Raw genomic sequence first — 72,089 nt, forward strand, 5'->3', positions numbered from 1 at the left:
AAGGGAGACACCCAAGAATCAATGGGGGTGACTTTACCTGTGATTCACAGACTTTAGGATATGGAACCTGAAGAGGTCACCTACTGTCACCAGGCAGGAATCCCAAATAGAGCAATAGGGACACCAACCCATCCACAAAACTTTCAACCCCAAATCTATCCTGCCTACAAGAAAGTAGGGACAGGATGGAGCAGAGACTAACGGAACAGCCAACCAATAACTGGCCCAACGTGAGACCCAGCTTATGGGCAAACACCAGTCCCTAACACTCTGTATTGCTTGTAGACAGAAGTCTAGCATGGCTGTCCTCTGAGAGGCTCCACACAACAGTGACTCAGATAGTTGCAGATACCCACCAAACAGTGCATGGTGCTTGGGAACTGTTATGGAAGAACAGGAGGAAGGATTGCAGCCCTGAAGGGGATAAGAATTCCATAGGAAGAAAAACAATCAACTAACCTAGACCCACTTGGGTCTCTCAGAGACTGAACCAAAGAACATACATGGGCTGGACCTAGGCCTCCCTGCACAGATGTGGCAGATGTGCAGCTTGGTCTTCACATGGGTCCTGAACAACTGGAGTGGGGGCTGCACCAAAAGCTGTTGTTTGTATATAGGACTTGTTCTTCTAGTTGGGCACGCCTAGCCTTACAAAAACCTGATGTACCAGGGCTCGGAGATACTCAGGGTGATCTCTACCAGCTCAGAGGAAAAGGGGAGAAGAAAAAATTATGGGAGGGAGTGACTTGGAGGGGGCAGTGATCAGAATGTAAAATAAATAAATATATTAACCTAAATTAACAAATTTAAATAAATCTCGGTTGGAATAGAATTCAGTGTTACAGAATGTTACACATAATAAGCATTAACACATTTTTAATGGGAAGTTTTGATATATGATTATCATGAAAGTAACTGCACATATACAAAATATAGGCTCTGATAAGTATACAAACATAAATCCATCATAGTTATTTTAGCTATTGTAGTTTCATAGGCTACAAAGCACCACAAACAGGCTGATTTGGGGCATACAAAACTTATTATCCAGCAATTCTTAAGGCTAACCATCTCAAACTAGGATGTTGGGTTGTTCTGAGGTATCTGAAGGCATTCTGCTCAAGCCTGCATCTTAGTTTCTGGTGAAGGTATACAATCATTTGCATTTCTTGGCTTGCAAATGTGTCACTCCGTTCCATTTCTATCTTCATGTTCCATTTGACATCTTCTTGTCTCTGTATCTCCCTGTGATCTATTATCAAAATCCCAGTGCAGCTGGAATGATGAACGTGATCTGTTCTAAAGGTTGTAAAGCCTTATTTCCTACCGTAGTCACTATTAATGAGGTGCACTCTCTGATATTGAGTGTGTAAGGTCTTATTATTGCCTATAGTAATATCTTAGTTAGGGTTTTACTGCTGTGAACAGACACCGTGACCACAGCAAATCTTTCAAGAACAACTTTTTTTTTTTTTTTTTTTTTTTTTTTTTGGCAACGCAAGGCTCATTCTAGCAAGAACAACATTTAATTGGGTTTGGCTTCTTTATAATCAAGGTGGAACATGGAAGCATCCAGGCAAGCTTAGTACAGGAGGAGCTGAGAGTTCTATATCTTCATCTGAAGGCTGCTAGCAGTATACTGACTTCCAGGCAGCTAAGATGAAGGTCTTAAAGCCCACACCCACACAGACACACCTTCTCCAACAACGCCATCTCTCCCAATTGTGCCACTCCCAGGGCCGAGCTTATACAAACTATCACTAGTCACCTTTTCCTTGGTGTTCTCAGGCTCCTTCCTAATCTCCCTTTCCTGATCCATCTCCCCTTCACCATGTGCATCTTTATTTTTCTGCAGTTGTAATAGAACACCACGATCAAAGCAATTTACATTAGAAAAAGGTTTGTTGGGCTTATTAGTTCAGAGGGAAGAGTCTCTCATCAAGGCTGGGAAGCATGGCAGCAGAAGCTGAGAACTCACATCTGAATCCATGAGCCTGAGCTGGACAGCAAACTGGAAATCACAAGAGAGTTTTAAATCTCTAAGTCTTCCCCTAGTGACATATTTACTCCAACAAGACCACACCCTGTAAGCCTCCAAAACGCCACAGTCAGTTGGTGGCCTGAGACAACAGGGGACATATCTCCTCAAATCACCACACCATGAAATCAGTTCACACTTTAATTATAGGTTATGTTTCCAAGTTGTATAAAAATGGAAACATAATATAAATGATCGCTTTTCAGAATCGATAAGGGTTTGGTCCAGGACCACTCCTGTAAACACTATACCCATAAATGTTCAATTTCTTTATGTAAAACGGTCTAGTATTTGCACAGAACAAACACACACTTTCTTACATACTTTAAACATCTCTACATTAGTTACACTAATATGTAAAAATGTGAACACTTTGCAATATTTGTTATACTGTACTGTGTAGGACTGATAAAAGTCTGTACTTTTGTACAATGTGTGTAAATCCTGGAGATCAAACCTAGGGCCTCACGCACACTAAGCACATGCCAACTACTGAGCTATAATCCTGGTGCACTCCAAGTATTTCTGATTTGAGATTGGCTGAGTCAACTGATGTGGAAACTGCACATTGGAGCAACAACTATACTTTCATGTGGGCAGTGCTGCTGGCTTCTTCCACTCTGTGTATTTGTGGAATAGGTGTTGTTCTATGGATTGGTTTCTTCTTATTGCTAAAAAATCATTTGACTGCATAAATAAACCAATACTTACCTAATGTAATTTGGGTTGTTTCTGGTTTTGGGCTATTTTAAATAAAACCAGTATGGATAATGCAGATAAGGTCTTTGTAGCTATTTTAGCTTCCCTTAAAAATCTAACATTGGAGGCTGGAGAGGTGATTCAGCAGTTAAGAGCCAATACTGTTATTCCAGAAGTTCCAAGTTTAGTTCCCAGCACCAGGGAGAGCAAATCACACCTACCTGTAACTCCAGCTACAGAAACCCTATAGCCCCATGATACCTGTACTCACTTACATATAGCCTTAAACAAACACACATATACAGGTAATTTAAAATAATTCTTTTTAAAAAAATTTAGAAGTGAAATGACTCAGTCACATGACATGTGTTTAAGTTTTAAGAAACAGTCAGTTTTCCAACAATAGTTGCAACCATTTTGTATTCTTACTGACAAAATGTAGAGAGCTACGAGGTGCTGCGCCCTAAAGATGGCGCCGGTTTCTGCCTTCCACCTCCTTGATGGCGAGTGCTCTCAGTAGTAAACAAGACCTTATTTGGCTGTTCAGTTTGCCTGCTTCCGCATTGAAGCAGCCTATCTGCAGGGCCCACGTGGCTTACAGGGGTTGGTAGGTGCAAGGGGATTTAAGCCTGTGAGGGCCTTCCCTGGGCGACGAAGACAGAGGCAGAGTCAGAAGCAGAAGCTTGTTCAAGGATCCTGAATAAACTGCTTGAAGAAGATCTTCCCCCGGGTCATGTCTTCCTTGCTGGTCAAGGTTGGGCGTGACAACAAAATATTAAACTTTCAATTGTTTTTCATTCCAGCCAACTCTTTCTAATTTTAGGTTCTCTTATATTTATGTTTATGCAGTATCTTTAGAATGCATTTCCCTGATAACTAAAAACACTGATGATTGTGTGTGTATATGTGCTGTGTGTTGAGTGTTTGTGTGTGTTTTTATGTGTGTGGGTGATGCAGATATAAATGTGTGTCTTTCTCGATGGACCAATACCTTATTTTTTTTTTTATCCATACAGGTCTCTCCCTAAATCTGGAGCTCATGATTTAGCTAGACTGGCCAGTAAACCTCAGGAATCCTGTTTCCACCTCCTCAGAATTGGGATCAGCATGAATCACCTATATTAGGCATTTTATATGAGTAGCTGAGATCCACAGTCTGGTTCTCAAACCTGCAGGTTGAACAATTTAAGGCATATCCCCAGTTCCTGAACATCTTGAAGTGCTTGTGAGTAGTGCAGCTTTTCTTCATGAAATAGCTGTTTTATCTTTAGCACATCTGTATCAATTTCTACCATTAAAAACAAAACAAAAAAACACAACAAACAAAAAAAGCCAAGCAATGTGTTAGTTTCTATTGCTGTGAAGAGATTCCATAACCCTGGCAACTCTTATCAATGAAACTTCTCATTGGAGCTGGCTCATAGGTTCAGAAGTTTAGTCCATTATCATCATGGTGGAAACATGGCACACAGACAGACATGGAGCTAGAGGAGCTTAGAGTTAGACATCTGGATGGACAGGAACTTGGAAAAGAGACAAGTTTTTCTGCCTTTAGCATTTGAAACCTCCAAGTCCACCTGAAGTGTCAAACTTCCTTCAAAAAGAGCTACACCTATTTTAACAAAGCCACACCTATTTTATTAACAAGGCCACACCTTCTAACCCACTCTCTGTGAGCCTATGGGGCTAATTCCATTCAAGCCACTATACAAAACAACAAAAACAATCCTCAAGTTGTTCTTTTCATTGAATCTATGTATCGGATTGGAAATTATATTTTAACAAACATAACTCTCAAAAGCAGTCATTTGTTTAAAAATATCTTTTTTCAGTAATTTTTATATATAGTTTTAATGGTGCAGGGCTTATATATATTTGGCACATTTTATTTCTAAGTACATCATAGTTGTTTTTTGCACTGGTCATGAAATTTATGTGTAGCAGATACTACATACGTTTTCTTTTATTCTTAGCAATACTCTACTGTTGTCCTTATTTTGTATATAAGGAAGTTTAGACAATTCAAAGATTCTCCCAACATCTCAAAACTCAGAAATAGTTGAGTCAATGCCCACTGGCCAATATTTTTTTCAGGACCCCAAAGCCCCTTCTTTGAACCCCTTCTTATTCCTATACTTTAATTTCAAAGCTCTTCTATCATCTTGTTTTCAGGTGATAAGTAAACGCACGAGTAAAGACGGCATTGTTTTTATTCTAATTGCCCTCACTAACACTAATACTTCCACATCTAGTTTCAAGCTTGCAAAAACAAACAAACAAACAAAAAAAAAAAAATCATTCTTATTCAGTCCCACGGAGTTCCCATTGTCCACGTGCTCGCAAGAGGAAAGCTTCGTTTTTTAAAGAATACTCGTTTCTCTCGGTCCTTTTACATGTCCGGCTTTCTGGGGGGAACTGAAGCCACCAAACGTGGGCGGCGAGACGCCCTTAGGACGCCTCCCTGCCTTTCAGCGTGTCCTTCGGATATTTAGCCTGGAAGCACAGGTTAGAGCGCAGACCGACACCAAGCGCCGACCACTGAGAACCGCTGCGGGGAGACTAGAGAGGCCCACGTTGTCGCGCGGCTCGTGACGTCACTTGAGCGCGACGGCTCCTCCCCCAGCACAGGCTTCTGGCCGGAAAGCTTGCAGTTACCTTACGTAAACTACTCGGAGAAAACCAGCGCCGGGCTGACTGGCGGCCAACTGCTCCGTACTATCAGGCGGTGCCCGCCAAAATGTCTCACTTGGAGAGCATGGTGCTCTGTCGAGAGGCCCAAGTGTCCACTTTGCAGTCCCTGTTTGGAGAGGTATTGTAGTCAGACTGCTTCCCGAATTCCCGGGACGAACGCCTCGATTTGTTCAGTCTGGGGTGGGGGGATTACTGTGTGAATTCTTACGTTAAGATGTAGGTGCTGTAGGACTGTCCCACACTTAGCCGAAGAAACTTTTCAGTCCATTTCAAAGGAGACTGCAGAGGAACATCTGGCCTGCTCTATAGGACGTTGGCTAGGAAGTGGCCCTTTTACTTGGACCATTCTTTGGAGATTATGTGAGCCCTAAATAGCGACTGCAAATTGTTACCGAACAGGGTTTAGTTAGGAAGTCTGTTTGCAGTGTTTATTCAACGGAAGTTCGTCTTATAGATCGAGTCAAATACAGAGCGGTGACTGGCTTCAAGGCCATTTAGGGTAACGCAGTGTTCTAGGCTTTAAATTCCTGCAGCTTTTATAGAATTATAAAAGCCAGGAGAGGTCTCGTTTGGGTTGCCATCCTCTGCCTACCAGATGAGATGCTTTAGAAATGAACACACCTAGGGATTACTTTTCATAGGTGTAGCGTTCATTTTCTCATTTGTCCTGCATTGTACTCACTAATTAGAATTAATTGCACTTGGAGCTTATCTGGAAGATGAGTAAATTCAAATAGCCATTTAGTGTTTGCTTTTAAATGTACTTTAATCCAGCAGAGTTTTGGATGTGAGTCTGAGGTGACAGGTGAAATATTCCAGGACAAGTACTTCCCTCCATCTGAAAGGAATCATGTTAGTTAATTCCAGAAGTCAACTGCATCTAGTTTCTATAACTAGTTTCCAGTTATAATGCTTTCAGTTTTAGTTACCTGTACTTTTGAAATATATACTTGTTTATGCTCTGCACATCCCTTCATTGGACTGGATAAACCCAGATTAATCAAAAGTACTCAAAAAGAGGAGTATTTTTATTAGTAAATAAAGACAGGAAGTGCTGATTTAGCAGTGGATCACAGCAAAGGTTTCACCAGTGTAAGAGTTCATTTTAACTCTTGGTAATGTAAAAAGTTGTTAAAAGGGGAACTTGCTGGTTGGTTTTGTCCTCAGCTTGACACACTTAAAGTTATCTTGGAAGAAAGAACCTAATTGGAAAAAAAAGAATACCTCCGATAGTCTGCAGCCATGTCTGTGGGGGCGTTTTCTTGATTAATGATTAATGTGGGAAGGCCCCGCCCACCGGGGGGGTGGTGCCACCCCTGGGAATTGGTCTGGGTGGTAATGAAAGCAAGCTGAAAAAATCAATAAGATACTTTCCTCCATGGCCTCTGCTTCCAGGTTCTTGCCTCGAATCTTGAAACTTTCCTTCATGATGAACAATAACTGTAAGCTGAAGTAACCCCTTTCCTCCCCAGGTTGCTTTTGATCATACTATTGATCACAGCAATAGAAGGCTGTTAGGGCAGGGGATCTATATTAGGCACCAAATAGTAGAAAGAGACAAGGGTGATAGGATTCCAAAACAGCAGATATCATCTAGCTCTGGAAAAGAAAAAAAACTGTTGAAGATTGTCATGAGCTTCCTTTTTGCTTATGAAATATCTTAAATTACTTTTAAATTTATGGCTCCCCATTAGATTTTGAATCCGTCAGAGTTTACCCTGTCTTGGTATCTCAGCTGCTCAGTAGCGTATGATTTTACAAGATAATTCCATAAGGGAAGGCACTTAAAGTTGAATTTAAGTTAATTTATATGTATATACTACACCACTGATATAACTTGGATTTAGGATTATACATTACCAATAAAATTTTTGTACAAGTTGGTAAATGTTCATTTCTGGTTTCATGCAGACAGAAACCTTTTCTTTTCTTTGCTAGAGACATCATTTCAGCTTTCCATCCATCTTTATTTATGGACATACTGCCAGTGGGAAGACCTATGTAACACAAACACTGTTGAAAACTTTAGAGGTAAGAATAACCCTAACCCTGATGTTAATGGACCTTTTATTCCTAGGTTGAATAATGAATGAGTGAATCTAGATAACTTATTCCAGTTTACCTTTCTCTACAGCATCATCTACATAAAGCATTTTTGCCCACATTTTGATGGAATACTTTCAATGAGTATAAATGTCAAAACCTATTAGTTATTAAATAATCTGAACCTTGATATTAAAACATTTCAAAGTGAGGCAAAATTTTCTCTTTTGTTGCCCGGTAGTTGGATACACAAGTAATAGCTTCTTTTTAAAATACTAGGATTTGCTTTTTAACATGGTAAAATGTTTCTTTTTCACTTTCTATTTGTAATATTGATTCTGATAATTCTGATTTTTACACGTGTAAAACTGTACATAGTTTTCATATTTCCTTTGTGAATGACTGAGTTTTCTCATACTCTTTTCTTATCCTTACCCATGCAGTAAGAATCTAATAACCACATCCCACTTTGAAGTCATGACTTTGTATTCACTCTTGTCCATTGCTACCTCAGTTTCACATACCATTGTTTTCTCCAAGGATTTCTGCATGTTTCCTGCTTACAGTTTCTTCTCCATCCTGTAACTATTCCTTGTAGACTCATACTCCTCTTCTGGATTCACCACCCAGTGCCTTCTCTATTGCAAAGGAGGGCAAGTAGAGGCAGCCCTTGGGATTGTTATGTTAGCTCATGGAAAATGAATTATAGTTCAGGATTATAAGCAGTTATAAATAATTTTAGATGCTATGTATGAATATTACCATATACCTGTTTATGTCCTAAGCCAGCAGTAAGCAATATCTATTTGGGCAGGTATGGCTGTGATCTGCAGCAAGTATGTACACAGAAACAGATGTGCAAGCCACAGCTTCAGGTTGAAAGTTCTGGTCTAACCTTAGCTCTGAGGATGCAGGTTTAAGATGGCCTGCTGAGTTGCTCTGTATAGCTCCTGCTTTGCCCTATGTTGCTCCCACTCCTTGGATGACTTTCCTCTACTTACCTGTTCTCCTCCTAGTATCCTCTCGATTGACAAATGTTTATTGAGCCAGTTTCCTTCTTCTACTTCTCTGGGAAGTGCTTTGAAACGTCCAATGCTACGTTAAAATGGACCCATTTTGTGGCTTTAGCACTTTTAGCTTTATTATATCTCAATATTTAGTCTTAACTGTGATAGTGTGTGTGAATATTTGTGTCGGTGTGGGTTGTTTTCCTGGATGTAATTTTTTAATATATTGTTCCTGTAAGCACAGTGCTTGGCACATTTTAAGGTTTAGATATTAGTCTTTGATCCCTAAGAACAACTGGCATTTTAAATACGCAGGTGCCTGAGTTTCTATCTGACTTCAGAATCTGAGTGCACAAGGCCTTTGATTTGTATATTTAAAACTTGCATTTGAAAACTTATATATGAAGCATCCAGAAGATAATTGTTGGATAAAAGCATGAAGGGATGTATTAAGTTTTTAATACTTTATTGTTTTTGCAATCAATCAGTGTAAGAAAGGATTATTTCTGCTTCTGTTATTGATACCCAAATATATGTATGCTTAGGAAAAAAATGCTGTTATTTGAGTCAAAAATAGCACAGAAACAAGCAAGATACTTATTCTGAATAGACATGAGTGTTCTACACAAGAAAGTGAGTACGAAAGCAAACATTGAGGTCCTTTCCTAGAAAATAAGTGTAATATACTAGTAAGTAGACGTCTCTAGTAGATCTCTGTCTCTCTCTCTCTCTCTCGCTCTCGCTCTCTCCCTCTCTTTTTACAGTTGGGCTTCAGTAACGCATGCATCAGGTTTGAACCAATACAAGTTAGCGTGGGCTCCGAGTAAGAGGGCCTGCCAGTCTATGAAGAGTTCTGTAGTTTTGCTTTTATTTCTTTTTCTAGAAAAACATTAGACACATAATGAGTTACAGAGCTTGATCACATCCCTGCTAGATTACAGTTGGTAGTAAAGTACTCACTAGGAATTTTAACAATCAAAAGTAGTTTTGTTTCTTTATAATAATATTTTGAGAGAAAAATATAGTTTGGGTGCTAGAGGAAAACAAAAATCTCAAATCACTGAAGTGAGTTTAAGGAAGGGACTATCTACAAAGGCTGAGGAAGTTTCAAGGGACTCAAGAAGGGACAGTGGCTTTTATCACCCCCAGACCTCAAGGAACCTTATAGACTCACTGTTGCCAAAACTCAGCAAGACTAGCTGCCTTACAAAAGATGTACCCAGCTGGGGTGCTGGCCTTTGCAGAATGTCAACACTTAAATACTGAGCTGCTTCTCTACAGCTCAGCTTCAGCCCCCAGCTGCTCCTTCCCGAGACTTCTCCAACCAGGACCTGATGCTGCACTTTCCATGGTCAGGTTCCTGGGGCATAGGAACATAGAGAGCAGTAGGTGTAGATCAGACGAGATTAGCGTCTGTCCAAAAGAAACTCTGTGGTATATGTTTTGCTTTCTAGTAACTGTTTTGTTGTTTTCTTTTCAGCTTCCACATGCCTTTGTGAATTGTGTTGAATGTTTTACTTCAAGGCTACTTTTGGAACAAATTTTAAACAAGCTGAGTCATCTTAATTCTTCAGAGGCAGGATGTTCTACAGAAATGACCTGTGAAACATTTAATGACTTTGTTCGGTTGTTTAAGCAAGTGACCAGTGCTGAACATCTCAAGGATCAGACTGTATATATTGTAAGTAATTTAATATGGTTGTGTCATCTTTAATTTGAGAATTGCAATAGATATACTTTCATATATTTATTTTGACTCTTATTTTGTGTAGTGCTCTGTGGAAGATGCTTTTGTGATACAAAAATGTGACAGAGCTGCTGTTAAAAAGGGTGCTTTGCCTAACAGAAGAGTTATAACACATTCCCATAAGACAGCATGCAGACTGTAGTAAGTGGTAGTCATGGCATGCCAAGTACTGTTCCTGATCCTGTGCAGCTTCACGAGTGGTAAGACTTGAGACACACCAAAGAGAATGAATCGGGCTATTAGTTACTCTGCTCATTGCTGGGACCAAGCACCAAACAAAGGCAGCTTCAGGGAGGACAGGTTGGATTCAGTTTAATGGTCCAACATGGAGACTTTATTGTGGAGTGGTGAATGTGTAAAGCTGTGTAAAGCTGAGAGACTGGATTAGGTTACGTACAGGTAGCTATCATGCAGATGAGTCTTGGACCTGAGTCCTGTGGCATTGCATGAGTTTATGTGAACATTCCAGTGCTCAGAGAATGAGAGATAAGAAGGAGCAGATATGAAGACTGAGAAGTTAGCAGTGTGCTAAGTCTACACACCAGATTACATCTGTAGCTCAGGCTTTAATAGCAACAATAAAAACAGAAGGAATCTGCTTTCAATGTGGAGAGACAGGACACTGAAGAAATGAATACCCACAAGTCTCCCTTCTCATAAAAGATCTAATGTCCCTAAGACAGTCTGTCCCCAGTGTCACAGAGATTTCCAAAGGCTCCTCCCTCCACCTGTGGTGACTGGCCAGGGGCAGTAGTACCAGGAACATAAATAGAAATTTTCCTCTGGAGCAGAAAAGGGGAGCAAGGCAGAGCCTGAAGCTGACCCTCTTTTAGAGGAAGAAGGGTAGAGTGCCTCAACGCCTGTAACAAAAGGGTCTCATCCAAACGGGGCTTTTTAACAGGTATTGTTCTGTGGTAATATATAGCACTTGGTCTGGGTGGCCCCAAGCCTCATAAACTAAACCTTTACCCTGTAAATGATGGCGGGATGGAAAGTCCCCTCCTCAGGCCATAGGGAGGGCATTTATTCCTGCAAAAGTTTGTGTGGACAAACAACCAGACCTGAGTCTTCTGTGACTTAAAATGGTTTAGAACCAGGCTCAGTGGGGTGCTCTGTGCCTGTCCCACCTTAGGAATCAGAAAAATCTGCAGGAGAGGACAAAAAACACAAACAGAATACACACAGACAGACACAATTCCCAGGAAAACCAACAGGCTGTCTGAAACGGCCCATAGACCCATAGCCAATACAGAATCTAGATGAGAACTAGGAAGTTATTCTGCTTATGGTAAGAGGTTAGGATCGTCCTCCGTTGCCAGTATATGAGTCTGTTTTGTCCCTCTCGGCCTCTAGATTAAACCTAAAACAGAAACATAGATTAACTCAAAACAGAAACAGATAAACAAGACAGAAGACAGCCAGGCGCCTGGACTTACCATTCGATGGGAAAAACACTACTATTTAGGTCAGGGGTTGTCTCCAGCGAATCCCAGACAAGACCCAAATATAAGGGTCTATGGTTTGATAAAGAATGATACCCAAGATTTAAATAGTATGCAGATTCAGGGTGTTTTATTCTGTAGAAGTTCAGCATGTTGGGATCTCACGTTACCAAGATAGACAACCAAGGGAGCTTGTAGGTCCTACTTAAAGTGTATTAAGGGAATTTCAGGGTGGGAGAGCTTTTTCTTATTCTATCTCTAGGCATTTCAGAGCCATTACTGGGGCATAAGAAATGGAAGCAGGTTTTTTTTTTCCCCTAGTAACTGACTTTTCTGGGCTTGCCTGGATTTGGCCTGTTCTTAAGCCTAGTCTCTTAAACTGCCAGTTTGAAACCTGTCACAGAGTCAGCCTATTCCTTTCAATTAGTTTTAAGGCCTATTTTTGAGGAGGAAACTATATTCCAAGCTTGGTCAGAACTTGTGGCTGAAGAAGTCATAGGCCCAAAGGGAGAACCTGTTATTGTTTCTTTGCTAAATGGACATAATATCAAACTGCCTTTTAAGTACTTGCCTTTATGCAGATAGGTTAGTACAGTTCATTATAAAAAGTGTCCCTAAATAGGACATCTGTATCATAATGCCACCATATAAGGCTCAGAGAACAATGGAATTGAGGGGAGAGATATTGTTAGAGCCAGAGGTTAGGAAAGTCAGGGATAAAGCAGTGTCTTCTGGATATAACAGCCATTGAAATCATGAACTAATAGCATCTTTAATTGCCTGCACAGTATTAAGCCAGTCTGCATTCTGTCATGGATGAGGGAGGTACTCATTAGGTCACTGTCCCTAATTGAGGAGGTAATGGCAGTTGATGCCTGCTAAGGGAGGAAGAGTTTGTTTTCTTCAAGGCTGTGGCCCCTGGTAGGTTGCCCATGCTCCAGTGAATGGCCTCACAGTCATGAGCAATAGACAGCACTAACTGGACTCAGTTATTTAAAAGGAACAAGAGAAAACAAATATGAAGTTTTGCAGGACATGGGTAGCTGGCCGTCCAGGAGGAGTTTGAGAAGTGTGGGAAGCCATGGTGAAAATACATTGTGTACATGTACCAAGTTCTCAAAGAATTAACTTGGAAACTTTTAATGAGTGAAATGAATATAAACATTAAATAAGTTGTTAAAAATCATGGAACTCTAATTTATTGGTTATCTTGAGAATGTAATTTACTGCACTACACTGTAGGCAAGTAATATCCCCAAGAAGAGATCAGGTCCTAATTTCTGAGCCTTGAAATACTACTTCACTTGGAAAAAGAGTCTTCACACATGAAGTTAAGTGAAGGATCTTAAGGTGCAGAGATTGATCCAGATTGTCTGGGAGGAAAGAAGACTAATCCTAAATGTCGGTAATAAGAGGATCAGGATACTTGAGCGCACTGTAGAGTGGACAGGACAAGACTGTAAAAGCTGTAGCAGATCAATCAGAAGTTGGAGGATATTGTCTTTAAGAGTGGAATGTCATAGGTAGCATGCCACAGCATTCTAGGACCACAGCCATCTGGACCAGGCTACCAGAAGCTGGAAAGGGCAGGAAATGAATTCTCTCCAGGAGCCACTGGAATTATCATTGTGATGCTCAGTGAGAGAGAGGGTCTTTAAGGTTTTCACTTTTAAGAGCTGTGAAAAAATACATTTTAAGCCTTTAGGTCTGTAGTAATAAAACAAAAACAGCACAAACGCAAAAAAAAATTAGTAATTGGGAAGATCAAGTATTTTTCCTTTTGTCCTCACACATTCATGAATCTTTAATCACCCATGATACTAATGCCACTTTTTGGGACAGTATGGAGAAATTTGCATATCATCATTACATTTTTAAGTGTGTGATACTGTGGCTGGTTATATGTTTAATTTAAAAGAACACCCCATGGCCTCAGTAGTCAGTCTTCATAGTTGTTACTGTGACCAAACTCCTCACCATTTGCTGTTATATAATGTGATGTCATCCGTAAGTGTTGACTGTCTATATCTACTGTCTGTGTTTTAGAAGAAAGTTATAGCAGACACAAGTGTTATAGCACTGAACCAAACTCCATCTTTGAGTTATCCAGCAGTTTGAACATTACATGCTATGTGTAGCTGTAACGTTTAATGGAGAAAACCGTTGTCTTTCTTGGCTAATAAACACTTGCAGGGTGTGGTTTGGTTTGAGTGGGAATGGGGTTAGTACTTTACACCGTGTGTCGGGTAGAACAGTTAGAGAACAGCCTTTGAAACACAGCAGTGACATGTTTTTTCTTTGAATATTTACATTAAAATATGCTAATAATCTTTTTTAACTAAATCTGTTTAAATTTTTTTTTACAAATAATAGCCCTTTGGAAGTAAATCCAAATTTACTTTAAAAAGTTACAACCTCTCTTTGTAAGTATAGATTTTTAAAATCATACAATGTGTCGTGCTCTATAAAATAGATTATGAATTGATTTCCATGTAGACATCTTTTTTTAAAGGTTCTGGATAAAGCTGAATATCTAAGAGATATGGAAGCGAATCTTTTGCCTGGGTTTCTTCGGCTGCAGGAGTTGGTGAGTAGTCGGTGAGAGTGGCTGTCCCCCGCGTGGTCAGGTCTGCTCCTGCCCAGTGTGCTGTCCTGTCCTGTTTCTCTGAAATGACTACAGGTCAGCTTTCCATAGTAATAGTAACTGATAGACTCACTAAGTTAGTTTAGCTTTGCATTTTTAGTTATAAACCTAAGTTTTATCTGTTAAATTATTTTAAGTGCTCACTCTTAATGAGAGAGGCATAGACATTGGAGTCTACAATAATTAGTAAATATGCTTTCATTTAAATCTTCCAAAGTCATGGTGTGTTTATTCTGATTATCTGGATTTCTGTCCAGCAGCCATTCGGCGTCACCATGGAACTCTCCCCTTTACTGGTGTTGTCACTGAACAGTTTTAACACAGCTGTCATTGTCATGGCCTAAGGCAGAAATAGCAGGAAAGATTTAATAAGCCTATGCATCAGATTACAGAGTAATTATCATAGGGGAAAAGCACAAACATTTGAATAATTTGAAAAAAAAATGCTGGGAGAATTGAGTCTTTACCAGTGTCTGTATAGGAATGCTAGATTCCGAACAGTTATGCATATTTCTGTTGGGATTTTATTCACAAACAGCAGGGAGCTAGCTAAGCAGACAAGTACTATTTATTCTTTTACTTAAGAGTAATTTAAATTTTGTGGTTGCTTTATGTGTTTAGTTTGGTTTTATTATCTGTGGGTTGAACCACATAGATTGTACTTCCTAGTTGTATGCTTGTTTGTGTGAAAGTGTTAAGTATAACAGTGTCCTGAGAACCAGGGCACAGTCTTCCCCCTTGAAAGTTACACGCAGTTTCCAAACATGAGAAAGTGCTTGTTGTAGTTTCTGTTCAGTTGCAGTGATAGAACAGTAACCGTGGTGAGAAAGGGTTTATACGCTCTACAGTTCCACAAGAGATACTGTCCCTTGTGGGGAGGGTATGACAGCAGGAATATGAGGCCAGCCTGGCAGTTAGGAAGCCAGATTTCATCCCTGTAGAGGAAGGAAGGGGAGAGAAAAAGAAACATTAAGCAGGGTCTTAAAGCTCACCCAGTAGCATTTCCTTACTTCCTCCTGTAAGGCTCTGCCCTAAAGGTTCCATCACCTTCCCAACTGCAGGCCAACGGAGGGCCGACCATTTGTTCAAATACATGAGCCTGTTATTGCAGATGATTCTGAGTCAGATGATTGCAATGCCAAAAGTTGAAGAGGCTTCCAAGTGCCACTGAAACCATTGTCTCCCAGAGAGACAGTGGTTTTCACCTGGTTCATGGTTGGGTTCTCCTGAGGGTCACCTTTAGGAAGGAGTGGGGGAGGAGGGTAGGGTAGGTAGCAGTCTAGGAGGTACGTGTGGGGTCAGTACAGTAGTGAGGCACCTGCCTGGGTTTGGACCTTTGTTCATTTTGTTAGTTTTTGTGGCTTCCATTCGTGTCATAGAGGCTTTTTACCCACTGTGTAATGGTGTTCAGGTGACCTTGGCGGTATTAGAGCTTTCACTCGTGTCTCTTGGTTTTAACTACAGAAACTATTTGGAAAAAATTTAAGGCTAACTTAATAAACATTTCCTGTTTTTGTTTTTTACATTTAGTATCTGAGTCAAAGGGAATTTAAATTATAATAAGCCCATTGTATACTATTTTTAAGATGAACAGTTGAAAATATGACCCTTTTAAAGGCATTGATCTTGTTCTTGTCAGCTTCTCCACACTTGTTTGGCTGGTTTTATAAATGCCTCTGACCTGGCAAGAAGGTTCAGTGTTAGGAGCACTTGCCACCAAGCCTAATGACCCACCATGAATGTGGATAGAGCATGCTTTTGAAGCCTAAATAAGATCAGAATTATTTTTTTAAAAAAATCAATGAATTTCTATGAAAGCATTTGAAGAGTCCTTTCTTTGGGGTCTGGTGGAGAGCTCAGTACCTTGGCATTGCATTTGTGAGAAATAAGTCTTTCCTGAGGGGGTTCCCTGCTGTTAGAAGATGAGAATGAATCCAGTGCAGATTGGCTTCACCAAGCAGGTGAGACTCTAGTGAGTCTCAAGCCAGGCTCTCATTGTCAGCACAGTTAATACACAGTGTAATACACAGGACAACTTGAGGAAAGGCTTCCAGGAAACAGTAGGTCCCGTCAGTCTAAGTCCAGATGCACAATAAAGGCTAAGGTGTGATGACTACAAAGTACACGTGACCATGAGGGTGGGCTCTATAGCTAACAGGCTTAGGATGTAGTGTGGTCTCTCACAGAAAGCTCAGAGACCACAGACTGATCTCCCCTGAGGATGGATGGTCTAGGGAGGGAAGCATCTGATAAACAGTCTGAGGAAATAGTGTGAGGCCTGCCTCTATAGCAAAGGGTGGGTGAGCTATGCCTCTGTAAAAGGTCACCAGGATATTAATAAAAACCACTCTCAACTTTCTGGATGGAATGCAGATATTGATTTATATCTTCTCCACTGAGGTGAAACTGCTGTATGGTAAATGGTGATTTTCTGTACAAGGACCTCTCCACCCCCAATATCTTCTTTTCTCTTATAAAGATGATCATTTTTATGGAATTATTAATTCATAAATTCAACTGTTTTTGTTAGTCAAGGAATTACTCCTTTCTTTCTGTCATGGACTTACTTTTTAGATCACACTGACCTTGAGAGATCCACCTGCTTCTGCCTCCTGAGATTAAAGGTGTGTGCCATCATACACTGCAGAGTTACTTTTCTAAGTAATACATGCTAGGGACACACTTGCTAGGAATCAAATAGTAAATCATCACAAAAGTAATACAATTTGTATGAGATATGGGTCCTAAGAATACTTGTAGATACCACATTGCATTGTTAGCATCAAGGATGCCAAAAGGATATGGGAAATAAATCTTGTGAGTGTGCAGATAAATCTTCCTGACATGCACAGGCATTTGGGGCCATCTGTTAAAGGACAATGGACATGTTCTGCTTCAGTTCCCTTTTGGTATAGTAAATGTAATTTTTAAACATATTTCAAAAGATACCTCTTTTAGCATCAGTGATTTGGGGGGATACTATTAGTATAGGTGTTTGTATTTTTACTGTGTAATAACCATTAGTTTTTCTTAATAATTTGAAAACAAACAGAAAACTTTAATATTTCTAAGTAATCCGAAGTTATACAATATGGCAGATCTCCTTTGACCCAGCTGTGTTTCTCTTCTCTGCGTTGCTGTAGCTATTTTAATAATGGACAAGGCTAAATTTTCTTTTTCTGTTGTTAATTGATTGAAAGCCTGTGATTTTTAAAAATCTCATAGGAAGATTTTGTCTTAATTTTTCCAACAGAAGTGTTTCGTAATATCTACCAAATAAGTTCTGTGCAACTGCCCTAGTGTTCATGAATAACTGAAATGTTGATTAATGTACAGTTTTATGGAAATCCCAAGCAATTATGTATGAAAATTTACAAATGGTGAGCTCTCTGATTAGGTTTTCTAAATATGGTTTATTAATATGCAAATAACTTGTTACGTATATTAAGCTTTGCTGAATAGTTGAAGATGAATCCAAAGGGAATTACTGCCCTGGGTTTGTTAAATACTAAGTTATTTTTCTTCCTGTTATTTATAGACTGACAGAAATGTGACTGTTATCTTTCTCAGTGAGATTATTTGGGAAAAATTTCGTCCAACTACTGGATGCTTTGAACCATTTGTCTTATATTTTCCTGACTATAGCATAGGTAAGTTTTAATTGTTTGAACAAATAATTCTTGTTAAGATTTTTGTCCAAATGTTCTGCTGTAGTATATTTAGACTGTTTGTTGCCAGTCTCAAATAAAATGCTTATATTTCTGCATTTATAGAAATTTGATTTTTGAACTGTTAAGGAGACTACTCTCATAATGAGCAGGTTTTTTGTGTTAATAGTGTGCTTTCAACAGCTTTAATTTATATAATATACATATGTATGTATGTATACTGTGATTATAACATCCACACAAATAAGAAGCATGCTAGACTAGTAACATACATTAGAATTGGGAAGAAATCTTTATTATATACTTGGATTAAGTTCCACGTGACTATATCTTGATTCTATACATTTTATTAGTCATTGCTGTAACTATTACTCTAAGAAAAGCTAGTTCTCTTGTCTATTTTTTTTGGGGGGGGGTCAATTTTATAGGTTCTAATAGTTTTTCTCTTTGGAAGAACACAGCACTTCCATATTGTTTGGTAGCCTTTTGGATGGTTGAATTTCAAGCCATTGCTATACAGAGAGGATCCCTCTGACTCTGGTGACAGCTGTGAGACATAAATAAGGTGGTGTAGCTGTGAGGAAATAGCATCCCATGGCCTCGGCCTGGGTGACACTGTCCCTCTCATCTAGTGAGCTACAGACCTTCACTGCCGAGAGCAACACATTTTTGCTTGTTTTCACAAGAACAGAAAAGCCAAGTAACACCTCCTGCTTTAGCTAATTAACTGTTTTTTATTTAGAGGAATTCAAAATAGATGAAGACCTTATTTTCAATAGCTTCTCATCCATAGAAATCACAAAATAAGAGAAAAATGTGGGAAGACTAGGAAAGAGAGGCATAAATCAAAGGATACAATATTGTAGTTTTTTTTAAGATATAAAGTATGGATGATATTTCAGGACAAAATCTAGCAGTATTTGTAGTGTTGTAGTGTGGGAAAATAGACCTGTTAACTGTATAATGAATGGAGCCATTTTACATGTTTATTATGTGTTTTAAGACCTATTTAAGCATAGCATAAATACTGTAATCATAAATTTTCTATTAAAAATGATGCATTAATTGGCAAACCAAATTATTGGCAGCAGAAGCATTAGTGGTTAATGGTACCCTGCTATATTAACTTGGTAGGTGTGATGTCTTTAAGATCTGGGTTTTGAGGATGCCTCCTTTCTAGTTACAGTTAGGCGCTTTATGTACTATGTCTGGTTAGAAAACCCAATTGATCCAGGTATGGTGGGGCACAACTTCAGCCCCAACACTTGGGAGGCAGAAGCGTACCACTTTCTGAATTCAAGGCCGGTCTGGTTTATCTAGAGAGTTTCAAGACAGCCAAGGGTACATACACCAAGAGATGCTAGTGGGAGGGAGAGAAGGAGGGAGGGAGGGAGGGAACACAAATTGGGTTGATGGTAGGACTGACCTGTTTTATTATTCCAGGGCTAATTTTAGCTTTTTCTGATACCACAGCCTTTTTATTGCTTTTTGTTTGATGTTTGAGAATATTTATCCACAGTTAATTGTTCGTTACAGAAAAGTTCTGTCTATGCTAGGGTGGCTTTTCTTTCTGTGATAGATCATGCCCTAGAGGCAAAACTATAGGACACTCAGGCTAATCAAATTTTTTTTCTTTGTGTGCTATCCAAGTAGTTCAGAGTTTGTTAGGCATGGTTTTCATTACTTTGAGTAATTTAGGCTATTAGGTTAGACATGACTTGGATACTTTAGATCTTACTTATTTTGTATGTAGTCTACACTCAAGCAACTGGTTATTTTTATAGCAATTCACTGAGAATTTTGATTCTTGGAGTATTCCTCATGGCTGAAATAGCTCAGTGGCAATATCTGAATTATTTCTACTGAAAATACTTCCAGATAACAAATACTGTAGTTTGGTTTGGTTTTTAATTCATCCAACAATCTATTCTTCAATTGTTTGACCCAGTTTGACAGATTTTGTCAGTTCCATTGAAACTCTCTTCCAGGAATTGGTGCAGAAATCACAGGTTAAAGGCTCTGTCTCTCAGAGCTGCTTCCCCTACAAGTACTGACTTCTCAAAGCTGTACACTGTAGAGCTCACAGAACTCAAGAAAGTGCTGGACTTTCTTTCTTACTACTGTCCTTACTGCTGTCAGATCGTCAAAGATTGAAAAACTAAAAGCAGACATGAACAATTGTATGAAAAAAACGCAGCACTGAGGTTTAAGGGGGTTCCAGCATAGAGGCTCCTGGTGCCACCCAGCATGTGGGTTCACTGGTCAGTCTGTGCTCTATCCTTGAGTTTTCGTGGAGCCCCTTTTATATAGGTCCAGTTAACTAAATCATCGCCCACTGGGGATGAACTTGGCCTTCTTCCTAAAGGCTAAGAAGTAGGAGCCCTAGCAACTGCTGTCACCTGTAAGCTATTTAGAGGCCTAGTCAAGTCACCTCGTTAGTGTAAGCTCGAGTATGTTTAGAAGGGACATAGTGGGAGATGCTTAACCCATTTATGAGGTTTTGTGCCAGGAAGAAAAAGAAATACAAATTATTTTATCACAAAATTACACTTTTCTAATTAGCAGCCACTTTATCCTTCTTAATAACTTTCGGGCATAAATGTTTGTTGTTGTTGTTTTTTAAAACATTTATAAAATTCTGGAGCCTAGTGATTGTGGTTCTGTGGTGCTGATCATTTAAGTTAGTTTTTTGTCCTCTGAACAGGGAACCTTCAAAAGATCCTGTCTCACGATCATCCTCCAGAGTATTCAGCTGATTTTTACGCTGCTTACATTAATATTCTCCTTGGAGTTTTCTACACTGTCTGTCGAGATCTGAAAGAGCTCAGACACCTGGTGAGTGAACATTTTGTGTGTGCATGCACACATACACAGGTCTCATACACAAGCAATATATGTATGTGTATATCCTTTAGAAAATTTTAAGACAAGCTAGAAGCTGAGAATATGTTTCAGAAATTTGGAAAAGACATTTTGAGACTAATGTATCTTAAAGGGATTGATGTCTGTGGGTTAGTACCTGCTTAAAGCTGACAAGGAAATTGTATTCGTTGTTATATACCTTTTCATTATTATGAATGTGTCCTGTGTGTGCATATGTGTGTAGGATGTGCTCACAGAGGCTTGAGGAGGCTGTTAGGTGTCCTGCTCTAGCACTTCCCACGTTTCTGAGGCAGAGAGCCTCACAGAACCTGGTGCTCACATTTTTCTGCTAGGCTGGCAGTGAGGAAGCCCCAGGGAGCCTCTGTCTCCACCCTCATTACTGGGTTACAGGTGTGTGCATTTGGCTTATTATGAAGGTGCTAGCATTCAAACTTTAAAAATCCAAGTGCTTTTAATTACTAAATCATTTCAGTTGCAGAAACTACAGAAATCCATTAAAATAAAATGAAAAATAGCAGGAAGATATAATAACTTAAGCAATTTGGTATCTAATTGCTAATTTTTGTAACACATTTCTCCAGGTTTTATTTGTGTAGTGATTAGTCTGGGAGCTTATCATTTGAGTATGGCAAGAAGCTTTAATTGTAGATTTTCATCGGCCATTTATCTGAAAAAAGACTGGAATAGTTGTTGGTACTTCGCTAGACCATGCCAACTTTTCCATTTCATTACTTGGTTTTGGAGTTGTGAAAGGAGGGAGGCAAAGCTGTCTGGTTCTCTTTAGGAAGCTTCAGTGAAGGGGCTGCAGAAGGTGACTCACTGAGGGATGAAGGTGACCCCCGGGCCTTCCGGCCAAGCAGTCTAGCATCGAGAGACCCTGTCTCAACAGACAGACAAAAACTTCCAGCTAATATTTAAGACTATCTCTGGGGTTGAAAATTCTTAGAAGGAACCTGTGTCTGTAGGTACTAATTAACCGACGTTTCAGCAGCTATGGAGCGTTTGAAATGTCCAGAACCTAATTACAACCTCTCTTGGGCCCATAGAATGTTCATTCCTTGACCCCCATACCCACCCGACTGTCTCAGACCTAACATCCAACTGTAGATAAAAACCTTTTTGGAATAAATTAACAAACTAATTTTTCACCAAATAAAAGGTCAAATTTGCTGCCTATGCCATAACCACCACTTAATGTTCCTACCAGAGTACTCTAAAAGTGCTTTGCTTTCTAACTTCTTTGTTTTGTTACTATAACCTCATTAAAATGGTTACACGTTGAACATGGAATCTGGGGTAAGGATGTTCACTCATATTTGGCTCCAGAATAAACTGCTTCTATATTCCCTTAGAGTGAAAGCTGTGTATTTGTGTTGACATCTTCATGTGATTAAAAAATAGTATTGTAATCAAGACCGAAAAAGTTACTTTCAAGTAAGAAATTCTATATTGCTTAGTGCATTTTTCTTTGTTTTATTCTTTTTCTTTCTTTGCTCTTCAGAGCAAAGTGCTTAAAAGAATTTAATGTGTATTTAAATCTATGTGTCAGACAGAGCACAGGGAAAGATGATCATTTCAAGTTGTGTTCACCTTTACTGTGATTTCGGAAACTTTAGATTCCTGGATCCTTCTGGTTTACATGTAGGTTCTAAGCATCTTAATTGAGAAAAAAAGCAAGCTGCCACTCAAGGTCAGCAGCTGCCCTCCAGAAGCTGAATGTTTTCTGGAGCCCTGGCACTCAAGGGAAGGATGGTAAAGAGACAGAGAGGCCTTTGTGGGAGTGGACGGGTGTGAAGCAGATCCTCCTTTGTCTCCTGGGAGACAACCTGTGTGCCGCTCCTGAGCCCAGGAGTCTGTGTAGAAGGGAAAGATATCTATTTAAATATGGTAGGTTTTTTAAATTCCTTTGGACATTACTGAAGGTTAATTTTTAATAACAGCACAACTTTTCTGAATATCACATTCATCAGCTTGAGTTGTGCTTTAAATCTTTATCCACTGCTAACCAATGTACAGAGAGCTCTTGTGCATTGAAAAGGTTGTACAAAAGTCTTCTAACTCTTCTCCATATCCACAACATAAAGGAGTCAAGACATTTATTTTTCATCAGAGGCATACTGTTACTTGTTTCAAAGTTTATAAATAGCACATTTCTTGAAAATACATAAACAACCTACATAAACTTATTTTCAAACATCTTTTTGTGCTTTTTAGTCTGCTTTAAGAATCATTCTTCATGTAAGTATATTTTGGAGGCTCCTTATACAGGCAGCAGAGACAGAAGAAAATAAAGTGCTATTCTGAATATTCATTTAGATTTGCTTTCTCTGACAGTGCATTTGGGAGTCCAAAATATTAATTATAATCATTAGAAAAGCCAGCTAACGAGATGATTTTTATACTCATGTAAATACCAAACACAGAATAGCCTACTTTTTTAACTTTAGTTTTGCATATTTTTAGAACGTGTTATACATTTAAATTCTCCAAATCTCCAAATAAAAATCTGAATGATTAGAAATCACTCAGAGGTAGCTGAATTGTTTAGAAGTTAGCATTCTTTTCAAATGCAACACTAGTGTCTGCTTCAGCTGCCTTGGTTTCTTTGTCCCTTTGGCTAGTGGGAAGAGCTAGTAGCTTAGTGGCTTAAGAGGATATCAAAATAAGTCCTTGGTGAAATGACCAGCTTTTAAAATGTTGTTCTCCACTGTATTCGATGGTGTTGATATTTGCTGAAATAACTTTATAAGATAATGAAAGTATTCAGTAGTTTTTAATTTTATTTTACAAAATTGAAAACAGAATTTATAGAAAAGTTTCAAGTTCAGAAAAAAAATCTTAGCTCTTGATTTCTCAAACCATTTGAGAGTTACTGGATTACCATATGCTCAGATCACCTCACAGATTCATAAAGTCTAGGTAAATAGGATCCTGTGTGCTTATAGGCTGCTGTTTCCTCGGCTGCCAGGTGGCATACTAAAATTGTACTTTCAACAGGTAGCATGCTTCTCCTCAATAAAGTTCCTCACTTTTTCTATTTATTGATGAAGCTAGTAAGAATGTTTTAAACTTGACTACTGGTTGGGGACACATGAGGGGTGTGTACTGAGGGTAGAAATTCGTAATATAAAAGCAGTCTAAAACTCTGCTTGGATTTGGAGCAGCTCTTTTGTTTTTACTAGCAGCCTTATTTGTTTTTCTTAGAAACTGCTTAAGGTACTGGTGTGTTCTAATTTCTATTAGGCTGTAGTAATCTGTAGTGATTTGAATGAGAATGGCTTTTATAGGCTCACAGATTTGAAGATTTTGTCTTTAGTTGGTAGAGCTATTTGGGAAAGGGTTAGGAGGTGTGGTCGTCACTAGGGAGGGGCTTTTCGGTTCTAAAAGGGCACTTCATTTTGAGTTATCTCTCTCTGCCTCCTACTAGCAAATAAGGATCTAAGCTCTCAGCCACCACTCCAGTGCCATGCCCACCAAGCCTGCTGCCATGCTCCCTCCATGGTGACCATGGACTAAACCTCAGCAAAGAAGAGCCCCAATTTAAGTGCTTTCTTCTCTATGTTGCTTTGATTATGGTGCTTTGTCACATTAATAGAAAATTAACTAAGACAAAAATCTTAATACAAAGTAGAAATTTGCTGATACTGGAGGAATAAATGTAGGAGAAATGGGCATGAAGCTGGAGAGCAGCAAAGAGTGGCTGGGCTGTTAGCTGGCTTTGTCGTCATGATGCCTTAGTAATTATGTTCTGTGCTTAGGGCTGAAAATCTAAAATTAAGGCAAGAAATTGGCTGAGGCAAATAGCTCTCTTTTATTTTTCTCTCTGAAGTTAATTTTAGTGCTTAATATTGTCCTCTGAATTTGAATTTGCACAGCTGTATCATGTCTGTCTCTTCTCTAGGCTCTATTACTAAATCATTTCATCATAAAATACTTACAGTCAAATTAATGTTAATAAATACCGCCTCAGTGTGTAAGCATACCCACACAGTTTACCAATTTACTAAAACTAAATTTCAGTAACATTTAAAACTTGTAAGTAGTCACGAATAGTTAATCCTTCTCATATGTCTTAATGCATAGAATTTCTAGAGACATTGTTAAAACATGTAATAGATTCTTGGGTATTATGTTCCAATTGATGTAGCATGCTTGAGATAGTGCCAAGAACTCGTATGTGCATCAACCAGTGCGAACACTTTAAATCATCCTTAATTAGGTGATGCTTAATTTATGATGGTGTTCACATGCTGGAAAATAGCAGTTAATAGTCTGGCCTTGATCTTTTTATTAAATATCATTATGACTAAGAGTACAAATTATGCCTTGCTATTTTATGAGCCTAATGTTTTATGTAGGACTTAGCCAATAGCATGTTTGCTATGCTACTACCATTATTGATATTATTGTTTTATAAAATTACACTTGGCTTAAATTGAATTTAAATAAAATTGCATAATTTGTAATAAATTTATATGAAAAGGTTTCTAATTATAATTGTTTCTTGCTTTTTGTCTTCTCTCTTTTAAATTCATAGGCAGTGCTTAATTTCCCCAAATACTGTGAGCCTGTTGTTAAAGGAGAAGGTAACTAACTATAATTATTAATATTTCATGTGAGAAAAATTATACAAGACTTGAACTGTTGAAATTCTCTCCTGGGAGTAGCAGGTGAACGTGATACTCGCAAACTGTGGAGAAATATTGAACCTCATCTGAAGAAGGCAATGCAGACCGTTTATCTCAGGGAGATCTCAAGGTAACTGTGTGTTTACATGTTAAATATCACTTATCCAGAGTGCTAAGACTAGAACTGTCACAGGCAGCTGGTGTTTGGGTTTTGTTTTTGAATACTTGTATAGAATTTACTGATTAAGTTCTCTTATCCAAAATCTAAACTCCAGAATACTTTAAATTTCTGAGCTACTTAAACTTTATATCTAATCTACGCAAACTTCATATAAAACCAACATATACATGTTTTCCTTTCCTTCTTCACATTCGTATAATAGAAAGAGAAGATTCGGCATATATAATAGGTACTCATGGAGACAGGAAATAGTGGGTAGTTATAAAACTCCAGCACCACAGTAAAGCAAACATCTGGGAAATAAAAGAAGATGCTTTTCTGCACCGGAAGTGTTCACAGTCCCAGATTATCCAAAATGGTCAATTCAGAGACTACTTGTCTGCTGCATTCTCGTAAGTTACCACAACTTTACAGATGAGAGTGTCAGAAGTCCAGAGACAGTCCTCGGTCTTACCTGCTTACAGCATCTGGTAGCTGCTGTCATCAGATGTGGCTTTCCACTGCATCTTTAAGTCAGCGCTCAAGTGTAGTCTCCTCTCTGGACTTTGAATAATCCATAGAAATTCCCATCTCAGAATCTGACTCAGTTACACTGCTAAGGCATTTTTCTCATGTAAAGCAACATAATTACTTTTAACTTCTTTGAAAGAAACACTGTTAAGTCTTCTATTGAGACTTGGAAACTGTTAAAGTAAAAAATATAAGAAAAACATCTTTAGAGTTCTAAACAAAAAGTCACTTACAAAAGAAAGTTAATAAAACTTGCAAATTGATCAGCATTTTTGAGAAATCCAAAGAGAAGTGAAGCCAAAATATTTGTATTTTCAACTTGTCCCTCAAGTAGTAAAGCTGTAGAGAGCAGAGTTAAACAGGGAACCCTTTTGAGCAGTCTGCTGGTGACAGTCTGGACATGACAAAGTGACACCAGGAAAGTTTACCCAAAAGATTGATAGTATGCATTGAATTTAATTTTGTCTAAATGAAAATAAAGGCAAACACAGTGTAGAACAGTATGTGAGTATATATTGCTCAGTAAGCAACCATATATGATATAAGATATCATCTTTTTAAAAATGATAAGAGGGCCAGACATGGTGGCACACACTTTGAATCTCAGCACTCAGTGGTGAATTTTTGAAAAGTACAGATTCATCTATATTAGTTCTGCTTTTGTGTGTTCTTGAAGCATTTAATCTTTAGGTCTCAGTATTCTGATTGATTATACACACTTCAGTTGATTATTCCATAGATTAACATACAGTTGTATCTAATACAATGATTAGAGCTGTGGGAAGCTTACAGCATGGCTGATGGTATTTATTTATTGTAATTTTGATAGCTTTACACCTATGATCAGAGTAAAAATGATTATTAAAAATTAACATTTGGTATTTTGTTACAGTTACTATATATCAAATGATTTTTGTATAGGTACAAACATGTACATTGTGTGTATGTATTATTTTTCTATTTTCTAATTAAAGTGGTAGGTTTTGTGGGGCTCCTTTTTACCATTTATTGATTTCTTGTGTCTTTTCAATCTGTTTATGCTCTTGTGTTTTATTTTAGTTCCCAGTGGGAAAAGTTACAGAAAGATGACACAGACCCAGGACAGCTGAAAGGTATCAGGAAACCCTGAGGTGGTTACAGGGCCTGTCATACTGCTGGGGATACAGTGCCTGCTGTTAGAGAGCCTTCAGTAGCAAATGTCAAGCTCTAACACCCTCATTTTGTGTTTTTTAAATATTAGATCCTATTATATGGAAAATCAATTATTTTTTTGATGTTGTCACCTAAATAATCCAATTATATGATACAGCTCAGCATATGGAATATTTCATGAGTTTTATGACATAAAATCCAACTTTATATTAACTAGGGTTCCTCAGTAGTTATATTTTAAAATGCTTTTGTTTTCTTTTAAGGGTATGATGTAGTGGTATTGAGGGTTTCTTCTGGTTTCTTAGCACTTCAGCTGATTTACATGTGGTTGTAGGGAAGAAAGAGAAATGAGTAGAGATAGAAAAAATGCTATAATCTATCTGTACTACTTCTGTGTGGCTTCAGACTGAACTGTCTAGTCATTTTAAAAATGAGAGGACTAGCTAGCTTTAAATGACTACAAAGGTGTTAAGTGATACTCAAGTAAGGCTTCCCACAGACTGACACACAGGGAGTGTCAGGTCCTGTCTTGTGTGCATGGAATTGAGGGTATACAGAAATATAGTATACTAGGTATGGCTTCAGTAGGTAGTCTGTCGTTAGGGGCTAGTTATTTTAACTTGAGTACTTTTAACATATTGCATAATATTACATGGGGTTTTGTGTGTGGGAGGGGATTGGAGTAGAGGTTAAATTTTCTATTTTGTGGTCGTATGAGGTCTTCAGGGAGAGTTTAATGAGGAAATAGTCTTAGAGGAAGAAATAATCGCATTTAGACTGCAGACTGGAAGGAAACAGTCAAATAGAGCAAACAAAGCTTGCCATTGCTGACGTTCAGCACTGGCACCAGCATCCGCCACAGTAGCTGAGCACAGCTGTGGCAGGCAAAGGGGAAGCTGGAAGGGTACATAGCACCTCATGGCCCCTGACGAATGCTCTTCTGGTGTTCTGTTATATAGGTCTGTCGGCATACACCCACGTGGAACTTCCATATTACTCCAAGTTTATTCTCATTGCTGCTTACCTTGCCTCTTACAACCCAGCGAGAACTGACAGGAGGTTCTTCCTTAAGGTAGGAGTAACATCTGTGTTTTTGAAGATCCTAGGAGTTCAGTTGTTCTTGCAGGTTCAAACATACGAGCTTCAAACTATTGTTTACATACTGAACATGAAAAATAATTTTCTGTCATTCTATAAATAATATAAAATATTGTTTTTAGAGCATTTAAATCGCTTTGGCTAATCTGAAGATGATTCAAAGAAGGTAGCATATTATATACTGGCACACTTACTTTTTCATAAGGAACTTGAGCATCTGTGGAGTGTGGTCTTCAGTCCTCCACGGATACCAAGGAATGACAACTTTGAAGTTTCTCTGTATAAATGTCTAAGAGGCAGAGATTAGACTAGGAGATGCTAAATACACAATTTTGACCTGTTAAATGGCTCCACAATCACAGACTGAACTCTGGGAGAAAGTAGGTAGCTTACAGGAGACAGGAAATAGGCTACAAGCTGTCAGTCTAAAACATTTTCACTCCTCAGAACATTCTTTTTTTCTTCATTTTATGTGTGTATGCATATATTCATGACTGTGTGCACATGTGTGTGGACAAGTTGAACATGCATATGTGTGTACACACATGTGGACTTTGAAATCATCCTGGGTCCTTCCATCAAGCCCTGAACTTGCAGACTGGTGAATTTTGCTAGGCAGCTTGCTCTGGGCATCCCTATCTGCTCTTTCCAAAGCTGGAACTGCAGGTGGCTGCCACACCCATCGGCATGTATGTTTATGTAACTTCTGGGCATCTGAAGTCTACCCATCAGGCAGCACTGAGCCGAACTCTGCTTTCTTCTCTGGACTTAAAACAATTTAAATTTTTGACTTTTGGTTTTTGTTTTTTAGGTCATTTGTTACTAGTCTTTTGGGGGCAAAGGTAACTAACCCCTGACTCCTAAGTTTTGACTGCCCAATTGTTCTCAGCTAATATATAATGTATGAGTTACTATCCTCCTTTAAGTGATCAATACACGTATGTTTATTTTTGGAATTTTTTTATAGCAGTGCTCCACAGTTCTTAGATCAATGCAATAAGTTCTTTTAAGAATTATCACTGCAGTATTTATAAGCTTTGTTTATGTACAAAAGTCTAAATCTGTCTATCCTAAAACATCTCAAAGCTTAATATGTAATGAGTTAATATCATTATATAATGTATATCATATATATACATATATACACACACATATATATAGTGTTATATGGTTAAATAGTTATTGTTGTTTAGGTCATTTGTTACTAGTCGTTTTGGGGACAAGGGTAACTAACCCCTGACTTTTGAATCTCTCGTGTGTGTGAGTGTGTGTGTGTGTGTGTGTGTGTAAAATGAACATGTATACCATATTTTCAACAAATTGTTTATTATTATTTAAGCTTCTTAGTCTAAAAAGTTATTTTTCTTAATTACAGCATCATGGGAAAATCAAGAAAACTAACTTTCTAAAGAAACATGAGAAGGTATTCATATTTTAAATTCTCTTAACTTTTGAATTTAGAAAAATATGTGCATTTAGGATCATTAAGGAGATGGATGAATGTGTAATTTTATGTGCATATAAAAACTTTTTCTGTTAATAATGTTACCATCTAATGAAATTTTACTAAGTACACTGAAAGCACATTGAAAGAGGTGGGTACTAGAGATAAAAGTGAGTTAGCAGAACTTTTAATAACTTTCTTGATGGGAAAGTTCTCTGGATTGTTTCCATAAACACAGTGGATTAAACTCAGTTACCTTCTTCCTTCCCACTCTCACCCTCCCCCAAATCCACTGATGAAGTAAAAATGAGAAACCGTAAACACGTGTGCAGGTAGGAGATTTGATTTCAGCATTGTCAAATTTGGCAGTTAAGAGTACAAAACTCCAGACTTTTTGTACTATGGGTCTTGACTCCCTAGTAATAGTAAAAGATTTCTAAACATCCAACAACCAAAAATTAATTAAAATCAAACCTGCACTGATCCAAGGGGTTGGCCTGTGTTGCAGCACAGAACTGGGTATGACGCCATGCTGTGTGAAGTGCACATGTTCAGATCTGAGACAGTTTTACTGTGCATACAAAGTTTCCTGTGCTTAAAAAATAGCTTAGTTACAGGAAACAAAATCTTTTCTAATCCAGCAATTAAGAACTTGGTTTGGGAGCTAGAGAGATGCTCATTAGTGCAGAGCATTTAGTGCTCAGTAGTGAAGAGCATCTGGTGCTCCCCATAATGCTCCCAGCTCTAACTCTAGTTTCAGGAATCCAGCACCTCATCAACCTGTGCAGCTACCAGCATGCCTCTGGTGCACATACATACTTTCAGACACACACATATATACATAAATTTTTTTTAAAGTCTTAGTTTTGGTTGTACATTATTTTGAAAAATCATTTGGCAACAGGATAACAATATTAAGACTGCAAATGGCTGAGTTCTTTCATGTTTATTGGTACAGGGGAGATTTAAGGTCATTTACAAAAGATATGGCATTGTCAGCACACGGTAGAGCCTGCCATACAGAATAGGCAGAGGTACTTGACTTCCCTTCCTGAGGAGGGAGAGAGATTTCTTCAGCGGCATAGCCACGGTACAGTGACTGTACTCCAATGACCCTGTAACGGAGCTCATTGGGTCAGCACAGTTATGGACATAAAGAGGATCTGAAGGAGGAGGACAGTAAGTGCAAATGGGTGTGTGTGCATGTGATCAACTGCATCTCTGTGTTTAGTGAATGTTATCACGAAACCCATTGCTATGTGTAATTAACTATAAACTTGCCAAAAGATAAATCATGCTAACAGGCAATGTTTTAAGGACTGTAGGTTAGATTAGTATATTTGAGAGAAAAACTGTAAATATGTTACTACTGGGAATTTATAGTATAGAAAGCATATGCAGCAGTATAAGAAAAAAGTCTTATGTTCTCTTTTCTCTCCAGACAAGCAATCATCTTCTTGGACCAAAGCCATTTCCACTGGACAGATTGTTAGCAATATTGTATAGTATAGTGGACAGCCGAGTGGCTCCAACAGCAAACATCTTCTCCCAGGTAGGCCTCACCCTGCGTCTTCCCACCACTCCCCGGCACTTCTTCATGTAGGGTAGAGATCTGTGTGGAGAGTTTTGCTCAACAGATGTTTATATTTTAACTGTAAAATGTTTATTGTTCTTAGTAAGTACAGTTGGCCCTTCTTAGAGCAAGGTTTGCAATTCATGCATTCAAGCAGGTATAGTCCGAAAAGGAAGATAATGACTTTCTTCTGTACTGAGCCTATGCAGCCCATTTCTTGTTATTTAATACAAATATAAATATAATGTAACAACTATATGGCATTTACATTAAATTATGTTTTATAAGTAATAGATGATTTAAAGTATATCAAAGAACAGGTTCATTGTATGTAACTATATGCTGACTTAGACATGGGGCTTGTACATCTTCATCTTTAGCATCTATGGGGTCCTTCCACAAGCCTGAGGATGCTGAGAGGCAACTATATTAAAAATTCCAAACAGACTTTTTGGGAGTAATCACAGAATTTATAAGTGATAACAAAATTTAATGTTTCTGATTAGTTTTCTTTTTTCAGTAAAGTTATTTTAAAAATTATTGCTGATTAAACACGTAGCTTGATGATTAACTTGATGAATTATATAGGCATATTTTAATGGAAGCATCTTTTAAGTATTTCTCATAAGCATACTTTTCAGGTTGGCATACGCTATCATTGTTTGGTCTGTCTTGCAGCAGAATAGCAAAGTCTCAGCATTTCACTAGATGGCAGCATAAGCTCAGAGTAGAACATGAGGATTCTGGTTTGGGGATTTTGTTTTTAACTAGTTCATTCACCGTTAAAGAAAATTCTGTAATATAGTCATGCTAGATTTCTTAAATTCAGAAAGACTTGGCGTGTATTAGAAATAAAAAAGGCAAAATAATGTGAATAGCATCTCAGAATACAGTCATGTCAGTTAGAGCAGTCATGGTGTCAGATGCAGTGCGAACACAGTTATCAATCATGTCAGATGTAGTGTGAACACAGTCATGTCAGATGTAGTGCAAACACAGTCATCATGAGAGATGCAGTGCGAACACAGTCATGTCAGATGCAGTGTGAACACAGTTATCAATCATGTCAGATGCAGTGAGAACACAGTCATATCAGATGCAGTGAGAACACAGTCATGTCAGATGCAGTGCAAACACAGTCATCATGTTAGATGCAGTGAGAACACAGTCATGTCAGATGCAGTGAGAACACAGTCATCATGTCAGATGCAGTGAGAACACAGTCATCATGTCAGATGCAGTGAGAACACAGTCATGTCAGATGCAGTGAGAACACAGTCATGTCAGATGCAGTGAGAACACAGTCATCATGTCAGATACAGTGAGAACACAGTCATGTCAGATGCAGTGAGAACACAGTCATCATGTCAGATGCAGTGAGAACACAGTCATCATGTCAGATGCAGTGAGAACACAGTCATCATGTCAGATGCAGTGAGAACACAGTCATCATGTCAGATGCAGTGTGAACACAGTCATGTCAGATGCAGTGAGAACACAGTCATCATGTCAGATGCAGTGAGAACACAGTCATCATGTCAGATGCAGTGAGAACACAGTCATGTCAGATGCAGTGAGAACACAGTCATCATGTCAGATGCAGTGTGAACACAGTCATCATGTCAGATGCAATGAACAGTTTGTATTACAAGTTCTATTTTATGGTAGCTAATATTTAAATAGTTATATTTATATAGTAATTATTTTACTATAAATTTGATCTCAGGATGGATATCAGATTTTCTAACATGTGATAATAGCTTTTAATTCAGAAGTGCCAAAAAATAGACAATAGTTTCAACTTTCTTGACATTGGATCTAGATCATTGTCTTTATAACCCAGGACTTTATATGAATCTCTAGAAAGTTAGTGCGTACATAGAGTCTGCAGTTGGAAGAAGGTATTCTCGTCGGCTGTTAGGCTATATAAACAAACTCCAGTCTTAATCTGTGTTAAAAATGTTTTTCTTTGTTTAAACTTGCTGTTTCTGAAGTTATTACCATTATTTAGTCAAGCATAAGACTTTATTAGTGCTACTAATACTAGTAGTACTAATGCATTACTACTGTGTTCACAGTCCCTTTGCCTTTTCCTCCTGAGTTCTGGATTCCTAAATTTGTAGCACATGTCCAGTCTTTATTACTGTTAGTAACTTCCAATATACAACATACATGTTTTTTATTTGTTTCTGCTGTAGCTGAAGTGGATATCAGGTGTTATTACCTTTAAATAAATTCAGCAGTGGAAGTCGTTGATCTTTTGTTACCTCTTCTCATGTTTGTTTATAAAATATTTCTGGAACATGGTCATTCCAATTATTAGGATATAAAAGGTAGAAAAAAACCAAGGGGATAAATATATTTAGACTCAAGGATTTGATCTTTGCTTCTGCCTGGTCAGCAAATTACCCAAGAAAAGAAAAAATGTGCTGTGTTCGAGAACAACATGTGGTTGTGAGAGAACAGGGTTGCCTCACTTCCCTTCGCCTTCGATCAGCAGTGAGTCTCAGTGTCCGGGTCTGACTCATCTGTCAACTGTACTCTTGCCCACCAGAGTGCAGTCTAAACTTAATGTTCTTCTTTGATATGAGCACTAGATGGCAGTGTTGTCGTGTAGCTTCAAGTTGCTGTAGAAACCAGCTTTAACCTAACATTGTCCCTAGTATTTAAAAAGAAATTGAATTTGAAATTTTTCCACATTTGGTTTGTTTGAGTGAAAGCAGAATAATTTATGGTCTATATATCTAAAGTTAGCACAAAGAAAAATTTATTTTTATTTTTTCCTATTGAAAGTATAAAAATATTATGTTAAGGCAGATTTAAGGTTCTAAGATCTAAAAGTAATTGTTGCTGGCCGTGCTAATTGCAGTGAGCATGCGAGTTTACTCACTGATGCTCTCATGCCTAGGTGAGTATGGGGAACAGCACACTGAACATTTACATTGTCTGCATCTTCAGATTTACTGAGTTTTGAAAACATTTCAAATGTTTCAGACACTTAGATGTTAGTCCTGCCTACTCCTTACCCTTGTGCACCCTGTAGTGTTCTTGGGTGTCTGTTGTAAAGCTCTGGTTAAGGTCAGTGCAGCGTGCCTTCCCATGTTGCGGATGGTGCTGCTGACAGATGGACACTGCTGCCTTGTGTCGTGCCCCTTGATTCCACACCACACCCATGCACAAATGGGGAAACCTTATGGGCGTTACCTTCACGTTTTAATTTGATCAGGGAGGGTCTTTAAAGACCTTCAAAGATAAAATATCAGGTTATCTTTTCTCCACAGGCATATTAAATCCACATTATGATTTTTTGTGTTCTTTTTTTCTTTTCCCTTGTTTGATGAAAAATTATTAACTTGCTGGGAAAATGTTGAATATTAATTTTATAAAGCAGGAACACAAGTAGAGTTCTTTGCAGTTGTCACATATTACCTACTTTAAAATATTAAGCTTCATTGCTTTTTGTTATCCCCAAATTGCTAGTTTATTTCTAAAATCATCTCCAAGTTGTAAAAGGAAAAAATGTTAAGAAGTGGAAACATTGAATTGTACACATTGAATTGTATATTACATTATTGATCTTACTCATTTTAAAAAAATAAATTTAAGAGAACATATTGTGCTTCATACATGTAATTACTTAGGATGACAGTTATAAGGATGCCCTAGGAATGGACAGGAAGCAGTGGGTGAGGGGTGAGGAGACGGCGGCAGCCGAGAAGAGTTTGATGCAGCATGCTGGCTGCAGGGCTGTTTTCAACTATGGGCAGTTTCGGGGGGATTTCATATTGTGTTGTACATAACATAAAAATATTCAGAATTCCCTGTAGATTTATTTTTATTTGTGTAAACATTATTGAGAACATTTTAGAACATGAGTTACTATATAAATTTTTATTTTTTAAGACAGATGTTTCTGCTTTCTCTGTTTTTATTTAGCATTATCCGATGTATTAGGACATATTTGCATTTCTTTGCTGCACTGCTTTTTTCTGTTAAAAGCTTAATCTCTTCTCTCAAAGGTTTGATTAATTGTGTTTAAATAACCTTAACATTTCTGTTCATCTGACTTTCTAGCTCCGAACAGAGAATGGTGTTTGTTTTTACTGACAGAGTGTGACGCTCTGTCCTTCATTCACCACCACTGCAAGGAAGACCCCCTTGCTGCACAAGAGCTGACGTGCTATTTTACTAAGACCAGAGTTTCAGCATTTCCCTCAAATGCACATGCATGCACATTGTATTTGTCTTTATTTTCAGATTTTTTAAATGGGAGATATTTAATTTTTTCCCTGTCCTGAAGCATATAAGTTTTAATTAAATTTCAAAGTTAATACCTTTTCCTCCTTATAATTGAAGTTTTCTTTGTTTGCTTAAAATTTTATCTAATAGATATTTGTAAGTGTCTGCCACACTTCAAACACTATTGGGTAAAGAAAATAAAAAAGGAACAATTGTGTGTAGTCTTCTCAGTCTTCCTTCTGTCCTAGTGGAGACATTGTGTTTATTCTGAGAGCAGACTAGTGCTTTAGGACACATACAGGTACAGCACCCAACACTCAAGGGCAGCGCAGCCCGGCTGCCCTGTTTACTTACTGGTCAAACTTAAAATTAGTTTGTTTTTTACTTGTGTGTCCCTGACATATGATGACCTAGAAATCTAAGTGTCTTACGGAGTGATAAATCTGTTTGGTCTTCCCTCTGATGTTCCATGAGTCTGGTGTTTGACAATTGTGTTAGAACTATTAATTCTTGTATACATTTAATCGTATCATCAAACAATATCAGTTGGTACTTGGAGCTTTTAAATTATATATAATAAAATTATAGACTATAGAAATAAAAACAATCTGTTCTACATGATTCAGTGTGCATCTGATAGCTTTCCTTAGAAAGCTACATTACTGTTTCACAGAGCCTAGAATGAAAATTAGATTCTTAGCCTCATTGAAAGTATTTCAGATGTCTTTAATCTCTTACCAAAACCACTTTATCCAAATAATTGATTTTTATAAGTAGTTTACTTTTCCTGAAAAATTAATTTACATAGTATATGGTTGTTCTCGGAACACTTCTATAAAAAGTAATTACATTTATTAAATCCTAGTCAGGCAACACTAGAAAGAATATATTAAAAGACTGCTATATATATATATTGATATATGAAATATAACCTTGTTCATATAAAATATAACATTCTGAAATCTCGTGGGCAGATAGTCATATAAACTGTTTGGAGTCCGAGCACTACTATCTTTTTAGACTGTGAACTTGGTGACATAGTGGAGCTCGTCCTTCAGAGTAGGTGATGACAAGCACGAAGGTGACATGGAGAGTGCTCTCTGTTACCTCTGCTTCACTGAAGGTGTGAGCCAGTCAGGTGACTTTGTGTGTGTCCCAGAAAAATAGGTAGATGCTAACTTATCCTAGTTTTACGTCTTCCCCCAGCCACAACAGAGCTGTGTGTGGCACTCCACTCCATATAGGGTAACTTACCATAGGCTTATTACTTCATGTCCACTTTGCTGATGCAGAAATAGGTCAGCAGGGATGCGTTTGAAAGAGGCTGGCCATTCTCTAGCAGCTAAGAGCACCACCACCATGATGCTCAGCTTCCACTGGTGCAGCAGATAAGAATCTCAACTCTCCTTCGACCCCCAGCGTGGGCGTATTACTGCTGTACCACCCCACTGTGCAGCCTTTCCTTACCTCGGAGGCTGTTTTAAAGCAGTTGGTGGATGCTTTTCACTAGCTGCACTGCTGTGTGGAATGTGCTTTTGTTCCTTACCATTATGCTACTGGTACAGGATAAAATGCATCTCAGAGATTCCATACTATTGCTAGAGTGACTGTACTGCAAATATACACATTAGAACTAGATTGTTTTAGAAGAAAGGGGAGTTTGAATCGGGAGAAATGATTAGGAATATTCTCTGGATTATTCCTAATAATTATGGGAATGTATGCTGCATTTTCAAATACTTGTAAATACATGGTAGAGTAATTGGTGCTCCTTAAGCAAGTTTCCCATGATATTTTAGTATCCAGCTCATTGGAGTTCTTTCTTTGGAGGAGATTGGACACACCAGGTTTCCACAGACTTACCTCACGTGCACATTCGTGGACAGACTGCTGCTCCCGTCCATAGACAGTACTGCGACCCTTTCCCCTGGATAGAAAATTAGGGTTCTTGGGCCCAAGTCACTTTTAGAACCTAATTGCTCTCTCAGCTTCAGACACTTGGCATGTTGGTAAACAGCTGAATTCTTAGAATGTTGGTAAACAAACCCTGATTGTTCAGAATAAGAAAGAGCTTAGCCAGAACTGTCTCACATCTTCCCTGGTGTCAGACGCTGCCTAAGTGTTGATTGTGTTTGGACTCTGTATTTATGTCCCTTATTCTCAAGTTCTCCATCCACATTAGTGACTCAATATGAATTAATCTGAACATCCCAAATATATCTTATCCTGGTATAATAAACCTCATCATTTCCTAATTTCTGTGGAGTTTCAATCTTAAATTTTAAAACTGGTCATAAAAGTAAACAAATTTGCACATTAAGGAAATAAAGTAAAACTGGTAATCTATTCAGTCACTCTCTACTGAGTGTGAGTGAGTGTGTGTGTGTGTGTGTGTGTGTGTGTGTGTGTGTGTGCGCGTGTGCGCGCGCGCGCGCGCACTCGTGCGTGTACACACACATTGACAGGGGAGAAAGTAATTAGTTTAGCAAATGGAGAAAGGACTTCTGAGTTTTTCTTTTAATTGACCACATGCAATATGCTTTTTCCTCCTAAATACTAAATACCCTTTATTATTTCCCCAGCATGCCAGCATCTTAACATCAGCACTCCTTAGGACCACACCCACTTCCTCGATGGGCCCCTTGCCTTGAGGCTCCTTTTATAAACCATACAAACTGAATTTAAGTCCTGCTTTGTTTTCTTCTTGCTTGTTTGTTGTTTTCTGCTTCTACTTTTTAAGGAGTTACATTACCTACAGCACCACGTCCCTACTCCGTAGTCTTTCTTGTCAGGCCCCGTCAGTCTGACCCCATACTTGGCACTTGTTTCTTCCCCACCCCTTTCACAATAAGCTGTTTCCTTCCTGGAGTCATGTTAGCTTTCCTCGACTTTGTCTTGCTGCCTTACAGTGCTCTGTCACAGTTGAGTTCATGCCTCACGGTCTGTCCCCTCGTGGCATGTCTCAGGAAGTGCACACTTTGCCACATTTGCTCATAGGTCCATTTCTACTCTAGAATTAGAAACGTGTGTCCACCTCAGTGCAGCCATTTGCTCTGTATTTCTCTCCCGGGTGGGTAAACTTTTTCATGCGCAATGTTTCTAAAGGAATGACTTCACTTTCCTTATGTATTCTTCGGACCTTCCCAGCTACTAAAGCTTACCAACCAGTTCCAGGGATTAGAGGCATTTCTGTTAGTTCCTTTGTGTGTGTGTGTGTGTGTGTGTGTGTGTGTGTGTGTGTGTGTGTGTGTGTGTGTATAAAAAGCTGTGGCAGTTTTAAACTGTTCTCTTTCTAGTACTACATTTATCGTGGAGCATGTGTGCATGCATCCATGTGTGTGTTTGGGGGGGTGTAGGGAGAGGGAGAGAAAATCTGAGATGAACCACAAACTATCACAACCTTTGATGCTAACCCATTATGACACTTGCTGAGTTGTATGGAGCTTACACATTGTTACTTCATATATTAAGTTTATTTAAATAATATGTTTGGATCATAAAGGTTTTTCAGAACAACTAGAATATTAGAATTTGGGGTATTTCATAAGTCAGTTGACCTATATACCATCCTATAAAGATATAAAAATAATGAGCCTGTTAAAAATTAATTACAGTTGTAAATTGATTTCCTTTTGTTGGCAGAAAGAACAGTTTGTTAGCCCAGGAACAGGTTCACACTGTTTTTACACTAAGCATTTCCAGCTGAAGCTTGTTAGTGACTGCCTCTCAGATTAAGAAAAACCCTCACTGTGGCACATGAACTCCTATTGTTAAGATATAAATAATCAGCTCATCTCCTTCATGGATGAGAACAAAGAATTCAGTAACACAGCAGAGATGAACTGAGCAGGTATTGCATGGCCCTGTTTAAGACATACATCAACAATATTGTATATAGAGAGTTTTATCTTTAATTTTTTTGTGAATATATCAGAAGGTAAAGTATAAAAGTTATATACTTCAGTTCTTAATATTAAATATTTTACTTTTAATCAATACATAATTCAGCATATTTATGGAATATAATTTAATGTGTACAGTGTTCTGTCATGAAACCAGGGCAGTAAGCATCTATTTTCTTACGTACTGACCATTTATTGGTGTTAGAGACCTTTGTTTATGTCTCTTCTAGTTCATTATAAAGAACCTAAAGAAAATGTTCATTCTAGGGAGGATGAAAGAAAAGAAGAAGAAAAAAGCAGGCTAACACTAAGGTGTCTTTTTAAACAGTAGTCTCAGCAAACCATTTCATAGTCTGCCACACCTAAAGTCAGACACTGTTTTAGCTAAGCACTATTAATATAAAGTAGTCCTGACATGGACGGCGTAACTTGAAGTTTTGTTGGAAGAACTCTAAGGAGTTTCTAATAAGCCCCCAGGATTGCATGCATGTTTGCATGTTGTGTTCTTTCTCTTTGGACATTAAGTAATTGGGACTTACTGGGTGGCTGATTGGTAACTAAAGATGCTCATCATCGTTTGTGGTATGTTTTCTAAGCGTTCCCTGTTCTGTGAGCCAATTCAGATTTTCCTTTTTAAATACATATTTATTGTGTGTGTATACATGCTAGTGTGCACAGTGAGACCAGAAGTGCAAATGTGGTTCCTGTAACTGGAGTTGATGGTTTTGCACCTTCAGTGTGGTTCTTGGAGTTGAACCCCTGCTCCACTTCTAACCTCCAAGCAGTCCATCTGCCCTCAGAAGTTTCTCTTTCTTTTCTTTTTTTCTTTTTTTGCAAAAATAATTTGCAATTATTTTTACACTAGAAAATTTTCTATTAATATGCTTAAAATGTAAATGTTCTTTATAGCTCTTAAATAAAAACCGAACTTCTGTCATTGTGAAGAATAGATAAAAGATAAGAATTGGAGAAAATCTCAGGTTTGTAGCTGTAGTATTAAAAAAATAATGCTTTAGTGCTCCAGACTCTGACCAAGTTCTGAAAAGCACTGTAAGCTCACCTCATGGAGCGCAAGACTGGAAGCCCTGCTTGGGAGCTTCAAAAACATAAGCAGTGGTGCTCCTTTAAGTGTCTGCTCCGGTGCTACATCACTGTCAGAACAATTGCCTTCCCTCGGTTTCCCACCTACGCCATATTGTATCAATATGTTTTTAAAATCCTGATAAATATGGTCCAGCATGCCTTAATTTTACAAGATTTTTGTATTTTCATAGATCACTTAAATCTTTTGAACTAAAGACCAAGGATTTTAGGGTCTCTGAGCACCTGATAAGTGTTTATAGTCACTTCATTCAGCGTTCTTTTTAGATAATTCTACATTCACCTACAGTTGTAAATGGTGGTCCAGACCTTTTCTTCCTGTGTGCCGTTCACTAACTTCCCCCAGCAGGGACATTTTGCACAAGGTCCAGCCAAAGGTATGCCAATCAGGAAGTTGGCATTGATGTAGTCTACTGATCTTATTCTAACTGACCCACTTCAAATGTACTCATTTGCCGTGTGATTGTGTTCATTTGGGTTGTTGTTTTGTGGGTGGGCAGCAAGGTGCACTGCTTTTTAAAATGTTTGGGTGCTAAGGATAGAACCGTGGGGACACTACCAGCGAGATCCTCCTCCCGTCCCTGCATCTATTCATCCTTCTATACACCTCTGCATCTTTGTCGTAGGAAACATTTTCCCTCTGTCGGTTTGTGTGTTCATCACCACAATCAAGGCATAAACCATTTTCATCATTATATGGATCTACCTATTTTCCATTGACAGCTATCCCCTGGAATCTCCCTTCCTTCCCCAGTCTATGGTAGCTAAGATTCATCTGTCAGAAATCAGTTGTTTGTGCCTTTGTGCCCATTCCGGAAGTCAGTGCTGGGTGCCTACCTCTGTCAGGAGACCTTATTTTCTGAGGCGGGTTCTTCTACCATTTTACTAGACTAGCTAGGCATCAAACCCTTGGGATCTCCTGTCTTTACACTCCCCAGAGTTGTGATTGCAGGTGCATATCGCCATACCAGCTTTTTATGTGCCGGGGAATCCTAACCACCTCTCAGCCCCTTATGCTTGTTAAATAAGCTCTGCCCACTGAGCAGTCTCTCCAGCCCCTTTCTTTGTTTTATTGCTGAGTACTCTGTGATGTACTGTAGCACTTTTAAATATTAACCCATTTGACATATAGGTGATTTCAAGTATTTTAGTTTGGAGGTGGTTGGTATAGGTTTTTGTTTTGACTTTTATAAATGAAACTACTCTGAAATTTGATCTGCAGATTTTTATAAAGTTGTTTTCTTGCCGTATACACTTACTAAATAGCATTGGCCTAAATATATAGTGCCCTTACAAGTTTTAACCAAGTATTTGACCCATGAGGATGCGCTGCGGTTTTTCTACCTACCTGCTCTCTGTTGTCCGTTTTCTTTTTGATGCTCCTTGCTCCTTTTACCCTTTGTTTGGAGAACCTCCCTTGGCTATTCTTTAAAGGTAGGTCTGTCAGTAGCAGACTCTAATTCCCTCTTGTTTAAGAATGTCTGTTTCCACTTCATTTGCAAATGATAGTTTTGCCAGACACAAACTTATCAGTTCATTTTCACAGTACTGTCTTCTGTCCTCAGGGAGAATACGGCTGGCCGTAAATCTTGTGTTGCTGGCTTTGCACACAGCAGTGCTAAGCCTGGCTTACTTTGTATTGTTGGGCAAGGAATTTCCAAGTTTTTACCTCTGTGTTGTTCCTCAGGGCCTGGCGTCCTGCACTGGCCGTAGTCCTTCCCCTTTCCCCAGCCTCCTTGGTTGACCTTTGTGTTAGTTACATCCAGGTTTCCAGTTCTACTCGACCGGGAGAAGCGTATCTGAATCTATGCCTTCTCGTTGGAACTGCAAGTTTCTTCTTCTGTGTTATCCTTTCCTAAACCTTGTAAGCCTTGTTTCAGAGCTCAATCGAATGACAAGCCTTCTGCAAACTAGAAGCACTTAAACTAGATTGTCTATGGTGTTCAAAGTAATTGTTATTGTTTGTCAAGCTTTTTTCCAAGGAAGATGAAGTCCTTCTGAGATGTTACTTTACAACCTGCATGCATACTCTTCTTTCTTCTCCCTGCTGAAACTAGAGAACGTATGGATCAATTTCTGTTCCTAGGAGTGTAATGACAGAAGTGACTCTTCTGTGTCTCTCTTATTGTATTTGCCTGTGAATCCTGAAGAGCTAGTTGGGAAAGACTATCTTGTCTTTGTCTTACACATGCCTATACATGTGTGCTGGAGTAGTCAGGAACATCCGTGTCTACAAATGTCAGATGTGCACACTGGCTGCCTCAAACTGTCAAGCTGTAAGCATGACAACTTGGGTCGTCATGAATATTCGAAGTTAAGCAGGAAAATTATTTTCTGTGATGTTATCTCTGAATGTTCACATTCTAGAGTAAATCCCCAAGAGTTTAATGGATAAATAATTTTAAAAAATAGATAATTAGAGGTGAGATAATGGAAAAGGTAAATGTCTTTATAGGTGTGCAAGAATAGGAATAATTTTCTACATTTTTCTGAAAGTTTTGACTTAGAATTTTTAATTGGTGTGCTTGAGATTTAAGGTGTTAAGCCCATAAATTATTTTTGTGCTTTGATATATTGAGTTTACTCTAGCAGCATTTTAATAAACTGGGATTTCTTTTTTAATTTTCAAAAAATTTTAAGAAGGTATTTTTAATACTCAGAATAAGGACATATCATATCCTCTGTTAGAATTTATGTGTACGTCCTTTTCCCCCATGGAAGTGCTTGTTTTGTTTGTTTTCACAGCTCTGAAGACTAAACCAAGGCCTTGCATGTGGTAGATAAATGCTCTGCTCCCTGCTTGTTTGCTTTACAGGAAAGGTCCTGAGTCTGTTGTCCATTTGGAAATATCCATCTTTCATACGATACAAAAAATATTAATGTTATTGTTAGATATACATAATAATTTTATGTATATTTCATTATCTCAAAAAAAAAACAGTATAATAGACTAGCCCTGACAAAGAATGAGAATTTTTCAATTGAGTTCATAAAAAATAAACATTTTTTATGAAGTTCAAAAAAGGGTATTCTTAAAGTGTCAGTGTATTTTTATACTATTTTATGTAATAAATATTTTCCCGAACTATGTATTTATATGTTGCTATTAGTTCTTGTATGACAAGGTTGTGGAATGAATAACCTGAAATTATGTCTTTTTCTATACAAAGTCTAAATGAATTATTTTGTTTCGCTTTGAATGTTTTAGTACTAACTTTCTTAAAACTTCACCTCTGAACTCATAGTCCAGAAGTGGCTTTGGCTGCTGAATCTTGAAGTGATGTCATGGTTTTTCATATGTGACATGAGTGGTCTATAAACTGTAGAACTGAGAGTGACCTCAGAGTGGCTCACTTGCTCCAAGCCCTTGCACAGTCATTGTGACTGTCCTGGAAGTGGAAGCTTGCATATCTGGAAATATTTTTGAGATTTTAACCTGGCTCAGTTATAGACACGTGTTATGTTTGTCCATGAGAATTGTGGACAAAGAATAATAGGCAATATAAGAATTTAGTTAAATATGAGATAGTATTTAATTTATAGGAAAATGAGAGTAACCAGAAAAGGGGATAACATTTGAAATGTAAATAAAGAAAATATCCCTAAAAAAAAACAAGTATGAGGAAAAATCACTGGCAAAGAAAGAAGTAATTAATGTTTTCTCTTACATTAAAAGAAGTATAAAGTAGACCAACCTTTAATAACAAAGGAGCTTGTAAAATTTTCAAGCATTTTAGAAACAGAAAGAGCTGCAGTTAATTTAGTTTTGCCATAGGAGAATGTCTTCACTCTTAAATTAGTTTAACCTATTTAGGACAGGAGTTAGCTCACTTGGTAAGATGCTTGCATGTATAAAGACCGGGATTTGATCATCAGCACACACACAAACAATATGGCACACATGTGTGATCTCAGAGCCTGGGAAACAGACAGGCAGACCTCTAAAGCTCTGGCCTTCCAACTTAGCCAAACTGATCAACAAGAAGAGAGCCTGTCTCAAAACAGAAGAAGGTGAATGGCTTCTGAGGAATGACACCTGAGTCTATCTTTGGCCTCCACATGCACGCATACTCAAGCTTACACACACACACACACACACACACACACACACATGCAAATGATGTTTATGTGAGAAAATGTTATATTTGAAATCATCTGTTAACAAACCAGGACTGTAGTGAGTATCCATCATTGTTAAACTAGGTTTTAAAATACACATACAAATTTGGGTGTACAAGCTTTACAATACTTGTATTTTTTATGGATTCATTTATGCCTTTATTAATAGCACTATAAACAAATAAAGGTATCATTCAATCTCATTAAACTTTCTTATAATGATATCTTTTCATTTTTTAGATTACCTCCCTAGTGACTCTTCAGCTGTTAACCCTAGTTGGTCATGAAGATCAACTTAATGGACCAAAATACAGATGCACAGTTTCTCTAGATTTTATCAGAGCTATTGCACGGTAAGTAAATTATCTGATTATGTAAAGTGTCACAATTATGCAAATTATATGCTAACTAAAAATATACTTTTTAATATAAGTCATTTAAACAAGAAAAGATCATTGTGCCAAGACAGAATAAGTTTCACTGAAGCATCCTCTAGTCTAGTTTAGCAGTGATGTAAGGTCTGAAGCAGGGGTTAGTGAGATGACAAATGAATGGACTGCAATACTATATGTAGGAAAGTTGGATTCCAGAGACCACTGGATCCCAAAGCTCATATATATGGAAACATGATACTGTAGTCCATAAGACGTCCTCTTCCCACATGAGCCCCCCGGCCCCTCTCCTGAGTGACATTTATAACACTGTCAAGTGCTGACTTAGCTCTTATCTCTCTCCATCCATGTGTTCTCTCTTCTCCAGTTTTCTTCTTCACGTCCTTAGCTGACTCTGGCTACAGACTGACTCCTCTGTAGCTGTCTCTCTAGTGGCAGCAATTTCTTCTCCTCAAGCTGAATCCTACAAGTCTTTTTTATATCACGACGTCGTTTCCATCACCTCCTCCTCTTTCTCGTTCTCCTTAGGAATGATTACCCAGCTTCAGGCTCACCATGACAGTTTAGGTGTTGAGGATCCTTGACTTTATTTACACTGTGCAACCCAATGCCTGTGCTCCCTCCTTCAGGCTTGGTTCACACGTACTGAAACCATTGGCTTAGAACCCATTCAGTGCCATTACTGCTGGCTGCCATCTGTGATTCCCTTCCTGAGTGTGTATGGTGGGGATGGGGACCCTCCCTACCTAAGAGTCTTCATTTGCCTGTGTTCAGCATTCCTGCCCTCCATTTCCCTAGAGGGTGGACCTCTGAGGCTGCTTGTTTTTCAGGGGCACGGAGTACCACTGACCACTCAGTTTTTAAGCTCTCTTCTAGAAACCATGATTCCATGGTGCTGGTTTTCTCTTGGCTCCTTGGCTGCTTTTGCTGAGGCTCATTTGCCAGCCTGTTCTCCCCTCCTGACCTTTAAATGGAATTTGCTGTTCCTTGAGGCTTGATTCTGGCATCTTCTCTTATAATACACCTTTTTCCTGAGCAATTTTAGCTATACCAACAATTTCAGCAACCATTAGTAAGTCCCATTATTGTTAAAGGCCATTTCATTTTCATATTTCATATTTTGACCTTTATTGGACATTACAGTCTAACTTAGACTGAGCTCAGAAATCCTCACCTGTTTTCAGGCACAGACTAGAAAGACAGGTCTTTCCTTCCTATGTTTCCTGTTTGAGCAGTCGGCACCCTGCTCTGCCGTGCTGCAGAGGCCTCTGAGAGCGATCTTGTCCTCTCTTTCATGCTGCCTGTGCCTGCTCACTGTAGTCTCCTGTAGATCATGCCACGATGTTCTCCTAATCAATACTCTCTACTCTCATCTCCTTATAACCCACTGTCTTCACTAAAGTCAGGAAGATCTATAAAATACACCTTCACTTGCTCAGTAGCCAATCTCCTGTATTGTCCTACATATCGTATGGTCTTTTCCTTGTGGACTCACACATGAGCCTTTTCTAGTTTTTACATTCACCATTTTGTACACAGCTAATGCTTCACTGTGAACGTGTATTTCTGAAGCCTTTTCAGGCACACCATAGCTGTCTGTCCTCATCACTTCCTCTGTCACTGGGAAGATGCCATTTTGAGTCATATTTATCAGTATAAATAGTTAGCTGAATTAGAGTTCATCTTCCTGAAGATTACTCCATGGGATGGAAAGCACGGAATCTGTAGCTGCCCTGTCATCAGCCCGCTGTGGTGCTTTCATTCCCGTATATATTAGATAGATGGTGCAAATACTCTTGTCCTTTCCAGGATCAGTAAAACCTTAGGTAGGAGGAACCATGTGGATTTGTTTTGGGGGTGACATGAAGAAAAAATGAAGAACACAGTCTCACTGGAAATTGAGGTGGGGTGGAAGGAACAAGCTCCTGTGATGATTGTCAGAGAAGTAGCTGGGCCTACTTTGAGGCATCGATGGCTGTCCTAATTTGCTGTCTGTTGCTCTGAGAAAGATCATGGCCAAATGCATCTTGGGGAGGAGAGAACTTATTTGGCTCTCACTCATGATCACAGTCCATCCATTGAAGGAAACCAAGTTGTGAACTCAAGCAGGGCAGGAACTTGAAATTGGAATTCATGCAGAGACCATGCTTTCCATAACTCACTTACTGCTTTTTATACCCACCAAGACTGCCTGACTCGGGGGTTATCACCACAGTGGCTTGGGCCCTCCCACATCAATCATTAATCAAAGAGATACTCCACACACTTATCTATAGACTAATCTGGCTGTCTACATTTTTCAGTTGATACTCCTTTTTTTCTAGATCATTCTAGTTTGTGTCTAGTTGAACAAAACAGTGACAGCTAGTCAGCAAAGTAGCAAAGAACAAACTATTAAATCAATGAATAATTTATATTTTTAGGAAGGATACTTTGCATTCATTAAGAATTCTACTTTTGAAGGAAAAAAAAACATAAAGAAGAGGTCATGGTAGAGCTTAATCAAATTAAGTAGTTATATGGAGTTGCATGTATGTAGAACTCTCACACACCTATAAACTAAGGAAGCTTAACAGGGCGAGCAGCCAGAGTCCTGACTCGAGGAGCACTCATGGGACAGCTGTCATGTTCCAGTCTGTTTCAGCAGCGTCGATAAGAAAGATGCAGCAAGCACAGCTTTGGCTTTTGTTCTTTTATGCACTTAACATTTCATGGTCCCGTGTATACAGACACGGTGCTGGGCTCTGGGGACACAGAAACAAGTGTGATATGGCTGCTGCTTGTGTGCTCTTAGAAGATATGAATCTACTTAAATGCTGAGGAAAACAGGAACAAAATAAATACAAAGCACAAAATGTCAGCAGTGCTGTGTAAGTCTGGGATGTAGAGGAGTTGGGGAAGCCCAGGTTGAGGCAGCAGTGCACTTGGGCCTTAGAACTGAACAAGGCAGATCCAGATGCTGACCTTAGTAGCCAAAAGATGAGAAAATTCTGATTCTTCTGTCTTCTTCATGAAGGAGGAGGCAGAAACAGTAGCAGCTTTTACTGAGAACAGTGTGTGATATGGAATCAGTGGCTGTGGGTATGGAAGCCAGCGCTCACAAGAAAAGCATCGTGCTGAGAGGGCTTCAAGTTCTTGACCCTGGATTTACAGTGGCTTCAGTTTGTGAGACTTGTGATCTCTTCCTGCAGCATTCCATATGCTAGACACCAGGGCTGCAGAGACTAATAATTGAAACCACATACTATTGGGGTTTTGCCAGATGAGTTCAGTAGATGCTAGCAAGTGAGCTCTTGGTGGGATGAACTGTGGAGTCTGAACTGGACAGAAAGGAAGGCAAACCAGCCAGGGGCATAGCCTAGCACATAAATAAATTATAGGTCTGTAATCTAATTGTCCCTAGGTGTCCCAGATACTTGAAATGGAACAATAACGTTTCAGTAGGGATGTTCTAAGAGGTAGAATATTTCTGAGTATTTACGGATGAGAAGAAAATATATAGTGAGTTTACAGGTCTGAGGATGCAAAGGAAACCAAACTATGCTAACTATATTCAGTGGCTAGGAAATGGTGACAAGGTAGATAGAAGGTTGGTGACTGGAATGGGCTGGGTCCCAAGGGCAGGGATCTTACACGAGGACACCGTTCTCACCTGACTGAACTGTCTGGCATATATTAGAGAGATGAGTATTAGCAAGAACTGAAGAGAAAACTTTGCCCTTCACGGAAGAGCCATATTTTAGTTAATACTCAGAATGAGAGAAAGGAAATTGAGGACATGGAGGACTTACAGACAGGGAGCTGCTTCCAAGAAGCTGTATTCCAATCAGAATGTGGAGTAGAAGTGTGAAGAGGACATAGAGCCAGGAGCTCTGGGGAGGAGACTATGGAACAGTCTTTCTGTGGAGTGAGAGGTAGGCATCTGCAATTCTCCATAGTCAATGGAAAGACTGCACGATGCCTCAAGGTTGGAAGATAAAGTTTCCTAGTGACAGAAGTTGACAAAAGAAACAGATTTTCAAAACTAGCCACAAAATATAAAAGCATGAGACAAAAAATGTCTTTGCTGTGAGGGAAAAAATTGACAAAGTGAAATAAAAAGATATAGATAAAATGAGATCCTTAAGTGTGTGTCATATGTTTAGTTCTGTTGTTGTAAATTCTGATTTAAGACTTACCCATAGGAGGCCTAGGGAGACAGCAGCTCAGTGAGTAAAGTGTTTCCATGCAAGCTCAGGACAAAGGTTCAGGCTAAGGCGGGGCAGAAGGAGCATCTGAGTGTAATCCCAGCACATGAGGGGCAGGGACATAATGCATGGGTGAGTGGCATGGGCTAGCTAGGATTGGTGAGGTCCAGATTTATCCTCAGTAAATAAAGTGGAACCTGATCAAGGGAGACACGGTGTCAGTGTCAAGCCTCCCTGTGCACATACCGGCACGTGTGCACTCATACACACGCAAGCCTGCATACACACATATATTGCACATATTCATAAATACAAAAAAATTATTTCTAAAGAAACTGTTATTCATGTTGTAGTTATCCTATTTCTTTCTAGCTGCTTACATTAGAAAATACTTCATATTTCTTGAGAAACAGGACCTCCTGCACTGTGTATATGTTATCTGAAGTCTTAAAATTGTATGTGTATGAGTCCAGTGTGCATTTAAACTCATGGAAGACCAGAAGCAAGTGCAGGTGTACAGTCTTCATAGACCAAAGCTTTCTTTAACGTGGTCTGTTTGTCCACAGCTACTGTGGTTGTGTGCACCCTGGAATTTGATATTGCCATTGTGGTCATGCTGTTGAAATTATAAATTGTTTCAGAAGATGTATGTGGGGTCGGTTGGCAGGTCACCTGTTTGTTGACAACTGGGAGGACCATAGAAGTACTTGGACACCTTGCTTAATAGATGTTGCATAAAGTAGTGATCTTGCACATCCAATTCCCTAGTCACTTAGTTGTTGGGGTTTTGTTGTTTGCTTGTTTATTTGTTTGGGTTTGGGAGGGGAGCTATAAAGTCTTATAACATGGGCACTCGTGAACCTTTGCTGCCCTTGCAGAGGACCTAGCTTAGGTTCCCATCACCCATGTGGCTAGCAACTCATACTTTAGTTTCAGTGGATTCAATGCTCTCTTGTTAGTTTTCTGGACAGCATAGGTAAATCTTTTGTTTAGTTGTGTGTGTGTGTGTGTGTGTGTGTGTGTGTGTGTGTGTGTGTGTGTGCGCGCGCGCACATGAGCTCAGATAACTGCAGAAATCAGAGGTATTGGATCCTTGAAGCTAGAGGTGCAGGCAGTTGTAAGCCAACCAGGTGTGGGTGTTGAAACTCTAACTCGGGTCCTCTGTAAGAGCAGTGTGTGTTCTTAACCACCGAGCCATTCCCAGTCCTAAAAATTCTTCAGAAAAAGAAACTACACAGTATGATTTGTTTTCTTGGGGATGGCTTACTGACAGAATAAAGACACAGAATACAGTGACTTATCTGTAAATGAATGCTTTTAAGTTGCTTAGGATGCTTAAATCTTTCCATTTTTCTATTAGTATTTTATTACATAAATTATGCCATAACAACACAAATTTTTACTTAAACATATAAGGGTCCTATCACTAAGTAATCTGTTTTCATTTGTTTGGACAAACGTTTTTCAGTGGTTACTGCAGCATAGTTGTGACTCTGTGTTCTCACTGTGTTGACTCTGTTCTCCCTGTGTGTTCTTGACTGTGTTCTCCCTGTGTGTTCTTGACTCTCTTCTCCCTGTGTGTTCTTGACTGTGTTCTCCCTGTGTGTTCTTAACTCTGTTCTCCCTCTGTGTTCTTGATTCTGTTCTCCCTGTGTGTTCTTGACTCTGTGCTCCCTGTGTGTTCTTGATTCTGTTCTCCCTGTGTGTTCTTGACTCTGTTCTCCCTCTGTGTTCTTGACTCTGTTCCCCCTCTGTGTTCTTGATTCTGTTCTCCCTCTGTGTTCTTGACTCTATGCTTCCTGTGTTTTTGACTCTGTTCTCCCTCTGTGTTCTTGACTTTGCAGTTCCCTGTGTGTTCTTGACTGTGTTCTCCCTGTACATTCTTAGTCTTGTAGATGTGTCTTCATATTGATCAGTTTATCCTTCAATGCAGTAGTCCATTAAATAATGCTGTGGAATATAGAAATTCTCCCATGTTGGTGCCAAGTTCTTTTTTTTAACTTCTTCAGTACTTTTTGTTTTCACCCAGGACAAAAAAAAAAAAACCAAAAAAACAAGGCATTAAATTTATTTTACTTTGTTGATGATTCAAAGCCATCAGAGGGGAATATGTTCAGAGAGGTGTACAAATACATCTTTTCTCTTCCTCGTGGATGAGAAAGTCTAGCCTACTGTACCTGGTTTCTCTCAAGACTCTTGATAAAGCAGGTTACTGGCTGTAAGGGTATTCTTATGATCATGTTGCAGGGACTTTATTGACAGTAGTTTTGAGAGGTAAGTGAGAGAGGCCGTGTTATGACATCATAGCTGCGTCCTTGTGCCTTAGAGGACCTAATTGAAATGATCACAGTTTTGCTGTTTAGAAAGGTTACGAATTTCTCAGGGAGGCACTTGTTATAATAAACATATTCTTCAGTTCAGCGTTGGGTATCTTGGTAGCCAGAGTATCTCACAAATTGAGCTATTTTTAAATGTGTTTCAGAATCTGTATCTATAATTCCCTATCCATATATTTAAAAATATTTGGCATGTCAGTCATTTGTGTAGAAACTTTTTTAGAAAGTGTCTAACAAAATGATAGACAAAAAGAATAATGATGATAGTTTAATAAGGATGTGCAATTAGTGACTCGAAAGGCTGTTCTCAAATGGATGATTATTTTTTCAGAACTGAAAACTTAGGGCTTTAATTTTATACTTATTGCTAGATCATTATATCTAATTATTTTGACCATTTATTCAAATAATAAACCTCCAAGTCTGAATATTTATAGTGAAGAACGAGTTTGGAGAAAGGAAAATAATTATATGTCTCTTCCTCTGTTATTTTATTCTGCCTGCCATCAGAGTATAAAAATATACATCCACGTCGTCTGTTGTATCATATTCTTGGATCATACAGATTTAGTTGAAATGCGCATACAGGTCAGCACTGCTAAAAGACTGAAGATAATGAAAGCTACAAATGAGGACAGATGAGCTGAGCCTTATGCGATGATAAAACAGGTGGTGGGACGATAAACAATGCTCCCAAGCAAACAAGATTTAAATACTTTTGCATCTCTAATTACTTCATTCTGATTATTAGGCAGAAAGCAAGTAGCTTTCAAATACAATCTAAACTTTATACAATGTAAGTCAAATGCAGAATGTTGAGGAGCCCTAACTCTTTGTTTTGTTTTGAGTGAAGTAATTTCTGAATAGTTCAAAAAATGGTTTAAAGGTTGTGTTTATAAGGTACACTGAAAAATGACTGCGGGTGCATCTGACAGCTTTGTCCAGTGGTTTGCTTCCCACGTGCTGTGCAGTCTTTTAGAGCTGAGCTGTAGAGACTGAGGATGCTAACGTGCTGTCTGTTTTTGTTTCTAGGACAGTGAACTTTGACATAATAAAATACTTGTATGATTTCTTGTGAAAACAAGCTTCAAAGCCATATGGACACTGTGACAATGACTAAGCCAAGCTGCGTTCATCCGACTACTCAGCTGGCCCGGGAAAGGAGTTCTTTGGCTCTATTGGATTTGTCCAAACAGGTGCTGGCCCAGCATGGAAGCTGATGGAAATCCTCTGATTGGTCTGGGTAGATGTGAGCAGAAGACTATTTACCAGGGGCCCGGGAGTACTTGGAAGCAACGTGTTAATTATAAACAGCAGGGTTTGAGCACAATCTGTTCTACTCTTAATGATGTTATCTTAACACTGAAATTGCCTGAAACCCATTACTTAGGACTGCGTTTTGCTCTCTGAACTGTCCCCTGCGCCCTGATGTGCCAGCAGCCCTTGCTTATTTGCCCAGCCTTTGCACTTCCTCTCCACAGGAGCCTCTGCTGGCTCCTGCCAAAGCAGGTTTCCTAAGGCCATTATTTTAAAAGATCGTCATTGCACAAGTATGTGCTGTGTGTGCTGACCACCATTTTACCCTAGTGCTCTCAGATCCGAGGCACTGTGTTTGTTCATCATATACAGAAGCTACTCTGCTAACCAACCCACGATCCTGGTCACTCTCAGTTACCACCCATGGCTTTATCTCAGCATCTTGTTTTCCTTCCTTTTTTAGTTTGAGTTTCTGATTTTTGAGAGCTCCACAATAAAATCCTTCCTCTTACATTGTACCTTGGTTCTGACTACCTTACTTGTTCATATTTTCTAAGTTGCCTGTTACCATTGAATACTTGAAATTTGATTGGATTTAAAAAGCTTAACTATAATGTAGTTTTAATTTAGGTGATATTTTACTCTTTCCATTTTTTGAAGAGAAATTCTCACAGTCTGCGTTCCTAGGTAGGAAACCTTTCTATGTGGTGGTTTTCTGACCCTTTCTTTTTTTTTTTTTTTTAAAAAAAAAAAAAAAAAAAAAAAAAAACGTTATTTCTGTCTCACTCTTATTTTGAGGTGAAGAATACAAAAGAAGGGGAATACAATTTTTGCCTCCTGAGGAAGATAGGAACTTTCCAGTCAGGACAGCACCACACTAGTGAGCATGTTTCTTCAAGCTCTTCCAGGAAGTTGTTCCAGTGCTTTCTCAGGATGTTTGGTGAAGGCAGTACCTGGGAAGAGCTGAGCACAGAACAGATTCACACTTGGGTTTCCAAATGCAGAGATCTTTGGAGAGTAGACAGGCCTGTAGGTGACTGAAAAGAGCAATGCCTGCTGGGACAGATGAGTAGACAGCCCTTCAGAGCAATGCCTCCTGGGACATGTGGTTTGGGCTCCTGTTTTACACAGATGCTGAGTCATGGTTCAAGCTGTTATGTGAGGCAGAAACAGACACCAGAAAGGAGAGCAAATAGCAAGTTAGAAACTGAAGATAACTCAAGAGCTAAGAAGATAGCCTTGTGGTAATTTTTGGTATTTAAAAACCATTATGTTTAATCTTTACACACCAAGAAAACTTGGACTATTTCCATGTTACATTTTGTTTTACATGTACTTTATGCTTATGGTGACTAGTAAGATTTCAATGCATATTATCAAACCTTTTTAAAACAAGTACTGACAAAAATATATTCATATAGTTTTATGTCAAAATGCTTTTAAAATATGTACATGTATCTCTTTTTTTTTTTTTTTAATAAAGTTGAAAAACAAAAAAGAAACTGAAGACGGAAAGAGAAAGGGGTGGGGTTTTTAGTGCCCACAGCAGTGCTCCTCAGCACAGCCGGTTAGCACATTTTCTGTCCTGAACCATGTCACACCATATTGCCAGCCCTAGAAATGGCTTCTCTCAACGAAATTCTAATTATATTTTCTCTGCCCTGACTGGCCTTTAGAAGTTTGCTGTTGGGCTGGAGAGATGGCTCAGTGGTTAAGAGCATGGACTGCTCTTCCACAGGTTCTGAGTTCAATTTCTGGCAACCACATGGTGGTTCACAACCATCTGTAATGGGATCTGATGCCCTCTTCTGGTGTGTCTGAAGGCAGCCAGAGTGTACTTATACACATTAAAAAAAGAAGAAAAGTTTGCTGTTTTGTAATTAACTTTCTAATAGCTTTGCTAAATGACTCAGTAATATGATCAATTTATTTAAATGAAGACTAATAGAGCTTAATATGTGTATTAGCATTTTAACAAGGGTCATCTGCAAATGAAATCTCTTTAGAAGACAATTAGAGGAATCGTGCTAGCTGGTAAGCCAGATATTCTATTAAAGAGACAGCTCTTGCTTTCTACTCTACCTTGATCTGAAAGGACTCCAGGTGATAGTGAGTAAGCTGTGGGTTTTTAGGTTTTCTTATGTAAATCTTCCACTTTACACATTCCTTAATTTACCAAGAGCTTCCCTCCCCTCTTCCTTGTCATTTCAACCCATGACCAGCCTTCATAAATGAGGACATTCTTTTTCAACAGCTCTGGAAAGGGCAGTGGTGTACCAAGCCACACTGCATTAATCCTGAAAGTCACAGGACCATGTCTCAATAAGGCACCAGATAGGACTTGCTCTGAAGTCGTGAGGTCTGGTTACCAGGGTGGGGGCAGGGCAAATCAGCTAAGCCGCCATGCTTTGTGGCCTTAGCCAAGTTATCTATCTCTGACCCCTTGTTTTTTCATCCCTGTGCTTGGAATAAGTGTCACAGCATATTTTAAAAGCTTAGTCACCAACTGAGGACACTATTGCAAGATAGTTGGACCTGTAACCTCCAGCAGAGTGGGAAGAAGTTGTCACTGAAAGTGTGACCTTGAAGGCGAAGCTGAGACTGTCCCGCCTTCTCTGTCTTTGGTCTTGGTTGTCATGAATGAGCAGCCTCCTTCACCACAAAGGCTCCTCTACAGTATACTGCTCATCCACAAACTCCCAAAGCACTTAGGCTAGTGACTTCAACTCTGAGCCAAAACTTTCAAAGTAATCTACAATAAACCTGTTTTCAGTGGTCCATTCAAGGTATTTAGTTACAGTACTGCAAATGTGACTGATGATCATTGGAGAATACAGTTTACTTCATGGAGTTGGTTCACATAATTAACTTTATAAAGTCAGGTTTTTTGTTTTTTTTTTTTGTTTTGTTTTGTTTTGTTTTTGTTTTTTTTTTCCAAACTGGAACAGATTTGCCTGTCAGAAAACATTTATCATTTTCTATAGATATTTTAGTTTGTCTAGTTGGATTGCTTGTAGGGAGCAGAGAGGCTAGGGGTGTTGTTAAGTATGGTAAAATATACATTCTATATTAGAATTAGTCAGCAAATGATGGGGAGAGAAAGTCCCAACTAATATATCTCTCAACACCAAATGAAACCTCCAGTACCAGGAAGGAGTTATAATGTACTGTGTTGTTGACCAAAGAGACCTAATGGAAACCCCTAAACAACTATGCTATTGTCAACGCTATTGGTTGTTTTCCATAAACTGATGGTAAGGCCCTATTCCTGAAAACAACATATAACTCCCAAACAGAAGTATGGCAGTGTCTACCTGTCTTAGGCTTTTACTTCTGTGAACAGACACCATGACCAAGACTACTCTTATAAGGACAACATTTAATGGTTTGAAGGTTCAGTCCGTTATCATCAAGGCAAGAGCATGACAGGCAGGCATGGTGCAGGCAGAGCTGAGAGTTCAGCATCTTCATCTGAAGGCTGCTAGTAGAAGATTGACTTTCAGGTAGCTAGGCTGTGGGTCTAAAGCCCATGCCCATGCCCACATTGACACATCTACTCCAACAAGGCCACACCTTCTAATCCTGCCACTCCCCGAACCAAGCATATACAAACCATCACACTAGCTAAGGCCCTTCTCTCCTACTGAGAGAATGGTTTTAGAAGGTATCTTGCATGCTACCAGAGGAAAAATAAACATTAGGCCAGCTACAAAATATTGGTGTCCTGCCTTCAGGTTATACTGGTACAATTGAGACACAAAGCTTATGGGGGTAACCATTCTCTGATTACATTTAATTGACATGAGATGGTCAAGGTCCATTCATGAGTTGGAACACTTGCCTGATACTGCTTGTGTAGACCAGATAGGCCATGGGCCTAGTGGAAACCCAAATACTATTGTGCAACTAAAGGAATGTAGCAATGAGTTTTAAAGACATTCTGCTATAATCAGATCAGTGAATTGATCACCCATCATTAGAGAAGCTTCCCCCTGCAATAGATGAGAAGAAATACTAGACAAAGCAGAGAATAAGAGACCATGAAATACTTGGTCCTAAATGGTTGTCTTCATCAAATCCTCTTCAGGGATCTGTAGAAGAGATGGGAAGATTGTAAAAGCCAATGAGAATAGAAGACACCAAGGAAAAAAGGCCTTCTAGATAGACAGGATTGATGTGCAAATGCAGTTACAGAGATTGTGACCACATGCGTGCAGCCTGCACTGAGGGGTCCTAGCACCGTAAGGGGAAGCAAACACAAGCTCCCATCCCTAAGCCAGAAACTATCTCCAAATAATAGTCACTCACAAAAGAAAAATTATTTTTCTCCAAAAGAATCTTACTAGGTCTGCAAACCACATTTAAGGGCAGGCCCCAACCCAGCAGTTATATGAACAATACAAAACAGAACCAGTGGTATTTTTGTAAGGTTTGGGTTTTTTTTTTAATTGATTGGGGGGGTGATTTGTTTTTGTTTTTTTAATTCATAATGCTTTGTCTGGTTCTGTCCTCATACAAAGGAGTCCTGTACCTCAAGAAATTACTTCTTAAGAAATTGGAGTTGCTTGTGGTCATAGTAACATGTGTCTTTATTTTTAGAATTGAAGGGTTACCTACCTCATATGTAATTCACTCCTTGCTTTCCAGGATCCAGTAAGAATGTAGAAACTTTAGCTAAGAAATCAGATCAGAAAGCAGGTAGCCAAGGACTTATTGTTTGCCTTCGAGTGTAGTGACTGTATATCCAACAGATGGAATTAGCCAACTGCTGATATAGGTAATTAATAGTTTCCCGAGAGTGAAAATCTAACAGAGGAATCTGGTCAGCACGCACCACTCTGTTGATGCCTTACAGAGAAAAAGCAATGTACCAAGACCAGGAACAATCCATCTTTATCACATCAAACACGAAGTAAGGCTTCAAAATAGTACACTGCAGGGAAAGCTGTGTATGCTGTCAGCTGTGACATTTTCTCCACTGCTACCTGAAGACTCTTACTGTCATGTACTGCAATTGTCCGTAGTTCACACCTTACCCATGATGTTGAGTTGTAGGTAATTAGACAGAGGATGATAATTCAAACCCATCTCCTGCATTCTGAAAGTTTCACCTTTACGTATGGTTGCCTATCACGTGTGAATAGCATTGATAATTTTGCATGTAATTTCAGTCAGTCTGCTGACACAATTTGCCTTCAAAAATGCTTAGTAGAGCTCAAAGAAATCTTTCCTATCAAGACAACAACATTCTGTTCCAATTCCCCATTAACTGCCCTGAATACACAGTTAGTGCTCATTTTCCAGCAGTGGTACGCATTCATGAGGCACAGTGTGAGAAGCAGGGACTTGGTGGAACAGGGAAAATCATAATCAATTCATTCATTTAACTGCATGTTGATGCACAGTAATGACAGGACTTTTCAACAGCATTCCAACTGTTTGAGTAAATTGGAGCAGCTTTGGGATGACAGAGAGAGCCTGGCTGTAAAAGCATTAAAGATCTGTTAGGGTTTAGAAGACACTAACCTTTCATCGCACTTTCAAGAAGTTAGGGGTCTGATCGAAGGGCGGTTTCCATGATGTGGCATGTTTGCATAAAAACTAAATAGCTACGTGTATCACCATGTGTTACATGCAAGGGTGCTGCAGTAAGCAGTGGAAGCAGATCTGCAGACAGTAGCTGCTGGTAATGTTGGTAAGAGCCATCCTTTGAAACAGGACCTCCTGGGGACCAGTAAGCCTGTCAGGTAGAGATTATGGGCTCAGTTCTGGACACCTTACCATTGAGAATCTTGTAAGAAGTGGGTACTTGGATCTATGTTAGAAAACCACCAGGATAGATGCGGTTATTTCATGATTTAGATGTGTTCGTCTTCAAAATAATATCAGTGTCATGATTAAGTGAAACCATATAGAAGTCAAGCATGAAGCAAGCATGAAGCTGTGACTGTCCTTCATGAACTACAAAGTACCTCTACTTTCCGAAATAATAATTCTGCACCACTTTTTCCTCTCCCCGCTCCCTCCAGCTCATAAAGTAATGATAAGAAACTAATAAGCTCTACTTACTTATTTATAGCCCCCAAAAGAAAACAAACCCAGCTCCATGGAGAATCTTAGATCACATGGCTGTTGCCTGTGCTTATTCTTATGACTGGGTGACGGGCTGGGAGAGCCGGCATGCTGGCACAGAAGCTGGCCTTTGAGATGGGCCGTAGCTAGACCTACCCTTGCACAGAAGGAAAGCAATTAGACTGACTTCATGATGAAAGGCTTATAAAAGAATCTGTAGACATACTAACTCACTACACAGAATATGCTAAAGGAGAAAAGCACAGTATGTCATCTCAATTTTGCAGTCGGTATTGCGGAAGCAGCAGATTCCAGCTACAGTCACCAGGTGGTTCCCTCCCCCACTTCCCAATCAGAGGGTATACAAGAAGATCAATGTGGGTGGAACAGGGTAAGCAAAGGGAGCTTGTGTCCTTGTGTCGGAGAAGGCAGGTTCTGAGTGAGGCAGTGGGACATTTCCTATGGGAGTAGTTGTGGGAGAGAGGTGGAAGGCTTGAGCAGAGGAGCCATATACATCATGCTGAGGTTTTGAAAAGTATCACTGCATGCTTTTGAGAGCCAAAGGAAGCTGAAAGCCAGAGAAATAACAGTGGCTCAGATGAAAGCATCAGCAGTGGTTGTGCTGAGGTGGTGGATTCTGGGTGTAATTAGAAAGAAATCTCAGTGGACTTTGTTAAAGAACTGGATGTTAATTGTGAAAGAAAGAGTAGTTGGTAACTTCAGGTTTTTAGTATTGTTATCTGGAAAGACAGTTGACCCTAGCTGCTCTGAGAAAGACTGGTTAACAAAGATTTAAATATGGGCAGGGAGAAGTTGAATATGGTTTTTGTTTTGCTTTGGTTTGGTTTTTTACTGGATATATTTTGTTTACATTTCAAATGTAATATCCCCTTTCCCAGTTTCCCCTCCATAAGCCCCCTAATCTATTCCCCTCCCAGTGCTTCTATGACGGTGCCCCCACACCCATCCACTTCTGCCTCCCCGCCCTGACATTCCCCTACACCGTGGCATCCAGCCTTGGCAGGACCTAGGGCTTCTCTTCCCATTGATACCCAGCAAGACCATCCTCTGCTACATATGCAGCTGGAGCCATGGGTCTGTCCATTTGTACTCTTTGGATAGTGGTACTTTAGTCCCTGGGACTAAACTGGTTGAAACTGTTGTTCTTATGAGGTTGCAAACCCCTTCAGCTCCTTCAAATCTTTCTCTAACTCCCATTCTCAGTTCAATGATTGACTGCAAGCATCTGCCTCTGTATTTGTCACGCTCTGGCAACAGGTAAATCAGGCTCCTGTCAGAATGCACTTCTTGGCCTCAGGAATATTGTCTAGGTTTAGTGGCTGTGTATGGAATGGATCCCCAGGTGGGGAAGTCTCTGGATGGCCTGTGTTTCAGTCTCTGCTTCAAACTTTATCTCCATATTTCCTCCTGTGAGTATTTTTGTTCCCCTTCTCAGAAGGACTAAAGCATCTGAACTTTTGTCTTCCTTCTTCTTGAGCTTCATGTGGTCTGTGAATTGTATTTTGGGTTATTGAAGCTTTTGGGCTAATATCCACTTATAAGTGGGTGCATACCATGAGTGGTTTTTGTGACTGGGTTACCTCATTAAGATGATATTTCCTAGTTCCATTCATTTGCTAAGAATTTCATGAAGTCATTGTTTATAATAGCTGAGTAGTACTCCATTGTATAAATGTACCACATTTTCTGTATCCATTCCTCTGTTGCAGGACATCTAGGTTCTTTCCAGCTTCTGGCCATTATAAATAAGGCTGCTATGAACATAGTGGAGCATGTGTCTCTGTTATGTGTTGGAGCATATTTTGGGTATATTCCAGGAGTGGTATAGCTGGGCCTTCAGGTAGTAGTATGTCCAATTTTCTGAGAAACCTCCAGACTGATTTCCAGAGTAGTTGTGCCAGCTTGCAATCTCATCAACAATGGAGGAGTCTTCCTCTTTCTCCACATTATCACCAGCATCTGTTGTCACCTGAGTTTTTGATCTTAGCCATTCTGACTGGTGTGAGGTGGAATTTCAGAGTTGTTTTGATTTGCATTTCCCTGATGACTAAGGATGTTCAACATTTCTTTAGGTGCTTCTCAGCAATTCGATATCCCTCAGTTGAGAGTTCTTTGTATCGCTCTGTACCCCATTTTTAAATAGGTTCATTTGATTCTTTATAGTCTAACTTCCTGAGTTCTTTGTATATAATGGAAATTAGCCCTCTATTGGATGTGGAATTGCCAAAGCTCTTTTCCCATTCTGATGGTTGCCATTTTGTCTTAATGACAGTGTTTTATGCTTTACAGAAGCTTTGCAATTTTATGAGGTTGCATTTGTCTATTCTCAATCTTAGAGCATAAGCCATTGGTGTGCTGTTCAGAAAATTTTTCCCCAGTGCCAGTGTGTTCGAGGCTCTTCTCCACTTTCTCTTCTATTAGTTTGAGTGTGTCTGGTTTTATGTGGAGGTCTTTGATCCACTTCGACTTGAGTTTTGTATGGGGTGATGAGAATGGATCGATTTGCATTCTTCTACATGCTGACCTCCAGTTGAACCAGCACCATTTGTGGAAAATGCTATCTTTTTTCCACTGCATAGTTTTAGCTCCTTTGCCAAAAATCAAGTGACTATAGGTCTGTGGGTTCATTTCTGGCTTTTCAATTCTATTCCCTTGATCTACCTTCCTGTCTCTGTACTAATAATATACATTTCTTAATCACTATTGTTCTATAATACAGCTTGAGGTCAGGGATGGTGATTCCCCCAGAAGTTCTTTTATTGTTGAGAATAGTTTTTGATATCCTGGGTTTTTTTGTTATGCCAAATTGCTCTTTCTAACTATTTGAAGCATTGAGTTGGAATTTTGATGGAGATTGTATTGAATCTGTAGATTGTGTTTGGCAAGATGGCCATTTTTACTATATTAATACTGCCAATTTATGATCATGGGAGATCTTTTTATCTTCTAAGATCTTCAATTTTCTTCTTCAGAGAATCGAAGTTTTTGTCATACAGATCTTTCACTTGCTTATTTAGAGTCATACCAAGGAATTTCTTTTTTCTTTTTTTCTTTTTTCTTTTCTTTTTTTTTTTTTTTTTTTTTTTTTTTGTGACTATTGTGAAGGCTGTCGTTTCCCTAATCTTTTTATCAGCATGTTTATCCTTTCCACAAATATGGTCCTACAAAGGCTAATAGATGGAAAACTCCAACCCAATGAGGGAAACCACACCCTAGAAAAAGCAAGAAAGTAATCTTCTGTCAACTAACCCAAAAGAAGATAGCTACACAAACATAATTCCACCCCGAACAACAAAAATAACAGAAAACAACTATCATTGGTCCCTAATATCTTCCAACATTAATGGACTCAATTCCCAAATAAAAAGACATAGACTAACAGACTGGATACATAAAGAGGACCCAGCATTTTGCTGCATACAGGAAACACACCTCAGTGACAAAGACAGATACTACCTCAGAGTAAAAGGCTAGAAAACAACTTTCCAAGCAAATAATCCCAAGAAACAAGTTGGAGTAGCCATTCTAATATCAAATAAAATCTACTTTCAACCAAAAGTTACTAAAAAAAAAAGGACACTTTATATTCCTCAAAGGAGCTTGACAGCACACCTAAAAACTCTAGAACACAAAGAAGCAACTATACCCAAGAGGAGTAGATGGCAGGAAATAGTCAACTATTTGGGTGGTGGTAGGGTAGTGATGAGGTGGTGGTTTTGGTCTTAGTGGTGGGGTGGTGGTGGTGGGTGGTGGTAGTGAAGTTGTGGTAGTGGTGGTAGTGGTGGTAGTGACTGGAAGGGGACACGGTAGCTTTCTGAAGTGTCACAGTTATCCTTTATCTTGATGTAAGTGGTGGTTCCAATGGTGCCACTGAAGGTGACTATACATTTTAAATTAATGTATTCTACATTGGAGCTAAAAATTCAAAAATCATTATATGTAATCTATACACACCAAGAAAACTCTGTTTCCATGTTACATTCTCTTCTACATGTACTTTATGCTTATGGTAACTAGTAAGATTTCAATGCGTACTGCCAAACCTCTAAAGGAATTAAGTACATATTCATATAAAAACATATTCATATAGTGTTATACCAAAATGCCTTTAAAAATCTGTACATGTATCTCTTTTTTTAAACAAAATAAAGTCTAATGAAAAAAAACTGCAAAAACAAAAACAAAAAAAAACAAACAAAAACAAAACAAAAAAAGTGATTAGCAGTGGTTCTGTGGTTGACATGATATTGAACCAACCCTTGAGTCACTGAATACCACTAGCTCAGGGTTAAAAACAACAAAACAAAATCAACCAAACAAAAAATTTCATTAAGAAAAGATAGATAGCTAGATAGATAAATAGATAGATGATAGATAGATAGATAGATAGATAGAGATAGATAGATGATAGATAGATAGATAGATAGATAGATAGAGAGAGAGAGAGAGAGAGAGAGAGAGAGAGAGAGAGAGAGAGATAGATAGATAGATAGATAGATAGATGGAGATATCTGCAGTGACTCTCCACTGAGATTCAGTGTCAGAAAGGGAAGGGCAACAGGTGACGTCCCCGTGGGGATCAGTTGTCATGGGAACCTCATTTTCAGATCTTGCAGAGATTGGAAGAAATTGCATTCAGCATAACGCACTCCTTGTAAAGACCTGTGATTTGCAATGCGGAGAAAGCATAATGGCCCTCCTAAGAACACAGCAAGACTTGGAAAGTTATTTCCACAAGGTCATCAGTAGATTCACAGATGTAATGAGTAGAAGTTTTAGATATGTTTATTAGAATAAAACCACATGAATTAAAAACAAAAACAAAAACAAAAACCTCTTGGAAATTCATGCTCCAAAAGTGTACTGACTAAAACAGTGTGTCCACAACAAGATACCCAGCTGCAGTGAGCTGCCTGGTGAACTGTGCTCTGCAGACCACGGCTCAGGACTCAGATAAAGTAGATGTGTGAATTCTCCACAAGATGAACTGTACATTTATGACCATAATTCCAATTGTAAGCAGGGACAGCAGCAATGAAATTATAAACAAAGGAGAGAAGAATCCATAACAGAAAATAGCCAATAAAAAAGGAAAGAAACAAATAATAACCAAAGAACGTTAGAGAAAAAATGGTGCTCATCAGTCTTTCAAGATCTGACAGAGTAATTTACTTTAAGGATCATCCAGCCATGTCCTTGATGAATTCATGGATGTCACTTATAGACACTGTCTTTATAACCTTGTTCTACTGAATATTTATCATGGGCTGGAGGAGACCCCAGGAACTAAAATGTCACAGCATGTACCAGGTGATGGGATTTGCACAACTGGCTGTCTCAGGAGGTGGGGCAGGGCCATAGAGTTTTGAGTAATGTGTATAATAATCAATCCAGTTGGTTCTTTCCCTTCAGGGTTTCATCTCACATCAGGTAACAGTACACCAAGCTCAGAATGAGCAAATTAAATGAGGATGCTTACTTGCAGTTTTTGATTATTTCCATAGATGCCTAAACAAAATACAGAATCATGGCATGCAATTTTGGTGTAAAATAAGGACTGTTTAGAAAAGTCGGTCTTATTAGGTAACAGGGTCTGAAAGCAATCTGATATTGTCAGATGACTTAGGGCTCCATGATTTATGATTTGGGATTGTTCAGGTTCAGTTTTCCCTCTATTTGACTTGCTTTTACAACAAGGAGTCGCCTTTAAGATGGTATTTCTGGCAGAATTCTGAGCCAGTGGTAGACTTGGGAGTTGTAAGTTCATGGGTTATAAGGGAAGTCATGGCCACCAGTGATGTTCTACAGAGAAGATTGGTGAAATGAAGAGAAGCCTAGTATATCCAGAGATGTCTGCTTCGGGGACACAAATGACAAGCCAAGCCAGGCGTGTGAGCGGGTGGGACACACCTATCATCTCAGCACTTGGAAGGTTAGGCAGAAATATTCTGAGTTCGATGCCAGCCTAAGGCACATAAGATACTCAGTCTGTCTCTGTTTCTGTGTCTGTTGTCTCTGTCTCCATCTCCTGTTTTCTCCCCTCCTCTCTCTCTCTCTCTCTCTCTCTCTCTCTCTCTCTCTCTCTGTGTGTGTGTGTGTGTGTGTGTGTGTGTATACTAATAAAGTAAAATGCATATATTAAACCTAACAAAGACAAAAATACATGTATTGAACCTAACAAGTAGATTAGAGGAACTTGAGGACATTGTGAGTTTAGGTTGTTTAGGAGGCACAGTGCAGGAACTTGAAGAATGGATTCCAGACAGGGGAATAAATAGTAAAGACTAAGTTCACATCCCAAAATCTTAACTCCAAGAGGAAAACAGCTCTTATGGACTTCACTGTCCCATCCAAAGGAGTTATACACTGGATTCCCTAGTACCTTAGAATATGACTTTATTTGGAAGTGGAGCCATTCAGATAAAGGTAGTTAAGATGAAGTCATTAGAATGAGGTGCAGCTCAATGTCACTAGCACCTTTATAAAGTTAAAACACAGATGTAAATCCAGGAGAGTGCTGTGTGAACATGAAGATGCCAGGCAGCACACAGGAGGAACCCCCTGCCCCCCCCGTGTTCTCCCAGCACTCAGGAGCCGCTTGTCCTGGGCAGCAGACTTCCACCCCGTCCACCTCCTGATGCAAACGTTGCTTTAACTGACCAGTCTGCAGAAAGATTAGAAATACACAGGGTTGAGAAATGGTAAATGCTTAAAGTGAGAAGGAACTGAATGCATTTTCATGCTAAGAACGAAAGAAGGTTAAAGAAAACCACAGAGTAGACTTAGGGACCTGTGTCGGGACAAGGCACTGAGGGGGGTGAGCTTTAGCCAGGAAGGTTTTTGATTTAGGTGTTTACACTGAATTTTACCTCTGAGTTACAAATGTCTATGAGCCATAGTGTGGGTGTTGGGGACCTAACCTGTGTTAGGGACGAAAGTGAGCTTAACCTCTGAGCCATCTCCAGGCCCTAGGGTCGAGGGCTTTCAGAGCAAAGTAACCGTTTTACAGTTAGGTAGCATGTTACAGCCTGGCTACATGCACTCAAGTCTCCATAATGTATATAAGGGTCCATCTACTCTACATTCACCCACATCTACATAATGTATGTGAGGCTCCATCTACTCTCTGTAACACAAAAAAGTAAGATCAAAGTCAATATAGAAATACAGATTACTGTTTAGCACAATATATACTCCTTCTCTCTTTGTAGATGAGCAAAGTAACTTGATCCTAAAATACCAGTAGTTGTCAGGGGCCTAGCCTGATCTCTAGGGCACTCTGCATTTGATGCCCTAGTAAGTGACCCTTGTCTATGCCTGACAGGTGTCTTCTAGTGATGGACACAAAAACCAGGAAGCAAGTTCTTGTACCAACTGTGACACCATCAAGGAAACAGCCAAAGGTACAGGAGAGGGGCAGGCTGTACCCACAAGAGTCATGAGAGAGAGAAAATGTGTGTGTCTGTCTGTCTGTCTGTTTCTGTAGGTGGGTATGTGCACCTGAGTACAAGCACTCAAGGAAGCGAAATCTGTTTGGTCCACTGGGACTGGAGTTACAGGCAGCCGCGACTCACAGGACATGGGTGATGGGATCTAAACTTCAGTCTTTTTCTAGAGCAATGTGCACTCTTCTAGAGCGATGCGCACTCTTCTAGAGTGATGTGCACTCTTCTGTTGATGTTTTCATGATCTAAAGATACTCATTCCATTTTAAAATCCTTTCTGTAACTGGAAGTTTCTCTTATGGCCCCTTGTTTTACTGTGAGACCTTGAGCTACGCCTTGCTCTGGTCTGTGTCCTTCCTCTCTCTGCCCCCTGACTTTCCCAACTGCTGTTTCTTCTCTCTGCTAGAGTCCCCATTTTGGATGACATGTGCCTTCCTATCCAGGCATCTGGTTGCCCTGGTAACTGAACCCTATAACTGAGCTCCTCTATAATGGTGGTCATGCAGGGCCTGCCGGGCAGTCTCCACTACATAACACCTTTGTGTAGCCTTCAGTACATCTGGACACAGCGGTCCAAGTCCAACTTTCTCAAGAACATAGTTTGTCAGATGGGATTACATCAGAAGAATCAAAAGACCTGACTGTAGAATCAAAGAGGAGGATGGGCAGCTACAAGAAAAGATGCGGGAATCTGCATGGTTCATGTTACCCACTATAGTTGCTTAAGGTCAAATAAAGGAAGTTGAAACTTCCTTGGTTTTCCTAGCTACATTTCAAGTGCTAACTAGTGGCTCGTGGCTAGTGACTACTTCACTGGACAGGGTATAACCAAACATCATCATCATTACATAATGAACAGACAAAATGTGTTGATGGAGATGCTCAGAGCTGAGCTGTGTCACCCCCAAAGCCCAGTTTCCATTCTGGTCACAGCCAGTCGCTTTGGCCATATAAGGAGGTGGTTATCTCCTGCAGATAATGGGAGCACATGGGGGCTGGGGGAGTCTCTCATGATGAAGGACACCCTGCACCCAGAAAGGACTTTGAAAATCCTGAGATTGACTAATTGTAGTAATAGAAACCTTGTCATTGTAGCTTCAGACTAAAGGCAAACCCTGTTTCATATGTAATCCTTTTAGTAATAACAAACTATTTATTAACTTATGTATTTTTTCTTTTTTTTTTATTGGATATACTTTGTATTTACATTCAGATGTTATCCCCTTCCTCAAATCTCATCCCCTCTCCCCCTCCCATTGTCTCCATGAAGGTGCTCCCTCTCCCAATCACCCTTTCCCACCTCAGCACCTTGGCAATGCCCTCTACTGGAAAACAAGCCATCTCTAGACCAAAAGCCTCTCCCATTGATGCCAGACAATGCTATCCTCTGCTGCATATGCACCTGGGGCCATGGGTCTCTCCATGCAAATTCATTGGTTGGTGTTTTGATCCCTGGAAGCTGTGGTGGGTTTGGTTAGTTGATAATTTTGTTTTTCCCATGGGGTTGCAGACCATGTCAGCTCCTTCAGTCCTTTCTCTAGCTCCTTCATTGGGGTCCTCCTGTTAAGTCTGATGATTAGCTGCAAGCATCCTCCTCTGTATCAGCATGTCTCTTGCAGAGCCTCTGAGGAGGCATCCATTTCAGGCTCCTGCCAGGAAGCACTACACGGCATCAGCAATAGTGCTTGGGTTTAGTGGCTGCATATGGGGTGGATCCCCAGGTGAGGCAGTCTCTTGTTGATCTTTTCTCCAATTCCTGCTCCTCTATTTGTCCCTTTATTTTCTCCCATGACTGTTTTGTTCTCCCTTCTAAGAAGGGCTGAAGCATCCACCTGCTGGCCTTTCTTCTCTTTGAGCTTCATAAGTAATGTGAGTTTCTTTGGTATTCAAGCTTTTTGGGTTAGTATCCACTTATAAGTGAGTATATACTATAAGTGCTCTTTTGTGACTGGGTTACCTCACTCAAGATAATAGCTTCAAGTTTCAAACATTTGCCTAGGGATTTCATGAACTCATTGTTTTTAATAGCTGAGTAGTACTTCATTGTGTAAATGTACCACAATTTATCCTTTCCTCTGTTGAAGGACATCTGGGTTCTTTCCAGCTTCTGGCTATTATAAATAAGGCTGCTATGAACATGGTTAAATGTTGGAGCTTCTTTTGGGTATATGCCCAGGAGTGGCATAGGTGGGTCCTCAGGTAGTACTATATCCAATTTTATGAGGAAACACTGGACTAATTTCCATAGTGGTTGTACCAGTTTACAACCCCACCAACAATGGAGGAGTGTTCCTCTTTCTCCGCATCCTCGCCAGCATCTTCTGTCACCTGAGTTTTTTTATCTTAGTCATTCTGACTGGTGTGAGGTGGAATCTCAGGGTTGTTTTAATTTGCATTTCCCTGATGACTAGTGATGCTGAGAATTTCTTTATGTGTTTCTCAGTCATTCTATATTCCTCAGTGGAGAATTCTTTGCTTAACTCTGTACCCCATCTTTTATTAGGATTATTTGATTCTTTATAGTCTAGCTTCCAGAGTTCTTTGTATATATTGGATACTAGCCTTCTATCAGATATAGGATTAGTAAAGATCTTTTGCCAAACTGTTGATTGCTGTTTTGTTCTTTTGACAGTGTTCTTGGCCTTACAGAAGCTTTGCAATTTTATGAGGTCCCATTTGTCTATTCTTGATCTTAGAGCATAAGCCACTAGTGTTTTGTTCAGGAAAGTTTCCCCTGTGCCTATGTGTTCTCAGCTTTTCCCCACTATTTCTTCTATTAGTTTGAGTGTGCCTGGTTTTATGTGGAGGTCTTTGATCCAGCTGGACTTGAGCTTTGTACAGAGAGATAAGAAAGGATCGATTTGCATTCTTCTGCATGCTAACTGCCAGTTGAACCAGCACTGTTTATTGAAGAGGCTGTCCTTTTTCCATTGAATATTTTAGCTTCTTTGTCAAAAATCAATTGATCATAGGCATGTGTGGGTTCATTTCTGGGTCTTCGATTCTATTTCCTTGATCTACCTTTCTGTCTCTGTACCAATACCATGCAGTTTTTATCACAATTGATCTGTAATACAGCTTGAATTCAGGCATGGTGATTCCCAAGATTTTTTATTTTTGAGAATAGTTTTTGCTATCCTGGATTTTTTAACTGTTATAAATGAATTTGCAAATTGCTCTTTCTAACTTTATGAAGAATTGAGTTGAAATTTTGGTGGTTATTGCATTGAATCTGTAGATTGCTTTAGGCAAGAAGGCCAATTTTACTATGTTGATCCTCCCAACCCATGAGCATGGGAGATCTTTCCACCGTCTGAATTCTTCTTCAATTTCCTTCTTCAGAGACTTAAAGTTCCCTTTACTTGCTTGGTTAGGGTCACCCCAAGGTATTTTATATTCTTTGTGACTATTGTAAAGGGTGTCATTTCTCTAATTTCTATCTCAGCATGTTTGTCCTTTGGTTAGAGGAAAGTTACTGATTTATTTGAGTTAATTTTATATCCAGCCACTTTGTTGAAGTTGTTTATCAGCTGTAACATTCTCTGGTGGCATTTTTGGGGTCACTTAAGTATACTATCATATCATCTGCAAATAGTGATTTTTTTTGACTTCTTCCTTTCCAATTTGTATCCCTTTGACCTTTTTTTAACAACTTTATTTTACAAAACAAAGATAAATGTACAGATTTTAAGCATTTTTTGCATAAAATTATACAATACATTTTTGTCAGTACTTGTTTTTTTTTTTTTTTAAGGTTTGATAGTGTGATAAAGATCCCACCAGTAACAATGAGCATAAAGTACATGTAAAACAAGATGCAACCTGGAAATACTCAAAGTTTTCTTGGTGTGTAAAGATTTTTTTTTTTACAATGAGCAGACAGTACATGTAATACAGGGTACAACCCAGAATTTGTCAATGTGTTCTTGGTGGGTAAGGATTGAGCATGACTATTTTTTTTTGTTTTGTTTTGTTTTGTTTTGTTTTTTTCTTGGACTTCATACAGTCTGTGAGTTGTTTCTGGGGCAGTGCGAGCCTCTGGGGTTAGCATCCCACTATCAGTGACTGCATATTATGTCTGTTCTTTTGTGACTGGGTTATCTCACTCAGGATGATATTCTCTAGATGCAGCCATTTTCTTAAGAATTTGGTTAAGTCATTGTTTCTGGTGGCTGAGTAGTATTCCATTGTGTAAATGTACCACAATTTTTGTATCCATTCATCTACTGAAGGACATCTGGGTTCTTTCCAGCTTCTGGCTATTATAAATAGAGCTGCTATGAACATTGTGGTGCATATATCTTTGTTGTGTAATAAAGTGTCTCTGGGGTAATATGCCCAGAAGTGGAATCGCTGGGTCTTAAGGTAGTACTATGTCCAATTTTCTGAGATATCGCCAGACTGATTTCCAGAGTGGTTGTATTAGTTTGCAACCCCACCAACAGTGGAGAAGTGTTCCTCTTTCTCCGCAACCTCACCAGCATCTGTTGTCATCTGAGTTTTGGATCTTGGCCAGTCTGACTGGTGTGAGGTGGAATCTCAGGGTTGTTTTGATTTGCATTTCCCTGATGGCTAAGGATGTCAAGCACTTTCTCAGATATTTCTCAGCCATTCGATATTCCTCAACTGAGAATGTTTTGTTTAGCTCTGTACCCCATTTTTTAATAGGGTTATTTGATTCTCTGGTGTCTAGCTTTTTGAGTTCTTTGTATACCTTGGATATTAGGCCTCTATCTGATGTGGTGTTGGTAAAGATCTTTTCCCATTCTGTTGGCTGCCGTTTTGTTTTCTTGACAATGTCCTTAGCCTTACAGAAACTTTGCAATCTCATTAAGTCCCATTTGTTAATCTTTGACCTTAGAGCTTGAGTCATGGGTGTTTGTTCAGAAAATATTCTCCTGTGCCTATGTGTTCTAAGGTTTTCCCTACTTTCTCATCTAATAGTTTCAGTGTATCTGGTTTAATGTGGAGATCTTTGATCCACTTACACTTGAGCTTTGTACAAGGAGATAAGAAAGGGTCTATTTTCATTCTTTTGCATGCTGAGTACCAGTTGGACCAGCACCATTTGTTAAATAGGCTGTCCTTTTTCCATTGAATGTTTACGGCTCCTTTGTCAAAAATCAGGTGACCATATACCTGAGGGCTCATTTCTGGATCTTCTATTCTATTCCATTGATCCACATGCCTATTTCTGTACCAGTACCATGCAGTTTTCAGCACAATTGCCTTGTAATATAGCTTGAGGTCAGGGATAGTGATTCCCACAGATGTTTTCTTGTTGTTAAGGATGGATTTCGCTATTCTAGGTCTTTTGTTATTCCATATGAAATTGCACATTGATCTTTCCAATTCCATGAAGAACTGGGTTGGAATTTTGACCTTTTTTTTTTTTTTCCTGTCTGATTGCTCTGGCTAGTACTTCTAGGACTATATTGAATAGGTAGGGAGAGAATGGGCAGCCTTGTCTAGTCTCTGATTTTAGTGGGATTGCTTCAAGTTTCTCACCATTTAGTTTGAGGCTGGCTGTTGGTTTGTTGTATGTTGCTTTTACTATTTTTAAATATGAG

At 39.1% G+C, this 72,089-nt stretch overlaps 1 protein-coding gene across 2 annotated transcripts; it reads left to right on the top strand.

Moving 5' to 3' along the window:
- Positions 1 to 5,415: 5,415 nt before the first annotated feature.
- ORC5 (origin recognition complex subunit 5) lies at positions 5,416 to 53,430 on the top strand. 2 transcript variants are annotated; one of them, XM_080936074.1, is made up of 14 exons: positions 5,416 to 5,546; positions 7,367 to 7,459; positions 9,959 to 10,159; positions 14,180 to 14,254; positions 17,850 to 17,961; positions 20,684 to 20,814; positions 25,400 to 25,448; positions 25,530 to 25,620; positions 27,241 to 27,293; positions 28,293 to 28,405; positions 29,807 to 29,854; positions 31,317 to 31,427; positions 45,050 to 45,162; positions 52,757 to 53,430. In XM_080936074.1, the coding sequence occupies exons 1-14, from the start codon at positions 5,475 to 5,477 to the stop codon at positions 52,800 to 52,802; spliced, it is 1,308 nt and encodes a 435-aa protein (XP_080792200.1). In that variant the 5' UTR covers positions 5,416 to 5,474; the 3' UTR covers positions 52,803 to 53,430. The 2 variants fall into 2 exon arrangements, with proteins under 2 accessions (XP_080792200.1, XP_080792201.1); XM_080936075.1 differs by lacking the exons at positions 45,050 to 45,162; positions 52,757 to 53,430 and adding an exon at positions 35,523 to 35,647.
- The last annotated feature ends 18,659 nt before the right edge of the window (positions 53,431 to 72,089 follow it).

The sequence above is a fragment of the Micromys minutus genome, assembly GCF_963924665.1.
Source record: "Micromys minutus genome assembly, chromosome: 23".
Classification (NCBI taxonomy): domain Eukaryota; kingdom Metazoa; phylum Chordata; class Mammalia; order Rodentia; family Muridae; genus Micromys; species Micromys minutus.

What these genes read in the sequence shown, in the direction of transcription:
- ORC5 (XM_080936074.1), top strand. Translation starts at nt 5,475, where the DNA reads ATGTCTCACTTGGAGAGCATGGTGCTCTGTCGAGAGGCCCAAGTGTCC. An exon ending in TTTTCCTGACTATAGCATAG is followed by an intron (nt 17,962 to 20,683) that starts GTAAGTTTTAAT and finishes TCCTCTGAACAG; the next exon opens with GGAACCTTCAAAAGATCCTG. An exon ending in TTTATCAGAGCTATTGCACG is followed by an intron (nt 45,163 to 52,756) that starts GTAAGTAAATTA and finishes TTTTGTTTCTAG; the next exon opens with GACAGTGAACTTTGACATAA.